Source organism: Lolium perenne, chromosome 7, assembly GCF_019359855.2.
Source record: "Lolium perenne isolate Kyuss_39 chromosome 7, Kyuss_2.0, whole genome shotgun sequence".
NCBI lineage: Eukaryota > Viridiplantae > Streptophyta > Magnoliopsida > Poales > Poaceae > Lolium > Lolium perenne.
Genome location: NC_067250.2, coordinates 186,898,106 through 186,959,053, shown reverse-complemented (window position 1 = coordinate 186,959,053; position 60,948 = coordinate 186,898,106). Strand labels below are relative to the sequence as shown.

Genomic DNA, 60,948 nt, shown 5'->3' with positions numbered 1-60,948 from the left:
TCAAAACCCTAATTTAGTTAGGTGAGTTGCAAGTTTGTCGCACTCTCGAAACCCTAACCCTGTAAGGTGTCGAGAGAGAAACTTGTTCCCCTTCGATGCAGTTTTTGTTTAAAAGCGCGAAATTTCCCCAGAATTTACTAGGAAATGCACATCCCTTTCTAAAATCTACCCCTCGATCGTCTCTAAACCTGGGACATTACAGTGGCTCTCGGTACTACGGTTTTCGCGACGGAAGGATTATATAGGCGAAGGGGCAGAGTCGGGGGACGCCCGAGGGGCCCACCCCATATGGCGGCGCGACCAGGAGTGGGGTCGCGCCCCCCTATGGTGTGGCCGCCTCGTGGCCCCTCTTCGTCTCCTCTTCGGTGTTCTGGAAGACTCCGTGGAAAATAAAACCGTGGGCTTTTGTTTCGTCCAATTCCGAGAATATTTCCTATGTAGGATTTTTGAAACCAAAAACAGCAGAAAACAGGAACTGGCGCTTCGGCATCTTGTTAATAGGTTAGTGCCGGAAAATGCATAAAAATGATATAAAGTGTATATAAAACATGTGAGTATTGTCATAAAACTAGCATGGAACATAAGAAATTATAGATACGTTTGAGACGTATCAGGTAGCCTGCATCCTTATCGTGGCTCACTGCGCCAGCGAGATGGGCTCACCTGCGCGTTGCGAACGGGCCATGAAAGCTGGGTCGTTTGGTAGCCTGTGCGGCTTTTTGCGCGCCGGAGAAGGAACCCATGCCCCATCATTTGGTTGCCCGTTTACAGTACTTTATCCCCTGCTCGTGCAGCCCACAACCTGTTTGGTTGCAGATAGCTCAGTGTTGTGGTAACCCCTTCACTTAAAGTGGTGAGGTTACCCAGTATTGAATAACAACACACATCCGATTCAGTTCATCACAAGAGATGCTCGTAATACACAACAACTACTTAGTGGGCGATGCATCACGAGCGAAGCAACTACTTTGTGATGCATCACAGGTTCATCACACGAGGGTTAGTATATACCACCTCGAACAAGTTCATCATTACAAACCGAGGATCAGGTTGTAGCAAGTCCTAGCTATTGGAGGGATACAAGATCACCTCCCAAAATTAGCGGATCGTGATGAAGGAAGCAGAAGAACTAAGCATGAAACTGGTTGCGGAGCCAGGTCCTAAGCCATCTCCTCCTCTCCGGTGGTTGCAGCTTATGGTAGACGGCATACTCTGCTTCATTGTCTGCAATAAAATCGATAGCCCTGACCAGCAAGTTAGGCTGGAACAGCTATGCCTTGCACACAAACCGGGGAGTGAAGATCGTCTTCATCTGAGCGTAGTTCGTGATCGGGGTGCCGACGTACTGACGGTGCTTCGGGTAGCGCTGCAATCCACAAAGAACAACTGTTAGTGCGGACGACATTGACATATATACTTTCAGATCTATGCAGGAACTCAATGAGACTTCGTACCTGGATGTACTCGTCCGCCGTCCCTTCATCACCGCCGTAGAAGCAGTAACCATCTCCGCTCTAGTACAGAATGTGATCGGATTTCATCTTCATAATGACGCTCCACTTCGTCCTCCAGTTTCTGATGTGGTTGTACAATTGAAGAGTGGTGACATGTACGCCGGCGAATGCAAGAACATCCGCGGCTACCTTCTTCATCTGTTGCTCCTTGAATACCATGTTGAAGCAGACGCCGCTACGGACGAGCTGAACCAACCGGTTCAGCACAAACTCTGATAGGTCAGGTTTCCAAACCATGTCTAGTTTGCTTGCAATCAAACATGGTTGAGCATTCATAGTTGGCGCAGACAGATCAGGGGAGCCCAAAGGTATGATCGTCTACATGACAAACACTAGCAGATCAATGAACTAGCACTACGACATGGACATCCTTAAGCACTAGCAGATCAATGAACTACCACTACCACATCAATGAACACCGAGATAAGTAAGAGCGGCCTTACAGTCAAAGGAGCCACACGCAACACCGATGTCGGGGAAGCAGGTGACCCTGACGAAGATGCAGGCAGCAGCACCGTCCCAGTGGAAGAGTCAACGGCGAGAACGGTCCCCGCCGTAGAGTTAGATGCAACCTGGAAAACCTCCACAACCTCCACTGGCGACGAAGGAATGTCCTACAATGGATTCGTTCAGACCCCGCTTGTGTACCCAAAAGATCTAGATCTAAGGCTAGGGTTTGTAGAAGCTTACCACAACCGAAGTCATCGATGCAGAGGAAGAAGATGACCATCCGCGGCCAGTAGCCGCCGCCACAGCCATCGTCGCCGCCGCAAGCCTCGCCGACCGTGCGGGTGAGGTAGAGCCGACCATGTCCCTAGATCGGGAACGGTGGATGAGCTCGAAATGGGGGGGAAATGGGGGATTTGGATTTGCCGGTGAGAGAGCCACCCCTATATATGGTGACGAAAATTGAAGCGCGGTGACCGAATTCATCCCACCGAGATTCCGTCGTCCCGCGCGAGCTCCCACCATCTCCCGCGGTGGCTCTACAAGGACGCCGCGTTCTCCACTTTTGCGGAAACAGGGGTGGCTTGCTAGAAACGGCCGAAGCGGGCGTTCCTCCAGAGCCTGGCCCGAGGGTGCTTTGAGAAGTGGTTCGTGCAAGAACGCGACCTCGGCTAGGTAACCAAACAGGCCGAAAAAGCTGAGCCAATGCGAGCCAAGGGGCATGCAGGCTACCAAAGGCGCCCTCAGCCAATTCCGACCCAAAATTTCCATTCCCCATCCTTTAGGGCGTGTTTGGTTGCCTAGGCCGATTTCCTGCATCACTGGCACAGCGGGAAGGATCCCCCTGCGCATCCAAGACGGGTCATGGGCCATAAAAGCGACTTTGTTTGGTGGCCTGCACGGAGATTTTTCGGCCCCGTGGAGATTTGGGCTCTAGCCGTTTGGTAGGTCGGTTTTCAGGCCTTGTAGCAGCCCAGAACGGCGCCCCTGCTGTTTGGTTGCAACCCATAATCCGGTTCTGGTAACCTCTTCCCTTCAGTGGTGAGGTTACCAGCGATCAACATCACAAGTAAGAACACAATCATAGACGACAAATAACTTAGCAGTGATCATAAACGACACAAGTTCACGGCACAACATTTTGCAGACACGATCATAGTTCTGGACACTGCAGACAAGATCATAGTTCAACGCACTAGGCACGACCAAGAACTAGACATGACATGGTACCAGGTTAGCTTCAGCCATGGTGCTCGGAGATGACGCACCTGGTGTCATCGCCATGGTACGGGCACTTGCTCACCACCTCAGTGCAGGTGTGGTCGAAGATGACCACACTGTACTCCAAGGAGGACACCCTTCTGAAGGTGACGAACTGGCCTACCTTGAGCTGATGGGCGACGGCGAAGGCCGTCCATCCCTGGTCGATGAATGCGTCATCGCCTTCTCTCCTCGTAGTCATCCTCCAGTTGCATCCGGTGTTGGTGGTGACGATGATGTTCGAAAGGATTTCTTTGAACCACTTGATGAAAGCTTTAGGGATCATGAGGCGGCCGAAGGTGGGGTTGAAGATGATTTTGAGGAAGTGGTCCGGCCCTGGCTCGTCGTGGAAGTGGCCGATCTTAGCCGGCCTTCCACAACGCTTCTTCGCCGGTCCCTCGCCGGGAACCTCAGCAGGTGACCCAAGCATGATCTTCTCAGTCTGCCAGAAGAACACAAGAAATTATAGGTGTGCGTGCTCACAAGTAGTGTAGATGAAAATGGACATTGATAACATTAGTAAGGCCTCATACATTTGCTCACACGGCAGGCATAGGGAGTGGCCACAAACTAAGTGTAGTGTGCTACGACAGTGGCACACATGACTAAGTTTGAGGCCACCACCTAGCCTCCCAGTGTTCCTTTGTTGAATCATTGGCCAATGCACCAGACATACCAAAATGAGGCCTCATATGTAGGATCACATGGCAGGCAGAGGGACTGTCCCCAAACTAAGTCTAGTGTACCAGTAATATGGCACACATGACTAAGTTTGAGGGCACCACCATGCATGTCGTTGTGCCATAGTTGAATCATTGACCAATGCAGAACTGAAGAAGCAGAAACATGCAAAGCAGGGTATCAGAGTCCTCATACAATGAGGACATATGTAGGAGATGTTTGAACAGAACCAATGGCTTGGTCATGCTAAGTCATGCCATAGGTTCTGATCAATCATCTCCTCATACTATGATTTAAAGTTATAATAATTGTCCTAGTTCAATCAAGAAACAACACAATTGGCACTTCAAATTGAGTACATTACGAGTGGTACTTTGGGTACATTATAAATTGTACTTAGGCCACATTACAAATTCTCATACAGTACATCTACATCACATTCATCACCCGTCACAAGTAGCACTGATCCTCTTGAGCTTATCCTTGATTGCAAAGTTCACTTGAAGCAGATCATAAATGTCATACTCTATCTTTTTCTTCTCAGCCTCCAAAACTTGTTTTTCTGCCTCCCATTCCTGTTTCTTAGCCCCCATCACTTGAGCTTGTGTTCGCTGCATATTCTTGAGCATTGCAACTTCCTTCTTCAAGTACTCCCACTCCTCTTGCGTCTGAACAAACTAGCGCGACTCAGCTTAACTTTTCGCACAACAATGACAACATGGTAAACCCGAACATAAAAAAACCTTCGCCTGTATGCATGCACAGTAAGATCTGCCAGTTTCAGCAATTCAAAGGCCGGTCTAGGAAGGATCTACCGCAATTCGACACTATAGTAACAGATCTAAGCAAATCGAGACCGTGAAATGCAAGAACTGGACAAGAATTGCAAGAAATGGGGACGAACACCTTGCAAAACGTCAATCCGACCGCTATCCTAACGGAAACCCTAGCAGATCTAATGTGCATGTCGTCGGAAATGCCCGAGAATGACATGTTCTGCCAGAACGAGTACGAATGTGAGAAGAAGAGGTAGTTACCGCCATTGTTCCGGCCGAGGACGAGCTCTAGGTCGCGGGCTAAGACGAGATGCCGATGAAGACTGCGGAGCAGATTGCGGCCGATGTCGAGGTCCTGGTCGCCAACGTCTCCTCCTCTGGTAGAGGTGCTCCTCCCTGCGTCGGTGCGATGGATTGGTTGGCGGGAGGGGAACCGCCGGGTGATGTGACAGTTTGGGGAAAGTGAGAGTACGGTCGCGAGTGAGAGGAAGGAGAGGGGAACAGTGAGGCTAATTATGGCGCGTGTTCCCGAAGGGACGTGGCGTCTCCGCCTCCCTTCCCCACGCGTGCAGCCTGGCCGCAACAGGCCTGGCCCCGGAGAAACTGCCATTCCAGGCGTTCCTCCAGGACCTGTCCATGAGGTGCTCTGAAACCAGTTAATGCAAGAACGTGTCTCGGCCTAGGCATCCAAACGGGTCGAAAATTGCACGCCCCATGTGAGCCAGGGGATGCAGGCTACCAAACGCGCCCTTAACTTCGCCAAAGCACGCTGTGAGGTACTCCCGGCCGAGAGAAACCCCCGCCCAAACCTTCCAAAGAAAATGGCGGCCTCACGCAAATCGCTCACCGCCGCCGCCGCAGCTGATGGCGGCGTCGAGGAGAACGCGATGGCCATCCTCGACACCTTCGGCATCAAGGATTCCCGCGACCTCCACGACGACCGTACCCACCACGTCTCCCTCCTTCTTCTCCCCCGCCCCCAGTACTTTCTAGGTCTCGTTCCCGTCCCACTTGCCCGCCGATGCCGGCGCTAACGTGTTGCCTCCATCTACGCAGGTACCGCCTTCTTCGAGGCAGTGCGCTCCGCCTGCCTGGCCGGCGACAGCCCCTCGCCCCCCTCTTGGTATGGACCCCATCCCTGCCTGGCCACTGACTGAATATTGTGTCCAGTATCTATCTGACAAGTATATTCTGAGTTTATAAATTAACTTTGTTCATTCTGAACATGACATGGGCATATACTTATGTAAATCTTGTACTTCTGGAAGGAGAATGCACAATGCTGTCTTCCAGATTCTTCAAAGCAGCAGCTCTTTGGAGGTTACCATCGCAAGTTTTCATCTCTTACTAGAGCTGGACAAGGTGAAATTTCTCTATCCCTTTCTCTCACTTCCTGCCACTTTTGTTCAAGTTTGAGTGTCCCTTATCTCTCCACTCCCAATGCGGAGATAAATGCTGGCTACTATATTAATGATTCCCATCGATACCATGGCTACACAATTTGACTTTTTTTTTGCGCAGTACCATAACTAATATTCAGTTAACAGCTGAAGCATTTTTTTTTCCAGTAGAATGACAATTGTTCACATAACAAGTCAAGCATTCGTACACTGACATACCGCTAAGCTACTTCATTTTTTAAAACCTATATGCTATTAAGTATATTGTCATTTAATGATTCATCTCACCTCATGTGCTTTTGATGATAACTTTCAGCACTATCCAAGAACTTATTTGACAAATCCTGGTCCTCACCAAGCTTTAGTTATTGTTGAAGAGGTAAGAAGATGGTAATGTTTTGAGCAGATGCCTTTTCAACAATTTATGTACTGTTATCAGTTTTATACTTCTATTGTATTTTAAGATACGACATGCATGAGTACTTTCCCATTCTCCAGTCATGGTCACCGTTTCTCCCTGACATTAATGTTGCTCGCGGCGAGATTGGGGGAAACACCAGTCGCAAAGATCACCTCTTTGATCCTTTGGTAAGCTAGCGTTAATGTGTTACATATTATCTACTTATGCTGTTATTCGTATATGTAATATTTACCAGCACATGGAACTCAAGTAATCAAGTGGCTAGAAATAAAGAAGTAAGAGAACAAGTGTAAAGCCTTACAGGATAACCCACCCCTGCCCTAAAACATGAAGTCAGCAGGAAAAAGATCAAGATGATTATTTAATCAGCGGGAAGAAGATCAAGCTGATTATTTAATCAGCAGGAAAATATAAATTCTAAGTAGGAATTGGAAGTAGAGTTGCCAACTTGCCATTTAGTCTGATTTATTTTGGATTACTACTCTCTCTGGTCCTATAAAAAAACCAAGGATAGAGTCAATCTTTAAAAATATTACCACTAATATCATTACACATATTTAGATTGAACACTTGAAAAGCATACATGAGAATGTCTCAAACAGTACCTTCTCACAGTATACAATTTGTGTTATACAATAAGTTATAATATAAATTAATGATCAAAATTGTATTTTGAAGGCCGTGTCAATATTCAAAATGATAGCTTTTAAAGGACTCGAGGGAGTATCTGTTGGATGTTAAAAACTAATTGGCAATATTTATCATAATATTTGTCTTTCCTGATTTTTCTGTGTTCTGAAGTATATAATTCAATTTTACCCTTCTGAAGAGATTTGGGTTACTAATCGAGGACATGGTTGAAGCAGCTAATGATACAAGCACGAATAATCGGCTTAAGGTAATTACTGATGGTTTCTAACTTCTGAGAACAGTAAGAGCTCCACTTTTCAACTCTCAACTCCTATATAAGTCCACTTCTATGGCCACCGTCCATTTTGCACCCCAGGTATTCTTGACAGATGTGGATGCCACATGTATGCCACATAACTACCATGGCATCAAACAGATGAGTTCACGTTGACTGGATGTATATACTTTGGATTAAAACCACACTGAGTCCCCACTACTCATCCTGTCCAGCGTCCAAACTCTGTTCTCTCTGTTTGCTATTTTGTTTTATGGCGTGGTAGTGATGTGGCTAACTTCATTTGAACCAAAATCACATGTGAAACTGCCCGAGGTTGTAAAGTGGATGGTTTGAGTAGTCCGAGATAGCTACTCAGACGATTCTCGAGTTCAGCGTTGAAAAATTGACTTGCTTCAAGAATATATGTACCATATGCTTGGCCATTAATGTCTTGTTCTTCACTTAAGTATCTTGAATGTGGTCCGTTATCTCTCTGATTGTTAATATCACCTTGTTTGGTTTATTTATCGAAGTAATTAGTCAATTCAAGAAAGGGTATTGTGGACATAAAGGAGTGTGCAGAATGTCCAGCCGTGCACATGAAGTTGGTGGTTGATCATCTGCTCTGCTCTAGATATTTTATTGGTCCATGATCTCAAATGATGGGAGTAATTTGACTGGAAATATCTGTCTACAGGACAATGGAAATGAGTGACATTTAATAATAAAAGGTCTACCACTGAATCTGCTACATTAGGAAACATGTAATATGCCTGAAGGAGGTAACCTTGTGTGATGATGAAGTAATTCGATTTACCCCTAAATCAAGGCAACTATGTTTTATATTGTTATGTACATGACATGTAATGCAGTATGTTGTGCCATTGTTTATACCCCCTCTGTTGATCTTCCATAAAATGTCCAAGCATTTCAAGATCCAAATTTTCTAACTATTAGCAACAAGCGAAGTGTATATATTTTTGGTGCCACCAAAATGTTACCATTCAGTTTATATTTGAATGTATATGCATATGATCATGATTTTGTAGTTATACCTTGAATTAGGAAGAATTACACACAGGGTTCTTGTGTTCTATTATCACATCCCCTGGCAGTACTGTAGAAAGAAAATATATGTATTTATAGGTTTTTTTCGTCTGTCATTGAGGTTTGAAGTTTGTTCTGTTTTGTATTTTAGCGTATAGAGAACATGGTGCTGTTCCAGTACCTCGTTAGCACACTGGAGGCTGATTTTGTACCTCGTAATATTGCATATAAAGGTAAAATACTCCTGAACTTAACTAATTTAGTATGCCTTTGTAGAAGATAAGATATTCTTATTATTCTTCTGATTTTGTTACAGAGTCATTAGACTGGGTGATTATCAGGGAATCTCTTTTAAGTGTGCTTCTGGTACGACCCACATCCATCACGTACCGATAATATCTTAGTTATCTGGTCTAAATCTTTGCATAGTATTTTATTTTCTCGCCATATTTTGTTGAAGAAAAGATTTTACTGGGACATGGTTGCAGTTACGTGAAAGTAATTTTGTGTTGTTAACAGAGATCACGAAACCTGGTATTCAAATCGTTTGTCAAGAACTGCATATCCCTTCTGAACCAACAACAAAGAGAAGTTGAAGCTAAGATATCTTTTGAAGCAGCATCCGATTCAGATTCTTCCTTAACCTTTTCATTGCTTGAATTCGAAAGAGAAGCACTTTTGTCTGTCAAAAAACTTTTCATTATGGTGCGTTATATCATAGAGTACTTTTATCATACAGATTCCTTGCATAAAGAATAGGTTCTAACAATTTAATTTTTTTGCAGGTTATAAACCTTGACTTGATTAGAAAAGAAGCAGACAAATTAAACCTGACTTCAAGAGTTGATGGTTCCAGGTCAGTTCTGATTATCATTTCCTTAAAGATGTGACCTCTGTTAGTGTCTGACATTCCATTTCTCTCTTTGTAGGAATCCTATCTTGGAAGTTATTTTAGATGAGCTACCTTACAACACAATCAACTTATCCCCATTTCTTTTGGTAACTGCAAACCATTGCACCCTTTTGGCATCTTGCTCATTTTTTATTGTACCTTATAGTGCTGAGTTTACACAAGGAACTGAATCGGTGGTGCTCTAAAGCTTGTAAACCCTCTCAAAGTTCATAGAAGAGTCTAAAGCTTACAAGTTTACATTTTATTGCATGTTGCGTGCTTCATGCCAACTAATTATAGAAAATAAAGACCACACACTAAATTGAATAGATGACTCGACTGGAAATGTAATCTGTTGGCTCCTTCCTTTCAAAACAATAACACAAATCAAGAATTATGCCTGTTAATGTCCTTGAGAAAAATAGAATCTCCCTGTTAAGTCATCCAAAGGAGGTTAAAATAAGGCAATTATCCTTGCTGGATGCCATTGCCATTGTGATTCCTGATACAGACTATTTTGATTTGATTGCTTTGCATGCACTCTAAACTTCTACAAAAATGTACAGTGCGTACATAACTGTACTTTCCATGTTCTTGAACCTGTTTTGTTCCTTGGCAACAAGTTCTCGTTTTGTGTGATTCCTGGCTTCATGGGTAGGCCCTAAATAGTTACATCAGCGATCAGTAGTTACTGCTGGAGCTGTCCCGCCTCACGTTTAAACATTAGAAAATAGGAAAATCGTAATATATATCAATATATGTACACAAAATAAGTCACATTGGACAAATCTGAACATTGCAATGAGTCCAAGCTGGGTTTGATGGTTTAGTTGTTGAGGGATACTACCACTATTAGGTAGTGCTCATCTGCCCGACATGCCTATAAGCAAGAAATAAATAAATGTGAAAAACTAACAAGTCAAGAACTGAACACAAATCAATGTGAGATGCTGACAACTGGAAAGAGAAGATGCATAGGTTAGAGGTGTTAATGTATTGCCTGGCTCTCCAAGTTGATGATTAAGCAGCTACTTATGTTAGTGTTTCTGGTCTTCACGTCTTTCTGCAGGTAAAAGGGCGTTCTTTGGTGTTTTTTATATTAGAGGAAGAACACAGAGAAGGCGTAAATTTTTGAAAAGCCAAAACCAAACAAAACTCGAAAAAGTCTATCCTAACAAAAGCAAAACTTAAGCAAAACAGAAACCTGAACTATCTACAAAATGGAAAAATAAGAGAGGAATGGAACCTAAGCTAAGTTATATGCTATGACGAGAAGGTCTGGGGGGGCTTGAATGCTGTGGCAGTCTCCTAAGAGTAACTCTGACAGAACCCTTAAAACGCCGCCCCTTAAAATGCGTATAAGGGCTGCAGTAAAAGTTTGGGCGAACTCGGTGTAGGTCCGGTCCAGCAGCGGAAGGGCGCCAGCGGGAGCTGAAAATTTCCTCCCGCAAAAATTCTGGTTTATGGGGCTCTTTAAAATTAGCCCCAGAAACTGGTAATCAGAGGTTTTCAGGTGTCGATTTATGGGGCACTTTTTAAACTTTTAAGTTTTAGCTAATAGAAGGGATCCATTTGGGTTGTTTTCTTCAGCCAAAACCCTAAAAAAGCGTTTATTTTAAGGGCCAGGGTGATATAAGGGATCTGTTGGAGTTGCTCTAAGGGCCTTGGCGCCTGCCAGTCTCCATTGCTCAATAGGTGTACCTTGTTGTTTTGGCTCATTGTCATTATATGGAATAGCTGTGCTGTATCTAGCTACAAGTTAAGTGAAACAGCACTGCTACTTGGTGCAATTGCTGCCATAGCTGCGTTAGCGGAGCTCCATGCATGGGATAGCTAGATTTCAAACATTGATTCGCAACTGAACTGTTTGCCAATAATAGCTAGTGAATTAATGATTTATTTATTAAATGTATCAGGCTTTCACGGAATGGAAGTGGAAACTGGAGATTATTTTGCAGTACTTTTTAAGATATTATGGCAAGGTATGTTAAATTTATTTCTATAATCACCTGAATTGCTGCAAAAACCTTGTGCAACTTCAGAAATACCCCTTTACGAGACAATGATTGTTGTTTAGTATACATGCCCATGAAAATTGTTGTATCAACTATCAAGCAAATGTTGGTGAGAAATGCTTCTCTCCCGTGCATGGGGCCACCTTCTCTCTCCTCCTTTTGCTTCTTTTTCTACAGTTTTATATTCCCTCTCACCCATACTACTACATCTATTTGTAAAACTTAAAATCTCCACAGATTTTGAATCGCAAACTTAATTTTCGAACCGTTTAAATATTTGAGTTAGGGGGCTTTAGAATGACACCAGTATTGAATATTTTTGACAGTTTTTGAAATCCTACTTTTGAAACTTACTTTAAAATGTTGTCACTTCGTGAAACTTGGTGAAATTTTTCTTTGAAACATTTGTTTCACTATGTTTCAAACTAGGTTCATCAAAGTTAGAAAATATTTGGCAATTATCTTAGAGTCTAATTTCAGACACAATTTTTTGTATCTAGTTTCATTGAGTTTTATTGTGTATCATCATGTTTAAATATGTTTCAAAATTCAAATTTTGAATTTTATCAAAACATACCCTTTTTAGGTTTCTTTAGAAGACATAATTGAAAGAAATACACTGATTAAAACGGAATGTTAATCTGATATATATTTCAATAGATATGTGTCTTGTAAGTTCAGCACTAGAAATTAAATCCATGTACTAAAAAATAACAGAGAGAGTACAAGTGTAGGGTGGGGTACATGCAAAGATTCTTTTGATGTGTGAATCTCAAAGCAAAGATGGAGCAACCAAAGGCAGATACGTGCATGGGACATCTCGTGCAGGGTACTTATGCCGCTCTCTTATATTGGTACCAAGTGTCGCTCTCCAGCCGATACAGTTTTACCTATCTCTTAGATAGTCTCTCCAATATAGAACGTTCCACCCAAATCATCTCTTGATCAGCATTATCTGGATTAGAGACTGGTTTATTCTATTCATTACATAGGACTCGAAGATTTTACCTGTAATTTCAAATTGAGTTCTCAGGTAAATAAAATATCATTTTAAAAAATTCTACAGGAGTTACCTTGATTCTGGTCACAACCAAAATTAATTGCAACGCTGAACCAGCATTTTTTTTTCTCACAGCTAGGTAATGAGGCTAAGATTTGCAGAGTTGTCCGCAACACTTGTAAGATCTGTATTTAGAGAAATACTGTCGCAAACACACTTGACTTCAAACTAACTTACTTTCTGGTAAATAGCATGCCCGCGGAATATTCCATTACAACGTTTTCAATGACCTCCATTGCCTAGTTCCCTAGGTTGCTCTTTGCGATGTTATTTGAAAGTCTACCATGATTGAATTATCAGTCCTCTAAATAGGAAACTCAGGAGTTAGTTGACCTATAATAATGATAGTTAGACACGTTGGTAGAAGTTACAAGTGCAAACCAGTTTAGATGTCAATTAAAAAGGATGTTATTTGGGTAAGGTTAACATTTTTGAGACCGATATCAAGTATGAACTGATAGGGGCTCTTCTTATGTGTGCATGGAGTTAGAATGACATCTGTACTAGAAATAATTGTTAAACTTTAATATTGGAATGCCAATTTGTTGATTCTCCTCATTACATTGTACACATGAAAGGTTTTACATATGTTACTTTTGTGACCAAAGCAAAATCATGAATGGTATTACTGCCTTTTTTTTGTTTATAGCCTGCAGTCCGTACTCGGAGATCAGATGATACCCAACAAGATTTGACAGTGGAAAATGTTCTGAGTTTGTTTTCAACGGCCGCAAGCGCAAAAGCTATGGCCAAGAAGATGTTTCCAGAAGTTGCCCAGCTTCTCCTAGCACATGCATATCAGGCTAGTGAATTAAATGCTGCTCCTGATTTTCTACAAAATTAAGTGTGCTTTGGGTTCCTTGCTAGGTTACTTATTAATATGTTATCACGATGACGGATTTTTTTTTGTTCTATTCCCTAACACTTTTTCTTTCTAGATATGGACAGATGTGACTATCTTATTTTTTACCCGAGAATATAATTTCTTGGTCAATTTTTTGGACAGTAGACAGGCAGTAAGCACCTGTGTGTTTAAGTCTAGTATTTTTTTTTTGTGGCGTGGAGGGGTTAGGGTGTTGATAAGCATAAGTAGTTGCACAATGATACATGTTCAACTTTATAGAGTGTAATTCCTGGTTATTTTTGAGCCAGGGGTAATTGCATCGTTTCATTCATTCATCAATCCATCCACTAATTGTTCAAATCCAGCCAGATATGCCTTGCTGTTTCAGCTTGAAAATATCTAGAGCATATTCCTTTTTTTGTTTAACTGAAGAGCATGATAGTATCGTTATTAAGAAACTTGAACAAGAAGCATTTTAGATCTCCGTGTTCAATGTTCCTGCCCCTGATGTTCTTTGATATTCTTCTGGTTATAGCAATCTACCTTTTGGGTTGTAATTTAGTCAATTTCCATATTTTCTTCAGGCCTGCTTGTCTATTCAAGTTGATTCTAGCAAAGCTGATGATGCAACAAAGATGATCGGAGCGACTCTCCTCGAGATATCTTGCAAGTTTGTGTCCGCTTTCCAGAATCTGAGAGAATGCAACACGTGAGTATATTTGTTGTTTTAATATCGTAGTGGCAATCATGTCTCAAACACGGTCAGCAGACTGATTGATTTCTGGTGGTACCGTCTCTGCATTCATGGAGCCGGTGATCAGTATGAAAAATTTACGCGAAGTTCCTATTGTATTTACTAATTTTTGTATACCGTCTCTGCAGGGACATTGAGATTTCGCAGTTTGAGAAAGAAGCTTTGTTTACTGCCACAACGCTGACTAGGAAGCTGCAGAATGAGTAGGGATAAGAGACTTGTGAGGCTATACGGATGAGATTAGATTGGTTTATCTTAAAAGAATGATGGTATGATCTTTTGGCTTTTGAATTCTCATCTGCCTATGTATATATTGCGGTAGTGTCTGAACCAATTGTAACGAAGTGATGCAACTGTTTTTTTTTTTTGTTCTAGAGAAGGGAAGTTCCATTATCTTTGGACTATCCACCAACTAAGTTGCATTTAGCCAAATTATTGTAAATGTTGTACTAAATCAGTTGGATCCAGTCAGTGACCAGACCACCAGTGTCTTGATATGTTACGACATTCCCATGCGGAACATGCTGCCAAAAAAATAATGGGTGCATATTTGCACACCATGTACTGATCTAGCTCCACCATCTGCTGAGGTCGCAACATGATCCTTGGATTGGTCTGCTCACATCCACTGACAGCGGCAAACCACTGCCTCTAGCTGGTCATAGGGTTTTGTGATGAGCAAATCTATATAAAATCTTCCAAAATTTGTTCAAATTTCCTATGATCCAAAAGGCCCTTGATACCTTCACCACTTGTGTTGTTTCATTGTCACAGAACTAATGTGAGAAGTATATATATATTTTTTTGACCTGGACTATGGCGGGTTTACACCAGCCTGAACAACTTTATAACCAACAGGAGGACCAAACAGGGTTCATTACAAAGCTCTTTTGAGAGGACGGAGGCCTTTTGAGAGGACGGAGGAGGCGGAAGCTAAACTAAGCTAAAGGAAGGGGGAGCTCAAGGGGGTCATAACCATTATACCAAGAATTAAGAAAGGAGGGGGTGTTGCATCTAAAGGCCCAAAGCCTAACATCCTCAATACATCTGCGAGAAACAAGGGATAGACTCTTCGTAACGCCATTGAAGGCCAGGGCGTTCCTTCGCTTCCAGATGCTCTAGCCGATGGTGGTGTTGATGGTGGATTCCTCATTGTGCCTGAGGCATAAGTCAGAAAAACTGGCATAGGCACCGACACCAGGGTCGAAATCACGGTGGAAAAAATCCCAAATTTTCACCGCCCGGGGGTAGAGGAGTAGGAGGTGGTTAGTGTCTTCATCAAGGTTGCAGGAGAGGCATGCGGCAGAGATAGAGAGGTGGTGCCTGAACCGTCCTTTATGGGGAGCCGTTTCTTCCGAGCAAGCAAGCAGAAAATCTTGCACTTTAAGGGGGCATAACTCCTCCAAACCTTGGGCGCCACGTCATCAATCTGCAAATGTCTAAAAGAGTTGACATAGAAACACTTGTTTGAGAGTTTTTTTGTTAGAGAGGCGGGCGTCGCGTAAGTCCGGAATGTCGAGGAGAAGGTCCACAAGGCTCAATCGAAAGACGAGGCTCAAAAGTCATCCGTCGCGGCAACAGTAAGACGCGGTCCAAGGGAGTTGCGGAGGCCTAAGGAGAGGGTGGCCGCAACTTTAATGTTTGGGCGGGTGGAGTGTGAGAAGAGGTGTGGAAAACACTCCTGGAGGGGTTGGCCGCCAAGCAAGAGATGAAGCCAGAAGGCCGTGGAGTTCCCATTTCCCAGGGAAATCTTGGAGATGGAACAAAAGGAAGTAAGCCGAGCCACAATATCCTTCCAGATGAGAGTGTCGAGGTGGTGGTGGTCTCCCAAGTCGCGGGAGTCATGCCAACCATAAATACGCCGGAACCAGGAGGCCCAGGGGGCCGAGGTATCAGAGTGGAGTTTAGTGATGAATTTTTCCATGAGGGCCGAGTTTTGGGCAGGGAGAGAGATAACCCGAAGCCCCCCACCCCCCGAAGGTTTTGGGGACGTGGACGTTGTCCTAGGCCACCTTACATTGTCCGCCATTGCAGGATTCTTTCACTAGTCCAAAGGAAAGCACAGCGATGCTTGTCAATAGCCTCAATGACACCGGCGTGGAAGAGCCCCGCACTCATAGCATGTGAGAGCATATAAGTGAGGAAAAAAAGGCCATTACCGACCTTGACGCTGTTAGGAAAAAAAATGCGTTGGCTCGCTGGGCATACCCTGACGTAAACGGACACGGAGGTCCTATATAATCGATTTCGTGTCTGTGGACCGACGCAAACGGTCGCGTTCGGTCACTTTTAGTGTCAGTTTTACGTCGGCCTATTGAAGATGCTCTTAAGCTAAAAATAGGTCCAAAACGGATAGCAAAACATACACCAGTCTGTTTGCTTTGCCGTGTTGGTCGTGTCCTCTACCCGCCCATACAAAAATGGTCCATAGCGGATGGATTAGTTGCCACGTTGAAGTTGCCCTTAATCACTGCCCGCAAAATGCAGAGAGTGAGCATGTAGGTGGTTATAGGCTTTTGTGATCAACAAATCAAGTGTAGTATCTGGGTCGGGCACTTTCCCCTTTCTCCCTCTCGAGTAGCTACAGTACCCTGGTTTGAGAGTCGTCTTTTCTCCGCCGCTGTGGTCACCGGCCCGATCCAGAATCTCCTCCGACGGCGTTGCCGGCCGGAGTGGAGGATGAAAAGGTGCCTGGCCTCCTGTATATAGTAGTGTAGGTTGCTGGTTGCTGCTGTTTACCCTAGTGGAGCTTGGGAGTAGGAGGTTGGATCTCCCGGGCCAGATCCAGCCCGTCCTCACCTTCTTCCTCGACGTTGCTCCTCTCTGGTGGCAGGGGTGGCGGCAGGCGGAGAGGAGGTGGTGCGGCATCTCCGACAATAAGGCCTTCTTCTTCCCTCTTCGTCATCTGGTTTGGTTGTGCTGGAGCAGCAACCAAATCGCAGATCTCTGGATTCTCCGAGCTCATCCATGGTGGATGGGCAAAGGAAGACGAAGATCTGAAGATGGCTGCTGCAATAAGCTCCTGTGGGTCTTCCGAATCTGCCATCATCTACGCCTGCGTCCCCGGGTCCGTGGCAGGTTCTTCGGGTTTGATGGCGGGCCAAGTTCTTCGTTGTGGATTCGGTATGCCTGTGCTGCTTCTTCAAGCCTTCCTGCCTTGCTTTTCTTCTTGGTTCCAAGCGTCATGGAGGCGATAGATCCGGGAGTGAGCAAGGCAATGGTGATGAAGAGGTGGTGTCGGAGTTCTTCAGAAGCATTTCTTTGGAGCAACACATCGACGGCGTCCAAGCTGCTCGTCATCCAAGCCGGGAAAGTTCGGCGTTTTTTCATCCTCCTTCGGAGGCCCTTGAGGTCTGCGGTCGCATCCATCGGCGGCTTTGAAGCAAGTGGCGTAGTCCCCGCTTCCGAGTTCGACGGCGACTCTGCCGGCCTCCTGCTCATCGGTGGGGAAAGAGAAGGACCTGATCGCTTTTCCATATTTGTTAGTGAGGTCTTTTCTGCTTATATCAGGGGCCTATGTGTAATTTTCTGTTTTTATGGGGTCCTTTGTAATATTATGTACACCCACCGACTGGATTGAATGGAAGCTTCTCTGCCCTTCGGGGCGCTCCGTGTTCAAAAAAAAAAAAAAAAGATCAACAAATCTATATAAAATCTACCAAAATTGGTACCCCTTTTGATCCATAATAATTATCGTGGGTTTAGTTTAAATTTAAACTTTTTTGAGGGTTAGTTTAAATTTAAACTACATTGAACTAAAACCACGATGGATTCCATGGAGTACAGAATCCATATATGATCCAAAAGGCCCTTAACCCCTTCAGCACTTCGCATTGTTTCATCGTCGCCCAATAAATAAATGTGAAAATAGGTTCTCTCAGAAGCTGTACAGGGCCAACCCTGAGAGCGAAAGCTTCGTGAGGTACAAGAAGAAGTACGCCTACCCTTTGGTCAGGAAGGCCGTCCAAGGTTGTATCGCCATGGACGGCCACCGGGGCCTGCTGCCACCGCTTCCAGCTGCGGTGGTCACCAAACTTGAGAAGAACGTGGAGGTTTTTAAGATGGAAATGGGCGGAAAGACGCTTGAGCGCGTCCTTAGCATCGGCAACCGTACGTCTCGCGCGCGCGCTTGACACGATTATACCGCACGCTGATCCCGTACGCGGGTTGGCGAAGCAATCGGTGGCAATCACAAATGGTGCTCTCACCCGCGCGCGCTTCACCGACCACGTACTGTCTCGTTCCATCGTACCCGTGTGTACCAAGGATCGACTGAACGACACGACCAATTCATGAACCTTTGCAATTGAAAATTAACCCACCTTTGCTAAATTAATTCATTCACCCAAAAAGCTCCTCTCCTCTGCTCCTCGATGGATCCCCTTTTCTTCCCCACCCAAACCGCCGCCGCCGCCGCCGCTCGGCCGGCCACCCTCTTCCCTCCCCGAAACCCCTACAAGCTCCCGCGCCCGACGAATTGGACCGCCGCCGATGACCTCCGCTCGCCCGCCCGCCATCGACGACGCACAAGGAGGAGGAGGAACGGCGGGGCGGCCTCTTCTGCAGCGCCGCCCTTCTCACCGGCTCGATCCGCCTCCAGCGGAGAGGGAGGACAACCTCCACGTCGCCATCACCCTCCACGCCGCCGTAAGCACCTCCCCATCTCATCCCCTCTCCTCTCCTCTCTGCCTGCACCTCCCCATTTCCTCTCGCTCACGCCGCCGGCCTGCTCCTGCAGATAACGACCTCAATCAATTTCATTCTGTAATGGTTCCATCCTGGTGTGATGTCTAATATGACGAAAGGAGCCAACATCAAGTTTGTTCACACTGATTCTTCTTGGCAAAAGCAGTATGCATCATTGTGTCAGCTTCCAATGTATGTGCTAATGAGCTTCTTCTGCTGCTGAATTGCAGGTTTACTTTCTTCCGTTCACCTGCCCGGGCTTGCTGCTGCCGGCGTCTTCCTGCTGCTGCTGCTGCCTCGGGTGCGCCCCTGGAGCCCTCCACTCCTCTGAGGTGAGCTTCAGCTCTTCTCTTCAGAGTGCTCTCAGCTACGTCCAGTGCCATGGCGTTCTAAGGTCACGAATTCGTCCTCATACATGTTAGCGTCCTGATGATTACTTGAATTGGGCAACGAATCTGCAGGAAAAAATGCTCTAGATTTTCTCAATTTAGTCCCTCCTGATAGCTTTGCTTGGTACCAATTTAGCCTCTCTTTTTTGGGTATTCGGACTGTAAGTGAACTAGCGTTGGTATATCTGCGATGTGATCTGCTTCTGTAGTCCCATCTTTGATTTCTCATATAAAATGCAGCTTGCACTCTACTGGTCCCGGAGAGGCGCCTTCCCAAGGTGTTGAGATTTGCAACTTCACTTTGGCGAGCAAGCTTGATTTCTCCAACTATCTTCATTCGTGGATGTAATCAAACAATCTTATTAATTTCGCCAAGTCCAATTGCTCGCTGGATGTACTACTAGTATATTCATCAACATGTCTGCCAACTAATTAAAGCAACCTCCTGTCAATTGTGTCTCTGCGCCTTATACCGCAAGTTTTATTCAGTTTCTAGTGACAGCCGCCAAATCAGTTATATAGTTGAAATCCACATGATGCATTGCTGTTTTCTTATATGTTGACTGAATTAACACATGAATGCCCTAGTGTTTGATCGCCTCACAAAACAAATCTGGAGCAGTAGCAACAATGCACATACACATGATATGTATGTCTTGTTTCTGCTACCTAGTTTCCAGTATTTATTCCATAGAGGAGAATCTTGATCCGCTAATATGAATTTCCCGATACATATAAAACCGTGACTACTTCCACATAGGTGCCTGCCATCTTGGCACAACAAACGTGCTATCCTGTTGTAGATGTACCAGGGATCCTGATTAATTATTCTTGCTAAATCTGCTCTAGAGCTGACCATCATGTTCTCTTCTTTTGCATGAACAATGAGGACAAGATGACAGCCATGGTAAGCTAGCTGGAACCTGCTGCTGCTGCTGCTTGGAAGGAAGGAAGCTATAAGACCCTGGGACAAAGTGATGGCATATACACCCCTTGCTCGAGCCATCTCTATGCAGCAGCTTTCTTTCTAGCGCCTTAATTATCAATGCCATCATATGGTTACAATGCATGAGCAGCCGACATTTCTTGTAACGCAGTGGCATGTGTTGTGTGTAAGCTCCAAGAATGGTATTGCAGGAACTTTGCTTTGCCTTGACAACGGTTGCTGGTTGGTTTTCTTGTTAATTAGACTTGTGGTACAGTTGATTGTATGCTTGTATGCCACATGGGTTGTGCTTTATGCACTGTTGGCTTAATTGAGGTACTATGTTATTTGCCATGCAGGTTTAAATGTCCAAAAAGCGTGCAAGGTCATGCCGAAATTTGGAACACCCTTGCTAATTAATTTGGATTGATTAACTAGCTTCACTACTGTTACTACTTTTATTTATTAGGGAATTAGGGGAAGTTATGTTGATCTTCGTAATAGACGAGTAAATAGAAGAAATTGTTGGCATGTGCTGGAACATTGTTTTCCTTCAGGAATACCAGAATCGAAGTCATGTCTTTCAATAGCAAATATATTGGCCTAATGTATGGGCCCAGTAATGGGCTAGCAGCCCACAGAAAATACCTCTCTTTGTGCTACAGTTTTACTGCTGGTTCAATCATTTTTTTGCCGCCCAAGCATTCTTGCTACCCTCTCGCTCCTAGTCCAGCTCTCTCTCACGAGCCCACGACGTACATTCCTTCTTCCCTTCTATTCGTGCTGAGCGTGTTGGGGTCTCAACACGTGTGGGTGACGCTTGCAGTCTAACACAATTCCGCTTGTTATATGATTGATTAAACTTTTTTTGCAGGCAAAAACATGTTGACTAACTATCAAAAGAGAGAAAGACAATATGAGCTGACATGCGATTGATATATCACACGCAGCCAGACGTATAGCCTGAGGAAGGGAGTATTAAATACGGAGCCATCGCACTAGACAAGACACCTTCACAGTTAAGAGGAAGAATTAACACCATCCCGACGTGTGACTCTCCATGTAGCGAGCTCCACCGAGTGAAATTAGGCTAGTTATCGTATATGCAATAGATGCGTATATTCAGAACCTCAAACACCAATGCACCGACGAGCCCGCCGTGCGTGCCATGGAGGCATGGAGCAATTCTTGCTGAGGAAGAAGACTTGGTCGCCTAGGTCATTCACCTTCAACCATCGACCCTCACTTGGTGGCTCCCAACAGAGAGCATATCCCATAACTAGCACATGCGAGGAGGGGAGCACGGTCCCGGCCACGATGTGGTTGAGGAGGAAGACGGTGGTTGCGTCGGACGTGACGATCGCAACCACCGCGCTCACCCCCGTCCGGCTCCTCGTGGCACCCTCATGCGGTGGGATCGCCGGCCGGTTCTAGACCGTGCATGCTAGCTAGCTTGCGATCGAACATGCATGCATGCTAGATATATAGGGAGCAGTGCTCCTAGAATGCTAGGTAGCTATTACCTCCGTTCTAAACTATATACGTAGTCGTTGAGAGCAGCTTGTATGTGGGAGCCAAAAACATCGGTAATTTTGTGAGTACCAGTGTCCACGTACACAAACACCCAACTTTGGTCCTTCCTGGTTGCAAGTGTACGTGCACATGAACATGCTAGCCTATATTGACTATGTGCTGCTAGCCGTCACAATCTAGCTAGCATATGTGTGAGCTAGCTTCAATCCAGTCGACAACGCTCAATCAAGCTTCCTTTTCCAGCTTCAGAAGTTACAGCTCCCACGAAATGGTATCGACCCAAACAAATTAGTCGGGAAAGCCACCAAAAGATGAAAAGCGGGTGGAAAAGCTCCCCAAACTTTGAGCTTGCGCCTAAGGGCATCTCCAGCGGGCCGCCTGCGTCCGTTTGCGTCGGTCGAAATAGTCGAATTCGACCGAGTGTCCATTTGCTTCTGGGGTGTCCCTAGCGACCCGACACTTTTTTAATAGATTTTCCATTCGATTGAAAAACGTAATTTACATAGGGAATAAACGAAAATAAAAAGCTAAAACTAAAAGATCCATGTGGCGCCTGCTACCCTAGCCTACTCCTCGTCCTCGTCAATGACGACGATCTCCGGGATTGCCCATGGCCAGCTGGCAGCTGGCGGAGCATACGCCGGTGTTGGAGGTGGAGCGGCTGGTGCAACCCACTGATTGAACGACGGAGGTGGACGCGGCGGCGGGTGCGGGGCCAAGTTCTGCTGCGCCCGTTGAAGGGCCTCGTCGCCCGTGAGGCCTGCCGTCATTATCTTGGTGCAGCGGCGGAGGCGCCTACGGCACCTCCCCCACGAGGATTCCGAGCCTCACGATCTCGTCGTCAGTCATTGTTTTGGCAGTTGGAACTCCCGGCGCTCCTCCATGACCATCTGCCAGACGTGGAAGACGCTTTCGACGAAGTCGTACTTGGCCTCCTCGTTGTAGAAGTCCAGCGCGGCGTCGTCCTCGGGAGGCGCAGGAGGGGACGGCTGTCGTGCTCGACGAGGCGCTACAGGGCGTGCAGGTGGCGGAGGTGGACAGAACGGGTAGTCCCGGTCGCTGAGGAATCCCGCCTTCCTCCTCGGATCCATCTCGATCCGGCGCTAGTTTAACCCGCCCGCAAGGCCTGGTGCGCCTGCAGAAGACGAGGCGACTCCATTGATGTCGAAGGCTGTGGCACCGTCGTGGAAGTGAAGACCGCAGAAGCGACGGCCGCCAAAGCAATACAGCCGAAACATGCACGACTTTGCAACGTCCGCGTAGACACATCTGAGGCGCAAATTTGGGCCGCATTTGCGTCTCGGCGGACAACCCGGTCACTATGCATCGGGCCGCTAAACCGGGGTGCAGGTGCATGTTTCGACTGCCCGGCTGCTGCAAACAGTTGTTATGCGTCCGTTTGCGTCAGATCGTTGGAGATGCTCCAAGCCTCGCAGAAAACGGTAGGAATACTATGGAATCTTTACACAACAGGGAACCCTAGCACAACACCACGGCGCATGGAATTTTATACATGTGGCAGTGACGCATGGGGCCTATAAGTGCCACATGGAATCACGCATTAAATAAGGGCGCGTCACAAGAAAGACACATGAAATGATATCTAGTTTCTCTCTCCGGGGTAAAAGAATGTCCCTAAGGATGCGCTGCCGCGTGCGCGAAATGGAGCCTGCTTTCCAAACAACACAAAGTGACCACGACAAAGGAACCCCGTAAACTAAATATTAATAAAAATAAACAAATTTATATATTAAAATAACCAATAAATAATTAAAGTGCATCTAAAACCATGGTTCATGTCAAATAATTACTTATTTTCACGCTCTCATTGTGGTGATTGGCCTGCACGAAGTTGTAGTACTCTCGCCGACTATGTGAGACTGCCGCTTCTCGGCGGCGACTCGGCCTCGCACCACCAATTCGAGGACCGATATCACACTGACTAGCCAGCTATGATAATTCACGATTTCCCTTATCGCATTCAGGGGCTAGTGTGTTTGGATATTTTTTTTCAAAACGGAGCGAATGTCCCAACCTATGCATCGATTGATGCATGCGGCTCTTTATTTACTTATTTCATGAGTTCAAGTCTTGCAAAGTATTACATCATGGGTCACACAGGGTCATTGCGTTTGGATATAAAGCTAGCTTAGTTAGTCCTTGCTTAGCCAAAAGGGAACATTGGTATTATTAATAAATCCTTACTTTGCTTGGTGGCGGTAGTAACTCAACATAGGCGAGAATGAAAGATAGGGTTTGGTTGTGGGCACATCAGCGCTAGAGATGATCCACTATCATCTGTGTATTGGGGCAATGACTTGCCGACATTGGTGGTGACAGTAGATTAGAATGGTGGAGATAAATGTCGTGCCAGTGGTAGGTATAGCCTACAATGACTTATGTTTGCCAGACTAGTATCGGCTGTAATCACCTTATTTTGGTTTCTAAAAGAAATAGACAAAAAAATTAAGGAGGATCTTAAGATGATTCTATACAAAAAAATGCATCAAAAGTAAAAGTAGTGTACAACGGGGTCTTAAAATTTCGACATGCATAGAGTTTGGCAAGGGAAACCTTGCTAGCCTTGCCTTTGTTTATTGCTCAATTATGTTTGTACATGGGCTAAAATATCACTGGTGGCAATCCTGAGAGCATATCTAGATCTCGTAAATTGCAAACTATAAACTCGATAGTACAAAGCGTTGAAAACATGAATACATGCTTCAATCGATGGAGTGCAGATGAGATAACGTAAAAAGGAACAGTAAAACAATATATTTCGGAATATGACAATAAAAGGCCCAAATGTCAGCGTTTCTTTTTCTTTTTTAGTCAACTTCATCTTCTTCTGAGGTGGACCAACATTGCCCGCGTGCGTGACCGCCGCCACGCCAATAGCCGCCAAGGTGTACCCTGCATTGGCCTGCCTCGCGCCGTCGCGCCACACACGCTGGCCCACTGTCTGGGTGGCACGTTGGTACGCACCGTGCCGTCCCTCCACGGGCGCTGGCCGGTCGCCCGCGTTGCGCGCTCGCCCGTGTTGGCCCGCCCCACGCCGCTTCTCTCACCTCGCTAGCTGCACATACACTAGGTGTGCGGCGGCAGATTCCGGCGTGTTTCGGGCAAATTCCGGTAAGTCTCGCGGCGGAAGCTTGGTGACTCGTTCTCTCCGACGAGGCTTGACCGGTATACGTGGCTCTATGAATTTCATTCGATTTTGCCTCCAAAACTGTATATACAAGGTTCGCGTGTGTGCGTTTACGGCGCCCCTTAAAAAATTTAAGGGTCAAATGCTTTTACTGGATCTGACCGATGCCCTTTTTTCGAGTAAAAGTGTAAAAGTCAGCTATTTTACGTGGTTGACCACTTTTACGGGATATGCTAGAGATTCTCTAAGCCATCTAGCTGGACATGCAATTAGCTCGCTGGTTGTCAACACCCGGATTTTTAAGTCCGAATGCCTATTATGTCATACATCGCAATCCCAGGAATTTTGTTGTTGCGAGGCATAATAGTTAGGTATCACAGTCATCATTCATTACAAACCATAAGTCTTACAAATTGAAATCACATGATCCATATTACACGAATAGTTGATCTATTGATCAACGAACAAACACAAGTTCATAGTTCAACATAGCGGAAGCGTAAGATACAAGGACTCTCTAGTCCACAGGCCAACGCTTGACGTCGGGAAGCGCTTAGTTGTCGTAGGCGTCCCGCTGGTCATCTCCTTGTTCATCTTCATACTCTGGCTATTTGAATAGCCAGGGACAAAGCCGTGAGTACGTTGAGTACTCGCAAACTAATACTAAAGTAAGTGCTAGACATTCTAGTAGGGTTTGCTAAGCTCTAGTTTATTTGCAAAAAGCCAGTTTATTTCACAAAGTTTTGAGAAAAGCTTACTCAAGTACTAACTAACTCAAGTGGGAACATTAGTGTCATTCCCACCATTCAAGTGGTGATTTCAATTTAATCCACCACAAGTCATTTCACCATCACCTTTCAACATCATTTTTAAAGATATGACATCGGAAACTGTATGGCCTTTCCAACCGTCCGTAACCGTGGACGCGGCTATTCGAATAGGTTTACACTCTGCAGAGGTTGCACACTTGTGACACAACATTTGATTTCATCCGTCGGGATTTCCCCGAATCATCGTAACACAGTACGCGGATCATCAACCATAACCTTTCACTTACGAACCCTAGTATGAGCACCTCTCCCCATGAGCTTGGCCTCCCAGTGAAGACAGACAGTCAGCCTGGGAACTGCACAGGGCTTGGGCCGGACATTCACCTCATTTCGCATCATATCGTATCGTTTCTTTTGTGGTAGAGGCAGCTTTCGGCATAACCCCGATGACGCTTGTTTAGAGGGAACCCATACTAAGACGCATAAACTTCCAGTTAAGCCCTACCCATAATCAGGTATTGTGGGGGTACTTGCTAATTGGAAAGGTATCGCATTCAAACCAACATCATGTTTTATCAAAAATCACCATCTTCTCTTGGTCATATTCACCTTCAAAAATCATTCAATGGAATGCATCTTCATTCCAAGGTTTCAAAATCCTTCAACAATTCACATGGTTCCCATCTAGAGTAGTCAAGTTTTAATTCTTTAGCACTAGCTCTAATTCATGAGGGGTGCTAACTTGCTTTGCTTGGGAAAGACTAACTCACTACTCTAGTACTCAACTTGTACTTTGACCAAAGTTAACTATAAAAGTAACTCATTTAGAAAACAAGTAACAACTTGTAAAGTAAAAACTTGGGATGGGTTCATATAAGAAAAGGTAAGAACCTGGTGCCTTGCCCCAAGGGGCTTTGCACTTGGCAAGAATAATAGCTTGCATTGGTAGTAGCTTGCCTTGGTAGTTTTCAAACTGTTCCTCTTCCTCCTCCTGGTAGCAACCTTCTTCTTCGGCGTACTCTCCGGTGCTACCGTCTAAATTTGAATACGAGTATAATTACTCACTAATTCAATGGCTATTCCACACATCACAAATAAACACACAAACTACTCTATGCACACCAAATAAATAAACTAGGGTGCATGGGTTGTGGGATTTAAATAGAATTTGTATTCCATATGTAAATGATAGTTTCCATAGGGTTCTTGAGAAATAATTTCCTCTCATTGAAATCTTCTTAAGATTTAATTTCTCCAACACTCATGGATGAACTCATATTGACCCAAGTCAAATGTTCATTATCATCATTTGGGAAAATGATTTAAATGAGGTGGGTCACCTCATACAATTTAAATAACACTACCTTTGCTTTAAATCTCAAGTAATTCATATAAGAGAGTTTGGAACCAGGGGTCCAAACATCCCATGAATCCATGTGAGACAAATTAAATGAAGTGTAAGACTTCACACAATTTAATTTTAATAGTTTTGGACAATATCAACTAGTTAAACTAGCCAAAATATCCATTCATTAAACCATGGCATGATCATGCAAAGTGACCACACCATTTTATTGTATAAACAATTAGTGTAAGTCAAAAGTGAGCTATTAGAGTTGGAACTAACTTAATATCTATTTTGGTTGATTTTTAAGAATTATTTGAATAGGGAAAAGTCCCTGTCTTGTTATTTTTATCATATTTATTCTACAACAAAATTGACCATGAGGCCAGTGGCATGTTGTAGAGAATTTCAGTGGCTTTCTAACAATATAAAATTCACTAAATTTGGTTTAGCCAAATTGAAATGGTTGAATTTCAAAGTGGAGGCAGTATTCACATTCATTTGAATTAATTAAACTAAGTTTGGATTAAAAGGGCCGGCGGGAAAAGCTATTGGGCCAATTCATTTAAACAGGCCCACGGCCAGCCCACCACGCGTCTGTGCCCGCGTGGGCTGCCTGACAGGGTGGGGTCCGCCTGTCAGCCTCTTTTAAAACCCGAAACGGTATGGAGACGTGTGGTGCGTTGGATTAGAATTAGATCGGACGGCACAGGGCCATCGTCATCTCCGGCGAGATCCCGACGGTGCGGCGGCGGCAGTAGGGGGCGGGAGAGCTCACCGCGGCTCCAGCAAGGGTTGGCAGTGTGCGCGGTGAAGGTGTAGACGACGGCGAGTCGACTGGTACCGGCGGCAACTCCTGGATCGGCTTCAATCGGCGGCGAGCTTCCGCGGCGTCCGTCGGCAGTGAGGTGGCGATTGGGTGGCTACGGCGGCGAATGTGGATGGTGGAGTGGCTCAGGCGGTCGAGTGAGAAGAGGGGAGTGTGCCGGTGTGCTCAATTCGACGAATGGAGCTCTCCTTTTATAGGCGAGCGAGTGACCGTGAGGGCTGCGGCGAGGTCGACATGCTCGCGGCGATTCCGGCGAGCGGTTGGGCTAGGCGAGGGTGCTGTCGGGGTCTCCTCGTCCAGGCGAAGCTAGAGGTGGTGCTGGTTTGGTCGGGGGACGTCCGGTCTGGTCGCATTTCTTCCACGACGGCCGCGGCGCGTACGGGATGTGGTCGTCGTCTCCGGCGCCGGCGGTCACGGGTCTGGGCGGGGCGCGTGTCTAGCGGCGTCGCGGTGTCACTGCGGTGCTCAACCTGTCGAGGGAGGGTCCAGGGCGTGCTCGAGGTGGTGGCGCGGCGCGTGGCCAGAGGGTGCCCGTGGCGCGCTCTCGTGCGACGTCTACGGCATGCTGGCCGCCATGGGCGCGCGCTGGTCTGGCCAGTGTCGAGCTCCTCCTCGACCGTGGCCGGTGCTAGGTGATCCAGTAGAGTGAGGTGGAGGGCAAGGGCATGGTGGCCAGGGTTGGCGATGAAGGAGAGAGGAGGTGGTGCGGCATGGTGGTGCCATGGCCGGCATGGCCATGCCATGCAAGCTATCCCCTCCTCCTTAGCTCCACTATGTGTCATTGATGGTTAGAGGGAACCAGGGGACCAAATGGGCTAGGTTTGATGTAGGTTAGAGGTGTAGATCACTATAGCAAATAGTGTCTAAATAGTGTTCAATTTTGGAAATTACAAAATTGTCCAAATCTGAAATAATTCAAAAGGTGAAAGTTTTTGAAAGGTGAGTGTTGAGATAAGTTGTAAATGACCAGAGGTGATTGGAGGTGGTGGTGGAAAAATTTGAATTCAAAGATTGGCCAAAATGGCTAAATGGAGATTGTTGCACTTGTTAAAATATTGCAACTTTGGATGAGCATAGCTATTGATCAAGGATGAATTTGGCAGGGTGATCTTCATCAAAGTTGTTCACCTTGATGTTGACTTTGAAATGGTGCAAAGAGTTAGAAAGAATTGGTTTGGGAAAATTGAATTGCAGGAGCTCAAAGTGGTGATCAGACTAAATTTGGCAGATTTGGCCATTATCATATGTGAGTGGGAAATGTGTTTGAATTTCATTTGAATTGTGCACCCTTGGTTCCAAAAGTTGTAATAAGTGTTTAATAACATTATTCAACTAATGGTGAAGACCAAATAGGTCTAGGGTCAAAATTTATAAATATGCCATAGGGCATATGTGAGGGTTTTTAGGGTTTTCCAAATATTGGATTTTCTTCCTCTTTGTTTTATTTGGTTGGTGATCTTCATATGATCACCCTTGGGTTTTAGAGCATATCAAATACAAGTAATAACAATCATCATGGCATATCACTCAAATGCACAAGTCCTATGCATGGTACTATATGCAAAAGAAAAGTTTTTGTTGGTTTGAAATTTTGTTTTCTGGAATTCTCTAACTTTCTTTTTATTGAAATTTGGGGTGTTACACTGGTCATATAATCTATGTATGGTGATCGGTTGGCTTTGAAGACTTATGTTAAGGAAAAATATGGTTCTCCGCGCATGGGACATCTCGTGCATGGTCCACATTCTCTCACCTTCCTATTTTACTGATATTTTGTCTATTAGATTCCTTCTCCTCTCAAACTAGTAGATCTAGATTTAGAACTTAAAATTTTCATCGATTTTAAATTAAAAGTTCAAATTTCGAACGGGTTTGAATATTTTGAGTTTCTAGTGAAGGGGGCTACAAATTAAGATTAATATTGAATGTGTTTTGATAAATTTTTAAAATTGAGTTTTGAAACTTAGTGAAACTTGATGAAACCTTTCTTTGAAACGGAGTGTTTCATTTTGTTTCAAACTTGGTGCGCTGGAGTTAGAAAATATTGTGCATCAAAGTTTGGAGACACAGTAGTTTGTATCTAATTTTATTGTGTATCATCATGTTCCAATGTGTTTCAAAATTCGTTTTCTGATTTTTTTTAGAAAAAGCCTTTTAAGGCTTTTTTAGGCTTGTTCAAAAGATATCATTGAAAGAAATACACATATTTAAATGGATTGTTAGTCCGATATACATTCTAATAAATATGGCTCTTTCAAATTTGGCACTTTTATGGTAATCTCAAAGGTCACACAATAGTTTGGACGATGGATTCGTGCACATGATGTCCTATGCACGGAACAAACGCTGCTCTCCTATATTCGGTTGATCTTTTTCTAGCTGCCAGCTAACTATAGTGTCCGGGGCATGTGCATTGATATATGCCCGTATACTTGGCAGGTTCACTTTTATGTCTCTTCTAGCTTCATTCTCTTGTGTCTTTTTGCAAAGATCATTGTAGATGAGATTCGTCGGGATCCACATTGTCGTATGTATTGTAGGTGTTGATCAAACAACACATGATGCCACCCAAATGACTTGCGGTGTCCATCGTGACAATCTCGGTCGCTTCTTGCTTCATATTCACCGGCATGAAGTACATGGTAATGTCGCTATGGCCCGGGTTCTTGATTGCCGACCGATTGTGTCCTAGGTTAACCGCGGTGAAGGGCATCACTACGATGATAATTGGCACCGGCGGCACGCATCTCCTCCATCTTCTTGAGTGCAGGAATGCACACACGTCCTTAGCAAGCTAACTTGTATTTTTTTTCGTGAATACGGCCCTTTCCCGAGACCAACTTCAAGTTTAACCCTATCCAAAAACAAATTGCAAGACCGACCTTCTCACTCGGTGCTAGAGTCATTTGACTCGAGATACAAGTCTTGGCCCCAACGCTTTTGGCGCTGACATGCACCACAATGCAACTTGTTGCATCACGGATGGATGCACTTCATTTTGAAACGTACGAGGGTAATGTTTGAAACTCGTTACTGCAGGGTCTAAGCCGCATCAATGATGCACTTCACTTTTTTCACATAGGAGTGATTATTGGAGGGAGGCCATCATGTTCACGTTACTACATTAGTGCATACCCAATGGATTTGTGTCGTTGTAGTACATGCCATATCGACGCCTATAAGAGCGAAAACGAGTTGCGACGATTTGCCGCCGATGACACAGCGGCGTCGTACTGGCACCTCACTCTACGGTAGATTCAAACATAGTTTACAGATGGGTTTAGTTGTAGAATTAGTCTTGAAAACAAATCCACATGCTAAATAATACAACTTGTGAACATTGATTATATTTTGATCTGAACTTAAATTCAAATATTTCCCAACTACTCTAAATCATAGATTCATTGTCACATGTGGTTTTTCAGCTACAAAGTTTTCAATAAAATCATACAACTAGCCGAAAAATCTAATTAACATACCAAGCATTTTCGTCAAAATTAAACCGAGAATTTAGTCATGAGATCTTGAACTCTTGAAAATCATTACGCAAGAGAATGGTTGATCATGGGGTGCACGATGGAGCCGATGGTGGTTGGATCAGGGGCGTACCCTGGTACAAGAAGCAGGGTGCACAGGACACCGGGCGCATATCAATTTCCCTAGTAATTTTCATGCAGTATAGCTTGTGACACCCCTAACTCTAGATAAGGAGTATGTCTGATTCATACAAGGACACAAGATCATTTCCAAACTAGGTCCATCTCTGGGCTGGAGTGACGTTAGGCATGCATGCTTTTGAGCGACGGATGTAGCTCGTGGGGTTGGCGTGGTGGTGCATCAAGGTGACACTATATAGCAAGGATGACCAGCGTGTGTGGTCTGATCAACGGCAACAGACACAAACACTCCTTTGGAGCACCATTGGTCCGACCTACCAACGGCTTCCTCCGGCCGTCTGCGGCATGCTGAAGGCGTCGAATACTATTGACCCCGTATGTACCTTTCTAGTGTCGTACTTCCATGTCATGCTATAATATTCCTCATGTCATGCTTAATTTCGCGTGTAGTACTAAATTGATCGAGCGGTTGATATGGCCCCTTCAGATTTTGGCTCGAGGATAGTTTGATCATTTCTTTTCGTAGCTATAGCGTGCATGTGTGCCGGCAAGCCAATCAAGGGGATGCAATGCACATCATGACAGCGAAAGCACACCGGCAAATCCCATGTTGGCCAAGAAGGGGAATCATGCATGCCGGCTAGCCGGATGTTGGCTAGGACAACGCGTGTGTCAACCACCACTCAGCATGCAAGGTTGCGACCGTGCATGCCAGGGAAGTGTACGACGTCAAAAGCACACTAGAAGTAGCACGTTGACACCTGGTCCACGAACATACCTGGAGCGCTCATGCCGAAGAGACATATGTCAGCTCGAAGAATGCCGGTGAGGCACGCAAGTCTGCTGCGAGTATGCCAACAAGACGTACAGTGATATCATATGTGTGAAAGGTGAAGCTTCCTCCGGCGAATTTGCATCTATCTAGGCTTACATAAATTTCTACACTTACATAAATTTCTACACGCTTGCATATTCACGTACCTGAATGGACTTGCATGCATGTCTTCTTCTGTTGCTTTGTATGTTAATATTTGGCCCAAATGAGAGTTTGGAAGACAACCAATTGTGGATAGAACATAAGTACAAGAAGAGGCCCATCTGAGAATCTGCAACCCATTACCAAAAAATCCAGAAATTCTGAAGCCATGACCAAACTTTAGTCCCACATTGCTAAGGGAGGAGAGTTGGGACCAACTTATAAGGTGAGCTCTTATTCACACATAAAATGGTAGAAACACACATGTGTTGCACCCCACACATGCATAGCGCGTGCGCTCGCGTGCACCCCACGTCATTTTGCTTATAGTTTTTTTTTGCTTGAGTTCGTCACCTGGCTCAAAGTTGCCGCCGATGACACAGCGGCGTCGTACTGGCGGCTCACTCTACGGTAGATTCAAACATAGTTTATCAGATGGGTTCAGTTGTAGAATTAGTCTTGAAAACAAATCCATATATACGCTAAATAATACAACTTGTGAACATTGATTATAATTTGATCCGAACTTAAATTCAAATATTTCCAAACTACTCTAAATCATAGATTCATTGCCACATGTGGTTTTTCAGCTACAAAGTTTTCAATAAAATCATACAACTAGCCAAAAAATCTAATTAACATACCTAGCATTTTCGTCAAAATTAAACCGAGGATTTAATCATGAGATCTTGAACTCTTGAAAACCATCACGCAAGTGAATGGTTGATCATGGGGTGCACGTTGGAGCCGATGGCGGTTGGATCAGGGGAGTACCCTGGTACAAGAAGCAGGGTGCACAAATCAATTTCCCTGGTATTTTTCATGCATGTATAGCTTGTGACACCCCTAACTCTATATAAGAAGTATATGTCTGATTTATACAAGGACACCGGATCATTTCCAAACTAGGTCCGTCTCTGGGCTGGAGTGACGTTAGGCATGCATGCTTTTGAGCGACGGAGGTAGCTCGTGGGGTTGGCGTGGTGGTGCATCCAGGCGACACGATATAGCTAGCAACGATGGCCACGTGTGTGATCTGATCAATGGCAACAGATCAACACAAACACGCCTTTGGAGCACCATTGGTCCGACCTACCAATGGCTTCCTCCGGCCGCCTGCGGCATGCTGAAGGCGCGAATACTATTGACCCCGTACGTACCTTTCTAGTGTCGTACTGCCATGTCATGCTATACTATTCCTCATGTCATGCTTAATTTGGTGTGTAGTACTAAATTGATCGAGCGGTTGATATGGCCCCTTCAGAATTTGGCTCGAGGATAGTTTGATCATTTCTTTTCGTAGCTATAGTGTGCATGTGTGCCGGCGAGCTAAGCAAAGGGGCTGCAATGCACATCATGACAGCGCAAGCACACCGGAAGCTCTCTTTCTCCTCCCCCACGTCGCCCTCCTCTCGCGACAAGTGGGGAAACCCTAGCCGCCGCCAGTAGCCCCCACCTCTCCTCCCTGCTTCGCCGCCCCCGGAGGGGGCCCGGGCAAAGCCGCGTGCCCCCCGGGGAAGGTGGCGGCGGGGCGGTTTTCCTTCCCCCCCGCGTCCCCTGGCAAGAGGGAGCTCGTCGGTTGCGGGGCGGCGGGCGCTCGGGCCAGCGGCTGGGCGCTGGCGGAGGTGATGGCGCGCGGACGGGGAGCAGCGGTGGTGCAGTGGTGCAGGCGTGGTGGGGCTTGGCGGTGGTGCAGCGGTGCAAGCGTCGCGGTGCGCGCTCGGGCCCAGATGGGCTCCGGCGGGCCGGCTCGGGTTCACCCATGTTCGTGCTGGCTCGGCCGTGGTCGCGGGGGCTACGGCGAGGCTCTTCTTCCTGGTCTGCTCAAGCGTTGCTGTTGGGGAGGGCGCGGCGCTGGATGGCGGGGTGGCGGCCATGTGGGTGTGTTGGATGCTCAAGTCTGTGGTCTTCGGCGTTCTTCATCGAGCCCCGTGTCGGTGTTGGTCGGCGCCCCCTCTATGTGGCGCTCCGGTAGCGCCCACGGCGCTCTTCGGCGGTACTCCGTTGGCTACAGGTTGTGCAGCGCGGCGGCGGCTAGGGGCTGGCCATGAAGTTGCTGCAAGATGTCGAGCGTTTGAGGCTGCGTGGTGGAGTACGTGCGGCGGCTCTCCGGCGGTCGCGATGCGGCAGTTGCAGTTGGTGGTTTATGCCGGTCCTTGTTGGGCGGGCGCGAGGTCTTGGGACTCTTTGCTAGGCGAAAGCTTTGTCTTGGCGTCCGGCCAGGACCGACGACGGTGACGCCCGTGGGCGCCGCATCCTTCTTGAAGGCGTCGTCGAAGCGGGTGTTTCCTGATCTCCGCCCGGGTTCTCCGGGTAAACCCTAGATCCTTAGCGGGATCGGGCGTGGGCGACGCTCTTGTGTCGCTTTGCCTCTTGGGGCCGTGCTTTGGACGTCCACCGGACAGAGGGGCTTGCGGAGTGTTTTGGTGGTTCGGCGGAGGCAGGTTCATCTTCGGCCAGGAGGGGCGCGGCCTTGGGGCCGGCGTGGTAGTTTGGAGTGATGTCTCCGATCTTTCGCCTCCGCCTGTTGCATTGAGGTGTGGTGTCTACCTGGTTGGTCATCGACCCGTGTGGAGCGCAGCCTCGGGGCTGGCGTGTGGTGTCGTGTTGTAACGGTTTTTCGGCCAGTTTTCCTCATAAATGGGCCAACTCTTTTCTCCTATATCAATGAAAGACAAAGCTTTTGCCTCGTTTCAAAAAAAAGGGGGTCAATCATGCATGCCGGCTAATCGGACGTTGGATAGGACAACGCTGGTGAAGCGTGCGTCGACCACCACTCGGCATGGAAGGCTGCGACCGTGCATGCCAGGGAAGTGTACGACGTCGAAAACACACTAGCAAGTAGCATGTTGACACCTGGTCCACGAACATGCCTGGAGCGCTCATGCCGGAGAGTCATATCTCAGCTCGAAGAACGCCAGCGAGGCGCGCGAGTCTGCCGCGAGTATGTCAACAAGACGTACAGTGATATCTATATGTGTGAAAGGTGAAGCTTCCTTCGACACGTCTATCTAGGCTTACATAAATTTCAGCACGCTTGCATATTCACGTACCTGAATGGACTTGCATGCATGTCTTCTGATGTTGCTTTGTATATTAATATTTAGCCCAAATAAGAGTTTGGAAGACAAACAATTGTGGATAGAACATGATTACAAGAAGAGGCCCATCTGAGAATCTGCAGCCCATTACCAAAAAAGTCCAGAAATTCTGAAGTCATGACCAAACTTTAGTCCCACATTGCTAAGGGAGGAGAGTTGGGACCAACTTATAAGGTGAGCTCTTGTTCATACATAAAATGGTAGAAACACACATGTGTTGCACCCCACACATGTATAGCGCGTGCGCTCGCGTGGTTATCCGCGACTTAAGACTTTGGACGCTTGGCTTCCCTTATTGTTAGTTGTGATGTTTTTGAGATTTTACTTGGTTGAAGCTCATTCATATACCATAAGTGAAAATTGGAGCCATAGGCTATATATGCTTTTTAAGCAAACATCCTTTGGTATATTTTATGACTTCATCTTGGATATCTTGTCTCATTTAATTTGTTAACCTCTTGTGTGTGCATGTTTCTTTATGGATTATTGTCCACTTTAGAAACTTATATACATAAGAGCGTTAATCCATCACCTTGATATCCTTGTTCTTTGCCGACCATCTTTTATCCTTTTGTTTCTTAGTGGTGTTGGTAAAGAAGATTTATGAGTGCTTAGTTTATTTGTTTTCCTTCTTGCACTCATATCTCGTAATTGTTGGACTCAAGTTTTTCTTGATAAGCATATTCTCTTTATCTTAGTCGTGTTCTAAATGATATATAGGGAGTAAGGATTCCATGTTTGTGCATATTGTATTCAAATACAACCATTATAAATTGTGCACGAACCTTGGGGAGCTTTCTTATCTTCTTTAGAGCACCATATCTCTCTTATCATGATATCTTTGTTTGTCCAATTGGATCCTTGATTGCTTGCCTTTATTTGTTGAAGCTCACTTCACCATATTATCTTTATGCAATCTTTGATCCTCAATATAGTTTGACTTCCTTCAAGTATTCATCATTGGATATGTGCATTTGATTCCACTCAAATTATGAGAAGTGCACACTTTGGGGAGGAACTCACATTATATTGGCCTTCTAAATTTTTCACCCATTTTGACAATCGATGCCAATGGGGGAGAAGTTTAGAGGGTTTAAGGGAATGGTTTTGTGCTTAAGTTTGGTTTGTACTTAAGTGTTTTGCCTCTCATGCATTCCATATTTATATGTCTTGCATGGTTGTATATATATAGTGGAAATTGTCCCAAAGGTTAATCTTGACAATGTATGCAATGAATTCATGTTCATCACATGTGCATACATTGTGGGGGAGTTTTCTCTATATATATTGGTTCTACTCACATCCCGTGCATTTGTTGTAGTTGTGTGAGTAGAGCCGGTTTTGTTATGGGCTAGTAGCTTTGTGTTACTCGACCATATCAAATACAACCTTTTGTATACAACTTATTCTCGGATAAGTTGCGTACTTGTTCCTAATATTCATTATATAAACCCTCTTATTGTGGTTGTCATCAATTACCAAAATGGGGGATATTGTAAGGGTATATTGCCCCTATGTGTGGTTTTGGTAATCAATGACAACCCCTATGGACTAATGTTTTCATTGAGTTTATATGAAGGAATATTCCATAGGTACTACTTGTATTCCATGTGTTGGATTCAAGTATGGATGCCATGAAGATAAAGATACACCGTGTGTATTGGCATCAAGATCATCGGTATGAAGATATATATATGATATGATCAAGAAGAAGAAATGAAGATGGAGTTCTTATGTGGAACTCAATATTAGCCATGCTCTATCTTATGAGAGTATGAGAAGGTACAAGGTTAAGTCAGGCAAGTTCAAGATGAGCATCTCAAGTGGATCACATGCTTGAAGCTTGCCGTCCATTTGGTGATAATGGACATGTGAAGATGTGCATCAATAGAGCTTTCCCATCATGGTGTATGGGGGAGCATTTGTGAGTATTCACGAAGCAACATTGATCAAGTGAGGCATTCCGGCTTGTGTAGAGCTTGAAGAGTTATCATCAAGATCAAGCGGGATGCGCAAGGCAAAGGTATGATCTTGATAGGTTTTCCTTTTACCGGTCTCAAGGTGGTTGATGGGAGACCGGATTATAGGATACATAGCCGCACTATTAAGAGGGGCTTTCGGTTGGGTAACTTGATCACATCGTCTTAGGGAGCTCAATCCTTTGCATACTTTGCATATCCTTATTGCTTCTTGGTGTTTATCTGTGTGAGGTTCTTCAGCTTGTTGCTAGCTTTACAACAAGCCCAAGTTCATCGAAAACGGAATCCGCATGCATCTTCTATTGCGTTTTCGAGTTTGGACGTCTTCACCGGTTCTTGACGGTGGGAGACTCCCTCTCTAAAATCATCTAAAATGTTCTGAGAGGAGTCTCCATATTTCCAGTTTTTGTTGGGGTTCTATTCGTCGTTATCTTTCCAACAAAATTGGTTTCATGTCAATCGGAGTTCGGGAGCAATAGTTATTAAAGAAATAGGAAAGATGAGAAAAGAATAAAAAGAAAAAGGGAAAAAGGGGACGGAGCCGGCCGGTCGACCGGCCCAGCAACCGGCCCACCCGGTCTGCGACCGGGTCCGGCGCTGGTGCCATCCGGGCCGCGGCCAGTGGCCTTTTGGCCCGTGACCGGTCACAGGCCCGGTCCGCCTCCGGCCTGCCCGACGTCTCCTCCGGACCGACCGGGCGCCCAGTGGCCGCCTCCGCCCCGCACGGCCCACGCGCCCGCGCGCTCCTCGCCTATCTGCCGCCCGGTGCGCGTGCTGCTGCCACCCGGTTGCTGGGCCGGTCCGACCGGGCTGCTGACCGGCCTGGCCGGCTGCTGCTCCGGTCGGTCGGCCTGGTGACCGGCTGGGCCGTTTTTCTGCCCGTTTTTCTGCCCGTTTTTTCTGTCTTTTTCCGCCAACAGTTTTCTTTGCTCCCATGCTATAAATAGCTCTTCTTCCACCTTGAGCAAGTTAGTTCTTCCTATTCTCTCTCCTCCATTGCTACTATTTGAAGAACTTGCTCTCCCCCTTGATTCCTCCAATCATTCTTGCTCATATTTGAGGATTTGAGCGGGCGGCCCACGCGGCGTTCGACGGCGAGATGGAACATCGCAGGGAGGCGGGCGCCGCAGAGGACTCCTCCTCTGATATTGATTGGTCCTCTGATGATCCTAATGTGGCTACCCCGGAGGAGTAGGCGACGGAGCAGAGGACGTTAGTCATCTCCTTCGAGATGCTCAAGAAGGCCGAGGATGCTGCGAATGAGGCGCTGCGGCAGCGCCTGCAAGATGACGCGGCGGCTCACCGAGCTCTAGCGTCCGCATGGCGGGTGGTGGAGAAGTAGAGGAGGGAGGGACGCCACGACGGGGCCGATGCGATATGTCTCGTGGGTAAACTTCCTGCTGGCTTCCTGGGCGGCCGCATCGTTCCTGCGTGTGGCTGCTCAATTCACGCGCACACGCCCCTTCCCGCGGAAAGGAGGATCGGCAGACCCAAGGGTTGGAGCGGGTTGCCTAGCGATGGTGCAAGAAGTAGAGGTGGTGGCGAGGGACTAAGCTCGCTACGCCGAAAACATGGAGGTTGCATTGCTGGCGGAGAGAGCTCGTTGGGACACCGCCATGTCGGAGGGCCAGGCGCACTGGCTTTGGGAGGAGGGGCTCCATGACCGTGATATGCGTAAGATCGTGTCCATGGCCAGTTTCCCATTAGGAGCTCGATGTTTGGGACTCGCACCGGGTTCCCAACGATAACATGCCCTCTAGCCACGACGATGGACAGGAGGCCGCTCGATGCGACTCAGATGGCCACCCTAACTTGTTTTTTAAATCAATGACAGGTGGGCGACGGGGCAAAAGGGGAGTACACTCGGACGGCCACGGTTCGTTTACTCGTGCCTATTGAGTTAAAATTTTGCAGGTACATATTATATTAATACTTACTCGTGCCAATTCTCAAGTGAAAATATGACCATATGTGGCCTACACAAAAAAAGGAAAATAATAAAATTTGTATTTCTTTTAACAGTATCAAGATAACATGTACATGCAAATATTTATTTTAATTTTTTAAAAACTTTAAATAACATTTTTGTAAAAATTTAAATAAATGAGTGCCTCTACACCTATTTTTTTACTACTAGCTATTTCCGGAAAGCCTACAACTATTTGAGATATATATTTACACGCGTGTCACTCAGTGGAGAGGCCGAGAGGGTCTATCTTGATGAGAGCATAGACCAGGTATTTTCTTCCCAATCTCAAGTCACACTTCCAGCTCAAAACCAAACCGATCGTTGCCTGCGTGTGCTAACTTGGATCGTACAGAAATCGGACATATTTTGTCGTGTGTATAGCAGCACTCTACTCCCACTATGAGTAGTCTTAACTCTCAGGATTGCACTCTTTTAGACTAGCCACGATGGGAGTATCATAGGTAGTATCATGCATGTCATGTAGGCAAAAATCTTATGTGGCACATCAATTAATGAAGAGAGAGGTGAGAGTAGTATCATAGGTAGATACACTATAATAGCACGTAAAACTAGAAATTTTAATGGCAAACACATCATGTACACATATTTGCATTGAGATTCTACAAAACATTAAATATGATGAAACTAGGATACTAATTCATGATACTATGCATTGGAGGTGTTATATCATAAACTAGTATATGTATGATACTAGTCTATGATACTTCTCATTGTGACTAGTCTTAGGTAACACACATAAAAATCTTCATTTTAGTATTGCTCTCTGTTAGCTAACAGACACATTTGCTTCTGTGCACATGCTCGTCTTTCTGTGTAATCCATTGATTGCGCATCCTAGGACGATTATTCAGCTGCTCTCCGTATACACTTAGAAGGCTAGTCAAGTGTCGCAGGCAATAGAGCAGGAAGAACGCCCTATTGAGGAGCTCTCAAGTCTCAAGTGCTTTTCAGACTACTTTTGTAGTGTTCTTCTCTTAGCCTCTTAGGAGTAGACTGATGTATAATTGTCTATGATTCAGGCGTTCCACATTGCTACGATACTGCTGATAAGAAACGATACTGCTCCTTAATCACAGTAAGTGAAACAAGCTTCACCCTTCGGACCTCGCGCGCCAAGCCTTCGCTGCCGATTCTTTCCGCACCATGTCTGGGCTTGAGCCTTTCCGTACTCTCCGATTGTCATTTCAAGGAACGCTTTAGGAGTGAAATGCGTACCGCTTCACAAGCTGGGAACAAAGCTTCCCTCTCACCTCGCTGCGGGTGGAGACCCAGATTGGTTCTGATCACACGCCACTACTGTTAGATACCGGGGAAGCTTCTGCTCACAAATCCCCACGCTTCTTCTTCGAAACCTCCTAGTTAGATGTCCAAGAATTTCCAGATTTGGTGGTCGCGAAGTGGTTCGCGCTTTTACAGCGGCCCTTGTGTCACCGTGACCCGCTAGATGTGTGGGTTGCGCAGGCTGCTGGGTTGCGTCAATACCTCAAGGGTTGGGGGGCAAACCGTAGCAGGGAGAATAGAGAGTGCAAGACAGCTCTCTTAGCCAAAATCCAAGAGTTGGATTTGCTAGCAGATGCTGGATCTTTGGATGCTGAGGGTTGGGCCTACCGCTACTCCCTCGAAGACCAACTGACGAGGCTCTTTGAGCTTGAGGAAGAATATTGGCGCCAACGTGGACGCCTGGATTGGACCCTTAAAGGTGATGCAAACACGGCCTATTTCCATTCTATTGCAAACGGCCGCAGATGGAAATGTCTGATTACTAGCCTCAACACAGAGGGTGGAACTATAGTGGAGAAGGAGGACATCCAGGCTCATATTTACCAGTTCTACCGCGAGTTGCTTGGTACTGAGGACCCAAAACCCATAGCCACCTCGTCGCATCTGTGGAATGCTGCCCAACAAGCTAATGCTGACGAAAATATGGCGTTGTCCTTATCCTTTACTGTTGAGGAACTTGATGAGGTTCTGCGGGACACTAAGACAAACACGGCTCCTGGCCAGACGGCTTCCCAGTTGCTTTCTACAAGAAGTTCTGGTCAACCTTGAGACCCTTGTGTTAGGATTGATCTCCACCGCACCAGAGCCCAACGGCTCTGGCACGACCCCTTGACCTCGTCCGCGCCCTGATCGGGGGCGCCCAACCGTCGCTGGTTGGTGGGCCCCTGTCGCCCGCACTATAAAGAGTGGTGGGGGCCAGTGGCACAGGTCACGAGGTTACCCGGAGCTGCCACTCGCCCCACCAGACAACCCACCGATCAGGGTAGTGCAGTGCCGACGGGAAGCACCACCACCACCTCGCCCAACGCACCGCTGTCCTCGCCATGTCCAGATCGGCGAGTTCCTCCTCCAAACGAGAAGGTAAACCCACGGTACATGTACATCTATCTCTCCCTCTCTCAGAACATGAACACTTTATGTTACAGAGATAGATACTACTCGTTTAGATCTACACTAGTCGATCCATAGATATTAACATTGGTATCAGAGCTTCTAGTGCTAGATCCTAATCGGTAGAAAAGAAAGAAAAAACCCTAGATCGACGCGAACACCGAACCCAAACCCTAACAGTGATAAAGAGGGGCAAAATTTCTTGACGGCAAGGGCTTTTGGTGTCGTCGGTGAGAAAGAACACGGGCAGTGGGGCACAGCGCCGCCACTGCCGACAGGACACCGGCTGTTGTGCTGTTACTGCGCGGCCGCCGGCAAAGGCACCACCACTCTGCGCCGCTTGACGGGGGTGCGCCCACCCTCGGGTGCACGCACCGCCGGCAAGAGGGCCAGGGGAGCGCCGCCGCTCGTCTGTGCCGCCGGACCGTCGTGTTTTAGTGGTGAGATGGAGCAGGTGGCCAAGGGAAGGTGGAGAAAGAAAAAGGGGCGGGCACGCCGTCGCCGGCGAGCCGCCATGGGCCGCGCGCACGGGAGGTTCATCCTCCACGTCGCCGCCAGAGAACAGAAAGGGGCGGGGCAGGCGCGCGGGAGGAGTAGCCCCGCCGCCGCCGCCGGAGTGTACAGAGGCTCAGGGAGTCGGGGGCCGCCGCCACCCGCCGCCGGCGAGCTGGGCGTAGCGCGAGAAGGCGCCGTCGCCAGTCGCCAGCCGCCAGAGAGGAGGCGCGCGGGGCAGAGAAGGTGGCCAGAGGGGGAAAAGTGAGCTAGGGTTAGGGTTTGGCCGGTTGGCACCCTTTTTATACCGCCCGAAAGTAATGGCCGACCGTCGGATCTCATCCGAAGGCCAGGAGCGAGCGGCGCTGGCTGGCAGCGTGGTCTCCGCGGCTGGGCCGCGTGGAGGCCGCGTGGGCCGCGTCAGCAGCGTGGCCAGGCCGCGTTTTGGCAGGCCGCGTGGTGGCCGTGTTGGCGACGCGGGCCAGGCCGCGTTAGCAGGCTCGCCGCGTGCGGGCCGTGTTCATCGGGCCGCGTGGGCGCAGCGTCCGCCAGCAGCGTGTGCGTCGCGTTGCTGCGCGTCGCTCGGCGCGTGCGGGCCGCGTGGGCCGCGACAGTAACAGTACGTTTTGCACAGTTTTATTAATTACAGAGGCTTTTTAAGGTAGTTTTGGGTCATTTTTGGCCAAAATTTTGTCTAGTTTTTTCTGAATAAATAGGACCAACGAAATATTTGTTCAGAAATTAAAAAGTAAAGGAAATGCCTCTGAAAAGTTCAAAGTTTAAAGTTTAAATTCACAGTTTCCGCTGCATATAGTAAAAGAAGCATTTTTGTCAAGTTTCTTTTTTCTGAGCAAATTGAACCAACGAGATATTTGTTTTTGGAAATTAAAAAGTAACTGAGATGCTTCTGAAAGTTTTAAAGTTTAATGAATTCAAAGTTATCTTTCCAACAAAATTGGTTTCATGAATTCAAAGTTTTAAAGGTTCTATTCGTCGTTATCTTTCCAACAAAAGTTTAATGAATTCAAAGTTTTAAAGGTTCTATTCGTCGTTATCTTTCCAACAAAATTGGTTTCATGTCAATCGGAGTTCGGGAGCAATAGTTATTAAAGAAATAGGAAAGATGAGAAAAGAATAAAAAGAAAAAGGGAAAAAGGGGACGGAGCCGGCCGGTCGACCGGCCCAGCAACCGGCCCACCCGGTCTGCGACCGGGTCCGGCGCTGGTGCCATCCGGGCCGCGGCCAGTGGCCTTTTGGCCCGTGACCGGTCACAGGCCCGGTCCGCCTCCGGCCTGCCCGACGTCTCCTCCGGACCGACCGGGCGCCCAGTGGCCGCCTCCGCCTCGCACGGCCCACGCGCCGCGCGCTCCTCGCCTATCTGCCGCCCGGTGCGCGTGCTGCTGCCACCCGGTTCTTTGGGCCGGTCCGACTGGCTGCTGACCGGCCTGGCCGGCTGCTGCTCCGGTCGGTCGGCCTGGTGACCGGCTGGGCCGTCGCCCGTTTTTCTGCCCGTTTTTTCTGTCTTTTTCCGCCAACAGTTTTCTTTGCTCCCATGCTATAAATAGCTCTTCTTCCACCTTGAGCAAGTTAGTTCTTCCTATTCTCTCTCCTCCATTGCTACTATTTGAAGAACTTGCTCTCCCCCTTGATTCCTCCAATCATTCTTGCTCATATTTGAGGATTTGAGAGAGGAGATCTAGATCTACACTTCCACCAATCGATTTCTTCTCTAAGTGAGGGAAACTCTTGGGATCTAGATCTTGGAGTCTTTGGTTGACTTTCCCCCTTGTTCTTCCTCTCCAATCTCATCCTAGCATTCGTTGTTTGGGTGGGATTTGAGAGTGAAGGATTTGAACACCTCTAGTGTTCTTGCTTTGCATCATTGCATAGTGTTGAGCTCTCCACCACGATTTGTTCGAGTGAGAGACCGTGATCTTGTTACTCTTGGAGGGTGACCTCCTAGTTGGCTTGGTTGGTGTCCCGGTGATCTCTTCGTGGAAGATTGTGAAGGGGCCCGGGCTTCTCCTTCGTGGAGCTTGTGAAGTGGTTGTGGAGCTTGCCATCTCCGGAGCGGAGGAAAAGCTAACCATAAGGAAAGGGCCATTATCCTTCGTGGGTGTGGTTCGGAGAATAGGGTGAGCCTTCGTGGCGCGGGGAATCCTTCGTGGGACCTCCACTCCTCCAAACGTGACGTACCTTGTTGCAAAGCAAGGGAACACGGGAATACATCCTCGTCTCCGCGTGCCTCGGTTATTTCTATACCCGAGCTCTCTTTCCTTGTGATAGCCATCGTGCTTGAAGTACATATATCTTGCTATCACTTGTGCTACATATATCTTGTGCCTATCTTGCTTAGCTCTAGTTGCTATTGTTACACTTAGTTGAGCTTAGCATATTTAGGGTTTGTGCTTGTAAACTAAACGATAGTTTAATTCCGCATTCTTACAAGACAAATCTGCAAGAGTTTGTAATTGCCTATTCACCCCCCCCCCTCTAGGCGACATCTCGATCTTTCAGAGCCCCACACTCATAGCATGTGAGAGCATAGAAGTGAGGGAAAAAAAAACACCATTACCGACCTTGACGCTGTTAGGAAAAAATGCGTTGGCTCGCTGGGCATACCCCGACGTAAACGGACGCGGAGGTCCTATATAATCGATTTCGTGTCTGTGGACCGACGCAAACGGTCGCGTTCGATCACTTTTAGCGTCCGTTTTTACGCCGACCTATTGAAGATGCTCTTAAGCTAAAAATAGGTCCAAAACGGATAGCAAAACATACACTAGTGTGTTTGCTTTGACGTGTTGGTCGTGTCCTCTACCCGTCCATACAAAAATGAGCATGTAGGTGGTTATAGGCTTTTGTGATCAACAAATCTATGTAAAATCTACCAAAATTAGTACTCCTTTTGATCCATAATAATTATCGTGGGTTTAGTTTAAATTTAATTTCTTTTGAGGGTTTGTTTAATTTAAAACTACATTGAACTAAAACCACGATGGATTCCATGCAGTACAGAATCCATATATGATCCAAAAGGCCATTAACCCCTTCACCACTTTCCGTTGTTTCATCGTCGCCCAACAAATGTGACAACCATCTTAGCCCAACAGCCCATACTAGCAGGACGCTTAATCTCCCACCCCCGACCTATTTAACTCGCCCTGGCCCCTACCCTAGGTAACCGGAGTCGCCAGTACAGCACCGTGTTCGGCGCCACATCGCCACCATGCGCCGCGGCCGTTCACCGTCTCCAGCTAGAATATATTAGCCCGTTCATCGCTCACGTACGTTGTCTCATCCCCTGCCAAAACGAAGAGAGCAAAACCCCCTCCACAAATCTCACAAGCTCTGAACCCCACCTATTCGACCAGTCATGGCGACTGTATGCTGGTCCTTGCTCCCGTTCGATCTCGTCGACCGCATCGCCGGCCGCTTGCTGGACACCGCCGACCTGGACTGCTACATGGCCTTGCGCGCCGTGTGCCGCAACTGGCGCTCGGCCACGGCCGACCCCAGGAACACCCTGGACCACCGCTTCCGCCCGCACAACTGGGTCATGCTCGACTACCCGTCCCACGGGGAGGACGCCCGCCTCCTGGTGAACACCGCCTCCGGCCGCTTCCACGGCAGGAACATGCCTCTGCTCCGCAAGTACTTCGTCGTCTCAGTCACCACCGACGGACTCCTCGTCCTGACAGCCCGCGACCCCCCTTACGTCGCGTCCGTCCTCAACCCATTTACGGGCTATATGGTTCGGTTCGCGGCGCGCATGCGTCCACGTGTAGTCGCGGCGGCCGTCTCCGGTTCGTCTCCACCGTACCTCATCATCTACTGTAACGATTCTCAGAAGCTGTACAGGGCTAACCCTGAGAGCGAAAGCTTCGTGAGGTACAAGAAGAAGTACGCCTACCCTTTGGTCAGGAAGGCTGTCCAAGGTTGTATCGCCATCGACGGCCACCAGGGCCTGCTGCCACCGCTTCCAGCTGCGGTGGTCACCAAGCTTGCTGATCTGATGACGCCAGTCGTTCTCCAAGGGCCTGATGAGGAGAACCTCGCTTCTTGGAAGCTTTGTTTCCTGGTGGAATCCGCCGGAGAAACGCTGGTGGTCTTCAAGCTTGAGGATCGCGCGGAGGTTTTCAAGATGGAAATTACGGGCGGAGACACTAGGCTTGAACGAGTGCAGAGCATTGGCAGCCGTGCCATCTTTATCGGCGGTGTTGGTAGGTGCCTCTCCCTCGACGCTGATAAGTTCCCGTCCGTTGAAGCCAATTGCATATACTTCACGGGTCGTCTGGCCTCGTCGTCCATTGACATGTATCACCCGAAGGACGGGCAACAAGGTCAGAGTGTCGGCGCAAGCGAAGCGGAAACTTCCGTCGACCTGCCCGCCTTTGTGTGTAATCCTTTGAATGCGCATCCTTTCACCATGGTTCTGCTGCTCTCCCTCTACACTTTAAACAGTCAGGCTGGCCAAGTGTCGCAGGTATTAGAATGTGAAGATGAAATTCTTGAGGATCTCCTGACTGGTAGAATGACGATTTCCGACCTTCTTCTGGAAGCCTCTAAGCCGGATACTGATTCTGAAAATTAAACCACTGAATCCTGTGTCGCTGTATGCTGTTGAGCTTCATTTGGTTAATCCGTTGCAGTACTTTAGGTTTCTCTGTCATGGGTTGTTGATGTTTACTGCAGGGAACAACTGGTTGAGTCTTAAACTATATCAGTGTTTCGTCTTTTTTGTTAGGCAAAGCTTTGTCGCATCAATTCAGTACGGTGCTTTGGCAGTAGAAAATGTCTGGTAAGAAAAAAAACAGTTTGTGATTGGCTGTTCTGAGGACATATTCTGATAGCTATTTTAAGCTTGCCAAATTATCTTTCTATAGACGTCGCTATATTAGATTTCTATGATTAAGCCATTACAGTACTTTTGTTTTCCTGTCAGTCCGTTGCTGATGTCCTGTGCAACCAATGCACTCTGCTTCGTCCATTCTGTTATGAAATCTTTGTCGCATTAATTCAGTGTGTTGGTAAGAGAGGAAACCAGTTTGCAGTTTGCTGTTCTGAGGACACGTTCTGACAGATATGGTAAGCTTGCCAAATCATGTCTCTATAGACCTCGCTATATTTTGTTAAGCTTTATAATGATTAATCCTTAGCACTACCTTTGGTTTTCCTGTTGTGGGTTATTGATGTTTGGTGCAACGAACAACTGGTGGAGTCTTGAAAAGTATAGTGCTTCGTCCATTATGTTATGCAAGCTTTGTCATATCAACTCTGTATGTTGCGTTGGCAGTAGAAAATGTTTGGTAAGAACAAAAAAGTTAGTCTGTAATTGGCCGTTCTGAGGCTAAATTCTGCTAGATATTGAACTATCTTTCTATAGAATTTGCAATTATGGACAGAGAGAACCATGTGCTGGTTCCTCCCAAATTAAGCTACTACACATCTTATCAATCCCCGCCCCCTATCCCTAATCAGGCTCTCAATAGATAGCTATTGTAGTCTGCAATCTGCATTCTCCAAAAATGTAATTTACTAGTATTATGGTTAGGGACCATTTAAGCTCGTTACGTCTGGAATGGAATTAACATTGCCTGTTCAGCTAGATTAACAAATGACGATTATCCACCAGCTCATCTTCAAGAATCAAGATACTTAGGCTGGTCATAGTGGGGAGTAACTTAGACTAGTAACATATGGCATGTTACTAGTCTAGGTTACTACCTTCATAGTGGGTAGTAACTTATATGTGGAGTCATGCATTGTATAATTTATTATGTTGTAGACTCATCTTGCCTTGAGGTGTGTGATGTGATGGTAACATAGCTAGTTACCACCTCACTCTCTTTCTTCATTTATTAGCATGCCATGTCACCAAAATGCATTGAGATGTGTGATGTTACTAGCTATGTTACTCCCACCGAAAATGCTTCACACACGACAATTCTTGTCCGATCAGTGTACGACGCTCCGTTCTCCTAGTGCTAAACCTCTTCCAGTGCACAAGTCTAGTTCAGATCCAAACCGCACTAATGCTCTTGCTCAGCCTAGTAAAAATATTCTTGGCTCCGATACTAAGGACATCCTTAACGGAGCGACGCAAACGGACGCTGAGCAACCTTTTACGTCCGCATGGTCGAAAAATGCGTATGAGACCAGGCCCAGCGGCTCGACGCATAGTAACCGGGCCGTCCGCTGAGACACAAACATGGCCCAAATATGTGTCTCGGATGCGTCTCTACGGACGCTGCGTAGACGCATTGAGTGTCCGCTCGTATCTGGCGAATGTTTCAACGGGCCCGCCTGGCAGCGGCCCAGGTTCGATGCGTCTTCTCAGGCGACAAGATGCGCGCCGAGGCGTCGCTTCGACGCCTCCAACACGTTCATAGCGATGTTCGGCGTGCTGAGCGGCCGCAGAATCCGACACCTTACTAGCGATGCCTCGCGTGTCGAGCGGCCGTGACCCACCATTGCGAACGAAATAATGGCGATGCCACATGTGCCTCACCCCTCGCCTGCCTCCGGCGTATATAAAAGGGGCGCGCGCATCTCATCTCCTCCCACACAAAACCCTAGCCGCCGCACAATCTCCACTGTAGCGCCGCCTCCCCCGGCCGAGAGCTCCGGCGAGGAGTTGGAGGATGACGAAAGCACGGACAATGTCCTCGACGCGGCCATGGACGCGAAGTTCATGGATGATGCGGAGCAGGAAGCAGAGGAGGAGCGGGCGGCCCACGCGGCGTTCGACGGCGAGATGGAACATCGCAGGGAGGCGGGCGCCGCAGAGGACTCCTCCTCTGATATTGATTGGTCCTCTGATGATCCTAATGTGGCTACCCCGGAGGAGTAGGCGACGGAGCAGAGGACGTTAGTCATCTCCTTCGAGATGCTCAAGAAGGCCGAGGATGCTGCGAATGAGGCGCTGCGGCAGCGCCTGCAAGATGACGCGGCGGCTCACCGAGCTCTAGCGTCCGCATGGCGGGTGGTGGAGAAGTAGAGGAGGGAGGGACGCCACGACGGGGCCGATGCGATATGTCTCGTGGGTAAACTTCCTGCTGGCTTCCTGGGCGGCCGCATCGTTCCTGCGTGTGGCTGCTCAATTCACGCGCACACGCCCCTTCCCGCGGAAAGGAGGATCGGCAGACCCAAGGGTTGGAGCGGGTTGCCTAGCGATGGTGCAAGAAGTAGAGGTGGTGGCGAGGGACTAAGCTCGCTACGCCGAAAACATGGAGGTTGCATTGCTGGCGGAGAGAGCTCGTTGGGACACCGCCATGTCGGAGGGCCAGGCGCACTGGCTTTGGGAGGAGGGGCTCCATGACCGTGATATGCGTAAGATCGTGTCCATGGCCAGTTTCCCATTAGGAGCTCGATGTTTGGGACTCGCACCGGGTTCCCAACGATAACATGCCCTCTAGCCACGACGATGGACAGGAGGCCGCTCGATGCGACTCAGATGGCCACCCTAACTTGTTTTTTAAATCAATGACAGGTGGGCGACGGGGCAAAAGGGGAGTACACTCGGACGGCCACGGTTCGTTTACTCGTGCCTATTGAGTTAAAATTTTGCAGGTACATATTATATTAATACTTACTCGTGCCAATTCTCAAGTGAAAATATGACCATATGTGGCCTACACAAAAAAAGGAAAATAATAAAATTTGTATTTCTTTTAACAGTATCAAGATAACATGTACATGCAAATATTTATTTTAATTTTTTAAAAACTTTAAATAACATTTTTGTAAAAATTTAAATAAATGAGTGCCTCTACACCTATTTTTTTACTACTAGCTATTTCCGGAAAGCCTACAACTATTTGAGATATATATTTACACGCGTGTCACTCAGTGGAGAGGCCGAGAGGGTCTATCTTGATGAGAGCATAGACCAGGTATTTTCTTCCCAATCTCAAGTCACACTTCCAGCTCAAAACCAAACCGATCGTTGCCTGCGTGTGCTAACTTGGATCGTACAGAAATCGGACATATTTTGTCGTGTGTATAGCAGCACTCTACTCCCACTATGAGTAGTCTTAACTCTCAGGATTGCACTCTTTTAGACTAGCCACGATGGGAGTATCATAGGTAGTATCATGCATGTCATGTAGGCAAAAATCTTATGTGGCACATCAATTAATGAAGAGAGAGGTGAGAGTAGTATCATAGGTAGATACACTATAATAGCACGTAAAACTAGAAATTTTAATGGCAAACACATCATGTACACATATTTGCATTGAGATTCTACAAAACATTAAATATGATGAAACTAGGATACTAATTCATGATACTATGCATTGGAGGTGTTATATCATAAACTAGTATATGTATGATACTAGTCTATGATACTTCTCATTGTGACTAGTCTTAGGTAACACACATAAAAATCTTCATTTTAGTATTGCTCTCTGTTAGCTAACAGACACATTTGCTTCTGTGCACATGCTCGTCTTTCTGTGTAATCCATTGATTGCGCATCCTAGGACGATTATTCAGCTGCTCTCCGTATACACTTAGAAGGCTAGTCAAGTGTCGCAGGCAATAGAGCAGGAAGAACGCCCTATTGAGGAGCTCTCAAGTCTCAAGTGCTTTTCAGACTACTTTTGTAGTGTTCTTCTCTTAGCCTCTTAGGAGTAGACTGATGTATAATTGTCTATGATTCAGGCGTTCCACATTGCTACGATACTGCTGATAAGAAACGATACTGCTCCTTAATCACAGTAAGTGAAACAAGCTTCACCCTTCGGACCTCGCGCGCCAAGCCTTCGCTGCCGATTCTTTCCGCACCATGTCTGGGCTTGAGCCTTTCCGTACTCTCCGATTGTCATTTCAAGGAACGCTTTAGGAGTGAAATGCGTACCGCTTCACAAGCTGGGAACAAAGCTTCCCTCTCACCTCGCTGCGGGTGGAGACCCAGATTGGTTCTGATCACACGCCACTACTGTTAGATACCGGGGAAGCTTCTGCTCACAAATCCCCACGCTTCTTCTTCGAAACCTCCTAGTTAGATGTCCAAGAATTTCCAGATTTGGTGGTCGCGAAGTGGTTCGCGCTTTTACAGCGGCCCTTGTGTCACCGTGACCCGCTAGATGTGTGGGTTGCGCAGGCTGCTGGGTTGCGTCAATACCTCAAGGGTTGGGGGGCAAACCGTAGCAGGGAGAATAGAGAGTGCAAGACAGCTCTCTTAGCCAAAATCCAAGAGTTGGATTTGCTAGCAGATGCTGGATCTTTGGATGCTGAGGGTTGGGCCTACCGCTACTCCCTCGAAGACCAACTGACGAGGCTCTTTGAGCTTGAGGAAGAATATTGGCGCCAACGTGGACGCCTGGATTGGACCCTTAAAGGTGATGCAAACACGGCCTATTTCCATTCTATTGCAAACGGCCGCAGATGGAAATGTCTGATTACTAGCCTCAACACAGAGGGTGGAACTATAGTGGAGAAGGAGGACATCCAGGCTCATATTTACCAGTTCTACCGCGAGTTGCTTGGTACTGAGGACCCAAAACCCATAGCCACCTCGTCGCATCTGTGGAATGCTGCCCAACAAGCTAATGCTGACGAAAATATGGCGTTGTCCTTATCCTTTACTGTTGAGGAACTTGATGAGGTTCTGCGGGACACTAAGACAAACACGGCTCCTGGCCAGACGGCTTCCCAGTTGCTTTCTACAAGAAGTTCTGGTCAACCTTGAGACCCTTGTGTTAGGATTGATCTCCACCGCACCAGAGCCCAACGGCTCTGGCACGACCCCTTGACCTCGTCCGCGCCCTGATCGGGGGCGCCCAACCGTCGCTGGTTGGTGGGCCCCTGTCGCCCGCACTATAAAGAGTGGTGGGGGCCAGTGGCACAGGTCACGAGGTTACCCGGAGCTGCCACTCGCCCCACCAGACAACCCACCGATCAGGGTAGTGCAGTGCCGACGGGAAGCACCACCACCACCTCGCCCAACGCACCGCTGTCCTCGCCATGTCCAGATCGGCGAGTTCCTCCTCCAAACGAGAAGGTAAACCCACGGTACATGTACATCTATCTCTCCCTCTCTCAGAACATGAACACTTTATGTTACAGAGATAGATACTACTCGTTTAGATCTACACTAGTCGATCCATAGATATTAACATTGGTATCAGAGCTTCTAGTGCTAGATCCTAATCGGTAGAAAAGAAAGAAAAAACCCTAGATCGACGCGAACACCGAACCCAAACCCTAACAGTGATAAAGAGGGGCAAAATTTCTTGACGGCAAGGGCTTTTGGTGTCGTCGGTGAGAAAGAACACGGGCAGTGGGGCACAACGCCGCCACTGCCGACAGGACACCGGCTGTTGTGCTGTTACTGCGCGGCCGCCGGCAAAGGCACCACCACTGCGCGCCGCTGACGGGGTGCGCCCACTCCTCGGGTGCACGCACCGCCGGCAAGAGGGCTGTGGGGAGCGCCGCCGTCGTACGTGCCGCCGGACCGTCGTGTTTTAGTGGTGAGATGGAGCAGGTGGCCAAGGGAAGGTGGAGAAAGAAAAAGGGGCGGGCACGCCGTCGCCGGCGAGCCGCCATGGGCCGCGCGCACGGGAGGTTCATCCTCCACGTCGCCGCCTGAGAACAGAAAGGGGCGGGGCAGCGCGCGGGAGGAGTAGCCCCGCCGCCGCCGCCGGAGTGTACAGAGGCTCAGGGAGTCGGGGCCGCCGCCACCCGCCGCCGGCGAGCTGGGCGTAGCGCGAGAAGGCGCCGCTGCCGCCGCCGCCGCCAGAGAGGAGGCGCGCGGGCAGAGAAGGTGGCGAGAGGGGGAAAAGTGAGCTAGGGTTAGGGTTTGGCCGGTTGGCACCCTTTTATACCGCCCGAAAGTAATGGCCGACCGTCGGATCTCATCCGACGGCCAGAGCGGCGGCGGCGCTGGCTGGCAGCGTGGTCTCCGCGGCTGGGCCGCGTGGAGGCCGCGTGGCCGCGTCGCCAAGAGCGTGGCCAGGCCGCGTTTTGGCAGCCGCGTGGTGGCCGTGTTGGCGACGCGGCCAGGCCGCGTTAGCAGGCCTCGCCGCGTGCGGGCCGTGTCTACTGGCCGCGTGGGCGCAGCGTCCGCCAGCAGCGTGTGCGTCGCGTTGCTGCGCGTCGCTCGGCGCGTGCGGGCCGCGTGGGCCGCGACAGTAACAGTACGTTTTGCACAGTTTTATTAATTACAGAGGCTTTTTAAGGTAGTTTTGGGTCATTTTTGGCCAAAATTTTGTCTAGTTTTTTCTGAATAAATAGGACCAACGAAATATTTGTTCAGAAATTAAAAAGTAAAGGAAATGCCTCTGAAAAGTTCAAAGTTTAAAGTTTAAATTCACAGTTTCCGCTGCATATAGTAAAAGAAGCATTTTTGTCAAGTTTCTTTTTTCTGAGCAAATTGAACCAACGAGATATTTGTTTTTGGAAATTAAAAAGTAACTGAGGTGCTTCTGAAAGTTTTAAAGTTTAATGAATTCAAAGTTATCTTTCCAACAAAATTGGTTTCATGAATTCAAAGTTTTAAAGGTTCTATTCGTCGTTATCTTTCCAACAAAAGTTTAATGAATTCAAAGTTTTAAAGGTTCTATTCGTCGTTATCTTTCCAACAAAATTGGTTTCATGTCAATCGGAGTTCGGGAGCAATAGTTATTAAAGAAATAGGAAAGATGAGAAAAGAATAAAAAGAAAAAGGGAAAAAGGGGACGGAGTCCGACGGTCGACCGGCCCAAGAATCGCCCACCCGGTCTGCGACCGTCCGGCGCTGGTGCCATCCGGGCCGCGGCCGGTGGCCTTTGGCCCGTGACCGGTCACAGGCCCGGTCCGCCTCCGGCCTGCCCGACGTCTCCTCCGGACCGACCGGGCGCCCAGGGCCGCCTCCGCCCCGCACGGCCCACGCGCCCGCGCGCTCCTCGCCTATCTGCCGCCCGGTGCGCGTGCTGCTGCCACCCGGTTCTTGGGCCGGTCCGACCGGGCTGCTGACCGGCCTGGCCGGCTGCTGCTCCGGCTGGTCGGCCTGTGACCGGCCGCCGTTTTTCTGCCCGTTTTTCTGCCCGTTTTTTCTGTCTTTTTCCGCCAACAGTTTTCTTTGCTCCCATGCTATAAATAGCTCTTCTTCCACCTTGAGCAAGTTAGTTCTTCCTATTCTCTCTCCTCCATTGCTACTATTTGAAGAACTTGCTCTCCCCCTTGATTCCTCCAATCATTCTTGCTCATATTTGAGGATTTGAGAGAGGAGATCTAGATCTACACTTCCACCAATCGATTTCTTCTCTAAGTGAGGGAAACTCTTGGGATCTAGATCTTGGAGTCTTTGGTTGACTTTCCCCCTTGTTCTTCCTCTCCAATCTCATCCTAGCATTCGTTGTTTGGGTGGGATTTGAGAGTGAAGGATTTGAACACCTCTAGTGTTCTTGCTTTGCATCATTGCATAGTGTTGAGCTCTCCACCACGATTTGTTCGAGTGAGAGACCGTGATCTTGTTACTCTTGGAGGGTGACCTCCTAGTTGGCTTGGTTGGTGTCCCGGTGATCTCTTCGTGGAAGATTGTGAAGGGGCCCGGGCTTCTCCTTCGTGGAGCTTGTGAAGTGGTTGTGGAGCTTGCCATCTCCGGAGCGGAGGAAAAGCTAACCATAAGGAAAGGGCCATTATCCTTCGTGGGTGTGGTTCGGAGAATAGGGTGAGCCTTCGTGGCGCGGGGAATCCTTCGTGGGACCTCCACTCCTCCAAACGTGACGTACCTTGTTGCAAAGCAAGGGAACACGGGAATACATCCTCGTCTCCGCGTGCCTCGGTTATTTCTATACCCGAGCTCTCTTTCCTTGTGATAGCCATCGTGCTTGAAGTACATATATCTTGCTATCACTTGTGCTACATATATCTTGTGCCTATCTTGCTTAGCTCTAGTTGCTATTGTTACACTTAGTTGAGCTTAGCATATTTAGGGTTTGTGCTTGTAAACTAAACGATAGTTTAATTCCGCATTCTTACAAGACAAATCTGCAAGAGTTTGTAATTGCCTATTCACCCCCCCCCCCCCCCCCTCTAGGCGACATCTCGATCTTTCAGAGCCCCACACTCATAGCATGTGAGAGCATAGAAGTGAGGGAAAAAAAAACACCATTACCGACCTTGACGCTGTTAGGAAAAAATGCGTTGGCTCGCTGGGCATACCCCGACGTAAACGGACGCGGAGGTCCTATATAATCGATTTCGTGTCTGTGGACCGACGCAAACGGTCGCGTTCGATCACTTTTAGCGTCCGTTTTTACGCCGACCTATTGAAGATGCTCTTAAGCTAAAAATAGGTCCAAAACGGATAGCAAAACATACACTAGTGTGTTTGCTTTGACGTGTTGGTCGTGTCCTCTACCCGTCCATACAAAAATGAGCATGTAGGTGGTTATAGGCTTTTGTGATCAACAAATCTATGTAAAATCTACCAAAATTAGTACTCCTTTTGATCCATAATAATTATCGTGGGTTTAGTTTAAATTTAATTTCTTTTGAGGGTTTGTTTAATTTAAAACTACATTGAACTAAAACCACGATGGATTCCATGCAGTACAGAATCCATATATGATCCAAAAGGCCATTAACCCCTTCACCACTTTCCGTTGTTTCATCGTCGCCCAACAAATGTGACAACCATCTTAGCCCAACAGCCCATACTAGCAGGACGCTTAATCTCCCACCCCCGACCTATTTAACTCGCCCTGGCCCCTACCCTAGGTAACCGGAGTCGCCAGTACAGCACCGTGTTCGGCGCCACATCGCCACCATGCGCCGCGGCCGTTCACCGTCTCCAGCTAGAATATATTAGCCCGTTCATCGCTCACGTACGTTGTCTCATCCCCTGCCAAAACGAAGAGAGCAAAACCCCCTCCACAAATCTCACAAGCTCTGAACCCCACCTATTCGACCAGTCATGGCGACTGTATGCTGGTCCTTGCTCCCGTTCGATCTCGTCGACCGCATCGCCGGCCGCTTGCTGGACACCGCCGACCTGGACTGCTACATGGCCTTGCGCGCCGTGTGCCGCAACTGGCGCTCGGCCACGGCCGACCCCAGGAACACCCTGGACCACCGCTTCCGCCCGCACAACTGGGTCATGCTCGACTACCCGTCCCACGGGGAGGACGCCCGCCTCCTGGTGAACACCGCCTCCGGCCGCTTCCACGGCAGGAACATGCCTCTGCTCCGCAAGTACTTCGTCGTCTCAGTCACCACCGACGGACTCCTCGTCCTGACAGCCCGCGACCCCCCTTACGTCGCGTCCGTCCTCAACCCATTTACGGGCTATATGGTTCGGTTCGCGGCGCGCATGCGTCCACGTGTAGTCGCGGCGGCCGTCTCCGGTTCGTCTCCACCGTACCTCATCATCTACTGTAACGATTCTCAGAAGCTGTACAGGGCTAACCCTGAGAGCGAAAGCTTCGTGAGGTACAAGAAGAAGTACGCCTACCCTTTGGTCAGGAAGGCTGTCCAAGGTTGTATCGCCATCGACGGCCACCAGGGCCTGCTGCCACCGCTTCCAGCTGCGGTGGTCACCAAGCTTGCTGATCTGATGACGCCAGTCGTTCTCCAAGGGCCTGATGAGGAGAACCTCGCTTCTTGGAAGCTTTGTTTCCTGGTGGAATCCGCCGGAGAAACGCTGGTGGTCTTCAAGCTTGAGGATCGCGCGGAGGTTTTCAAGATGGAAATTACGGGCGGAGACACTAGGCTTGAACGAGTGCAGAGCATTGGCAGCCGTGCCATCTTTATCGGCGGTGTTGGTAGGTGCCTCTCCCTCGACGCTGATAAGTTCCCGTCCGTTGAAGCCAATTGCATATACTTCACGGGTCGTCTGGCCTCGTCGTCCATTGACATGTATCACCCGAAGGACGGGCAACAAGGTCAGAGTGTCGGCGCAAGCGAAGCGGAAACTTCCGTCGACCTGCCCGCCTTTGTGTGTAATCCTTTGAATGCGCATCCTTTCACCATGGTTCTGCTGCTCTCCCTCTACACTTTAAACAGTCAGGCTGGCCAAGTGTCGCAGGTATTAGAATGTGAAGATGAAATTCTTGAGGATCTCCTGACTGGTAGAATGACGATTTCCGACCTTCTTCTGGAAGCCTCTAAGCCGGATACTGATTCTGAAAATTAAACCACTGAATCCTGTGTCGCTGTATGCTGTTGAGCTTCATTTGGTTAATCCGTTGCAGTACTTTAGGTTTCTCTGTCATGGGTTGTTGATGTTTACTGCAGGGAACAACTGGTTGAGTCTTAAACTATATCAGTGTTTCGTCTTTTTTGTTAGGCAAAGCTTTGTCGCATCAATTCAGTACGGTGCTTTGGCAGTAGAAAATGTCTGGTAAGAAAAAAAACAGTTTGTGATTGGCTGTTCTGAGGACATATTCTGATAGCTATTTTAAGCTTGCCAAATTATCTTTCTATAGACGTCGCTATATTAGATTTCTATGATTAAGCCATTACAGTACTTTTGTTTTCCTGTCAGTCCGTTGCTGATGTCCTGTGCAACCAATGCACTCTGCTTCGTCCATTCTGTTATGAAATCTTTGTCGCATTAATTCAGTGTGTTGGTAAGAGAGGAAACCAGTTTGCAGTTTGCTGTTCTGAGGACACGTTCTGACAGATATGGTAAGCTTGCCAAATCATGTCTCTATAGACCTCGCTATATTTTGTTAAGCTTTATAATGATTAATCCTTAGCACTACCTTTGGTTTTCCTGTTGTGGGTTATTGATGTTTGGTGCAACGAACAACTGGTGGAGTCTTGAAAAGTATAGTGCTTCGTCCATTATGTTATGCAAGCTTTGTCATATCAACTCTGTATGTTGCGTTGGCAGTAGAAAATGTTTGGTAAGAACAAAAAAGTTAGTCTGTAATTGGCCGTTCTGAGGCTAAATTCTGCTAGATATTGAACTATCTTTCTATAGAATTTGCAATTATGGACAGAGAGAACCATGTGCTGGTTCCTCCCAAATTAAGCTACTACACATCTTATCAATCCCCGCCCCCTATCCCTAATCAGGCTCTCAATAGATAGCTATTGTAGTCTGCAATCTGCATTCTCCAAAAATGTAATTTACTAGTATTATGGTTAGGGACCATTTAAGCTCGTTACGTCTGGAATGGAATTAACATTGCCTGTTCAGCTAGATTAACAAATGACGATTATCCACCAGCTCATCTTCAAGAATCAAGATACTTAGGCTGGTCATAGTGGGGAGTAACTTAGACTAGTAACATATGGCATGTTACTAGTCTAGGTTACTACCTTCATAGTGGGTAGTAACTTATATGTGGAGTCATGCATTGTATAATTTATTATGTTGTAGACTCATCTTGCCTTGAGGTGTGTGATGTGATGGTAACATAGCTAGTTACCACCTCACTCTCTTTCTTCATTTATTAGCATGCCATGTCACCAAAATGCATTGAGATGTGTGATGTTACTAGCTATGTTACTCCCACCGAAAATGCTTCACACACGACAATTCTTGTCCGATCAGTGTACGACGCTCCGTTCTCCTAGTGCTAAACCTCTTCCAGTGCACAAGTCTAGTTCAGATCCAAACCGCACTAATGCTCAGTGCTCAGCCTAGTAAAAATATTCTTGGCTCCGATACTAAGGACATCCTTAACGGAGCGACGCAAACGGACGCTGAGCAACCTTTTACGTCCGCATGGTCGAAAAATGCGTATGAGACCAGGCCCAGCGGCTCGACGCATAGTAACCGGGCCGTCCGCTGAGACACAAACATGGCCCAAATATGTGTCTCGGATGCGTCTCTACGGACGCTGCGTAGACGCATTGAGTGTCCGCTCGTATCTGGCGAATGTTTCAACGGGCCCGCCTGGCAGCGGCCCAGGTTCGATGCGTCTTCTCAGGCGCGACAGTACTGGCGCCGAGGCGTCGCTTCGACAGTCTCCAACACGTTCATAGTGATGCCTGGCGTGCTGAGCGGCCGCAGTATGCGACACGTTAATAGCGATGCCTCGCGTGTCGAGCGGCCGTGACCCACCTTTGCGAACGAAATAATGGCGATGCCACATGTGCCTCACCCCTCGCCTGCCTCCGGCGTATATAAAAGGGGCGCGCGCATCTCATCTCCTCCCACACAAAACCCTAGCCGCCGCACAATCTCCACTGTAGCGCCGCCTCCCCCGGCCGAGAGCTCCGGCGAGGAGTTGGAGGATGACGAAAGCACGGACAATGTCCTCGACGCGGCCATGGACGCGAAGTTCATGGATGATGCGGAGCAGGAAGCAGAGGAGGAGCGGGCGGCCCACGCGGCGTTCGACGGCGAGATGGAACATCGCAGGGAGGCGGGCGCCGCAGAGGACTCCTCCTCTGATATTGATTGGTCCTCTGATGATCCTAATGTGGCTACCCCGGAGGAGTAGGCGACGGAGCAGAGGACGTTAGTCATCTCCTTCGAGATGCTCAAGAAGGCCGAGGATGCTGCGAATGAGGCGCTGCGGCAGCGCCTGCAAGATGACGCGGCGGCTCACCGAGCTCTAGCGTCCGCATGGCGGGTGGTGGAGAAGTAGAGGAGGGAGGGACGCCACGACGGGGCCGATGCGATATGTCTCGTGGGTAAACTTCCTGCTGGCTTCCTGGGCGGCCGCATCGTTCCTGCGTGTGGCTGCTCAATTCACGCGCACACGCCCCTTCCCGCGGAAAGGAGGATCGGCAGACCCAAGGGTTGGAGCGGGTTGCCTAGCGATGGTGCAAGAAGTAGAGGTGGTGGCGAGGGACTAAGCTCGCTACGCCGAAAACATGGAGGTTGCATTGCTGGCGGAGAGAGCTCGTTGGGACACCGCCATGTCGGAGGGCCAGGCGCACTGGCTTTGGGAGGAGGGGCTCCATGACCGTGATATGCGTAAGATCGTGTCCATGGCCAGTTTCCCATTAGGAGCTCGATGTTTGGGACTCGCACCGGGTTCCCAACGATAACATGCCCTCTAGCCACGACGATGGACAGGAGGCCGCTCGATGCGACTCAGATGGCCACCCTAACTTGTTTTTTAAATCAATGACAGGTGGGCGACGGGGCAAAAGGGGAGTACACTCGGACGGCCACGGTTCGTTTACTCGTGCCTATTGAGTTAAAATTTTGCAGGTACATATTATATTAATACTTACTCGTGCCAATTCTCAAGTGAAAATATGACCATATGTGGCCTACACAAAAAAAGGAAAATAATAAAATTTGTATTTCTTTTAACAGTATCAAGATAACATGTACATGCAAATATTTATTTTAATTTTTTAAAAACTTTAAATAACATTTTTGTAAAAATTTAAATAAATGAGTGCCTCTACACCTATTTTTTTACTACTAGCTATTTCCGGAAAGCCTACAACTATTTGAGATATATATTTACACGCGTGTCACTCAGTGGAGAGGCCGAGAGGGTCTATCTTGATGAGAGCATAGACCAGGTATTTTCTTCCCAATCTCAAGTCACACTTCCAGCTCAAAAACCAAACCGATCGTTGCCTGCGTGTGCTAACTTGGATCGTACAGAAATCGGACATATTTTGTCGTGTGTATAGCAGCACTCTACTCCCACTATGAGTAGTCTTAACTCTCAGGATTGCACTCTTTTAGACTAGCCACGATGGGAGTATCATAGGTAGTATCATGCATGTCATGTAGGCAAAAATCTTATGTGGCACATCAATTAATGAAGAGAGAGGTGAGAGTAGTATCATAGGTAGATACACTATAATAGCACGTAAAACTAGAAATTTTAATGGCAAACACATCAT

The 60,948-nt window shown here is 47.5% G+C and overlaps 2 protein-coding genes across 5 annotated transcripts; both read left to right on the top strand.

Annotated features, from left to right (window-relative positions):
- The first annotated feature begins 5,432 nt into the window (after positions 1-5,432).
- LOC127326286 (negative regulator of systemic acquired resistance SNI1) lies at positions 5,433-14,496 on the top strand. 2 transcript variants are annotated; one of them, XM_051353141.1, is made up of 15 exons: positions 5,436-5,620; positions 5,735-5,801; positions 5,947-6,040; positions 6,395-6,457; positions 6,577-6,666; positions 7,329-7,397; positions 8,605-8,686; positions 8,770-8,819; positions 8,973-9,158; positions 9,239-9,309; positions 9,383-9,452; positions 11,262-11,327; positions 13,070-13,222; positions 13,849-13,973; positions 14,147-14,496. In XM_051353141.1, exons 1-15 carry the CDS (start codon positions 5,500-5,502, stop codon positions 14,223-14,225), a joined length of 1,386 nt encoding a protein of 461 aa, XP_051209101.1. In that variant the 5' UTR covers positions 5,436-5,499; the 3' UTR covers positions 14,226-14,496. The 2 variants fall into 2 exon arrangements, with proteins under 2 accessions (XP_051209102.1, XP_051209101.1); XM_051353142.1 differs by lacking the exons at positions 13,070-13,222; positions 13,849-13,973; positions 14,147-14,496 and adding an exon at positions 12,095-13,061 and having other exon boundaries at positions 5,433-5,620.
- Positions 14,497-18,197: 3,701 nt separating this feature from the next.
- Positions 18,198-20,376, top strand: LOC127326218 (uncharacterized). 3 transcript variants are annotated; one of them, XR_007867703.1, is made up of 4 exons: positions 18,198-18,665; positions 18,757-18,836; positions 18,935-19,036; positions 19,334-20,376. XR_007867703.1 is itself a non-coding variant. In XM_051353083.1 (3 exons), exons 1-3 carry the CDS (start codon positions 18,510-18,512, stop codon positions 19,376-19,378), a joined length of 303 nt encoding a protein of 100 aa, XP_051209043.1. In that variant the 5' UTR covers positions 18,198-18,509; the 3' UTR covers positions 19,379-20,376. The 3 variants fall into 3 exon arrangements, 1 of the variants encoding a protein (XP_051209043.1); XM_051353083.1 differs by lacking the exon at positions 18,757-18,836; XR_007867702.1 differs by having other exon boundaries at positions 18,200-18,665; positions 18,935-20,376.
- The last annotated feature ends 40,572 nt before the right edge of the window (positions 20,377-60,948 follow it).

Bases quoted from the DNA above. Each gene is read 5' to 3' on its own strand.
- LOC127326218 (XM_051353083.1), top strand. From the start codon at position 18,510: ATGACCTCCGCTCGCCCGCCCGCCATCGACGACGCACAAGGAGGAGGA. The intron at 18,666-18,934 runs GTAAGCACCTCC...GCTGAATTGCAG, and splicing joins CCATCACCCTCCACGCCGCC to GTTTACTTTCTTCCGTTCAC. The intron at 19,037-19,333 runs GTGAGCTTCAGC...TATAAAATGCAG, and splicing joins GAGCCCTCCACTCCTCTGAG to CTTGCACTCTACTGGTCCCG.
- LOC127326286 (XM_051353141.1), top strand. From the start codon at position 5,500: ATGGCGGCCTCACGCAAATCGCTCACCGCCGCCGCCGCAGCTGATGGC. The intron at 5,802-5,946 runs GTATGGACCCCA...TACTTCTGGAAG, and splicing joins AGCCCCTCGCCCCCCTCTTG to GAGAATGCACAATGCTGTCT. The intron at 8,820-8,972 runs GTACGACCCACA...TGTTGTTAACAG, and splicing joins CTCTTTTAAGTGTGCTTCTG to AGATCACGAAACCTGGTATT.